This window comes from Rhinolophus ferrumequinum, chromosome 3 (assembly GCF_004115265.2).
Source record: "Rhinolophus ferrumequinum isolate MPI-CBG mRhiFer1 chromosome 3, mRhiFer1_v1.p, whole genome shotgun sequence".
Lineage (NCBI taxonomy): Eukaryota > Metazoa > Chordata > Mammalia > Chiroptera > Rhinolophidae > Rhinolophus > Rhinolophus ferrumequinum.
This window is the reverse complement of record NC_046286.1, coordinates 83,418,745-83,490,833: the sequence shown is the minus strand read 5'-3', so window position 1 is coordinate 83,490,833 and position 72,089 is coordinate 83,418,745.

The following is a 72,089-nucleotide window of genomic DNA, read 5'->3' as shown; positions in this document are numbered from 1 at the left end:
AACTAGACTTTGGTTCATTGAAACATTCGGTGTTTTTCTACACTTTAAGCTTGAAAGAAAGATTAGAATGAGAGATGGAGAGATGAACTGGATGTGTTAACTGGAGCAGGCAAGACAAGAAGCATGGTGGCCACGTTAAAAGTTCAAAGCCTTTCTACTGATAACACTGCATCAAGAGTCACTGTTATTAGTTTGTTGTCACATATGTATGCTTTGGGTGGTTAACACACTGCTTAGAAAAAGGACCATATTTGCTTACTTCTAAGAAATAAGATTTATGTGTAATTTTTCTCTTTCTGCTGTCTTGCTTCCCAATTTCCTTCCTTCCTCCATTCCCCTATCTTGCTTCTCAATGATCTCATCATCTTGCTCTCTATGTTCATCTACCTCTCTGCTTCCAGTCTCTACTTTTTTCTCCATTGCAGTTTATCACTCCACTCTATTTGTCCACTTCCATTCATGACTTCATTGCTTCAGGGGAGCACAGGGTTTACATTTCCCTAGACTTCCCACTCTGTTTTTGTACTCACGCTATGTCTGCTCCTCCAGCAAGTTTTGGTTTCTAGGAAGCCCCCAATGCTGTTTTAATACCTTTACTCTCAGCCTGTGTTATGTCACAGGAAAATGGGCTATGTGGAAGTGTGTTCCAGAACCAAAGGTGTTCAAAAGGAAGTGCTTTAGCTTTCCAAAGCAGCATTACTATGAGAATGTTTTTCTAGGGGATAGGGGTGTTGGGGAAGAAGCTATATATGTTTTACTAGCTAATGTTAACTTAGGGGAAATATTTATATTAATAATTATAGCAAACACAGCGTACTTAATATGTGCCAATCATGGCTTTAAGTACTCAACACAGTAACACATTTAATTCTCACTGCAAGCCTATGAAAGTGGTACTATGATTCCCGTTTTTTGCAGATGAGGAAACTGAGGCAGATGAGGAAACAGAAAGTTAAGTGACTTTCCCAGGGTTATAAACTTGGAGTGACCTAGATCAGTGGTTCTCAAAATGTGATCCCTGAGCCAGCAGCATCAGCATTATCTGGGAACTTGTTAGAAATACAAATTCTGAGATTTTTACCTTATTTGCAAACGAGTAAGCTATACTGTTACAGTTGCATGGGTGCTGGAAGAAGGTACGAGACTCTTGAGTCAGAAACAAAGGATTCATGTCTCACTTCATGGACAGTGTCATGAACTGCATGTTCACATTGGTTCCTCTGCCCCTTAATTCCCAGGAGAGCAAGGTAGAGGTAGATGCTGCACATGGAGTGGAATTCATCACATCTGAGGAATCTTGAGCTTAGAAAACCTGTCTTTTCAAATGAGCTTTTAGCAAACCTGCCTGATTTATGTCCTAAAATGAGACATTATATTTAGTATCCTGGGATCAAATAAACCTGCCCTCTGTTCCAAAGAGAGATACTATCTCTATCTTCCACGGCTGTCCTCTTGTCCAATACCCTTGAATAGATAGTCCAGAGCAAAGTTTGTCAATGTCTGGGATCGCAAGGTGTGCAGAAATGCAAGAGACTGTCTCCCAACAGAGAGTAGAGATGAGTACACTCTTCAGCTATTGGCACACTGTGGCCGTTGCTTGGGACAAGACCACTGTCTACTCCCATTCCCCTGCCCCCACACAGACAAATCCTTGAATATGTGTGAAGTTTAGGAATCCTTGTAAAATAAGCAGTGTTGCTTTGTGTGTGTACTGTTTTAATTTGTATGTATATTATGTTATTTCTTTTCTACTCAGCATTATGTTTTAAGATCCATCCGCTTTGCTGTTGGTGAACCCTGTTCCTGACTTTTGACTTCGGCTGAGTAGTCCCTACTGTGTGTGTATCACATTGCATTTCTCTTCTCCCTCCTGATGGAACATGGCTTCCCTCTAGCACCTTGTTATGGTAACACTGCAATGAACATTGTTTTATATATATATATATATAAATATACATATATATTTGTACATGTATCTCCATAGCTCCAAGATACATCACTAATCCTTTGTGCATTTTCTATCAGATTACCTGTCTTTTACTTTCTGTTTTTCAAGCATTCCTTCTATAGTTTAGATAATGAAAGTTTTAGATATAACAACTGTCTTCTTCTACCCTAATATCTTAATTTTGTGTTTTATGAGTTTTTTTCTTTACATGGTGCCCTAATTTTCCCAGCATGGTCTGCTGTACAATCTGTCCTTTCCCCATTGATTTGTGGTGTCACCTTTATCATACATCAAGTTCTTATATATTCATGGATGTTTTTTCTGAACCCTCTATTCTGTGTCATTGGTGTATTAGTCTGTTTCTGTGCCATTACCAACATTACTATGTTATTACCAGTTATTACTATGACCTAGAATTATGTCTTAATATCTGGTAAAGTGAATCCAGGGAAGATAATTTTTTTACAGGATGATCATCCTTGCTTCCAAATAAGTACATTCTAAGCCAATAAGAATAAGGACTTTTAAAAAATGCAATACTAATATTATTACAAATTTTTTATCATCTGTTGCTTTAGGTGGTAGAGTATTAGTGGCAGAAGATATTAATATATGAAGGCCTCTTTGAGTTATTATAATATTCTTTTTTTTCCACTCTATTTCCTCAGCCTCAATGCTAATAATCATGAGTAGGAATTCTCAAACTTTCTGGCTCCTTATTTGAAGCAGTTTAGTGCCTCATTAACCGAGGCTGAGAAGCAAGTTTCTTCCTAATTATAAAAGTGCAGAGGTAGTCCTCATCATTATATTCTTTTATGTTATATATTCTACATCATTATATACCTATGATACAGTGTCTTATATAGTAGGTAACATTGTACTAGGTTCTTAGGGTGCAGTAGGAAGTAAGAAAGATGTGGTGTCGGCACTCAGAAAGCTTATCACCCAGTGGGGGAAATAATTAGGCAAATAGCAAAACAGGATAGCATTCGTTGAATGAGCGGAGGTAATTTGAAAGAAGTTTTAGTGCAGCTGGAATGTACAATTCTGTGTATGAATGGTGTTAGAATGGAGCGAAGCAAGTATGGTGCTGCAGAGATAAGCAGAAGCCAGTTGCCAAGAAGTACTGTAATCTACTCACTCATCTTTTTGACCTTATATTCACTAAATTCCTACTACAGTAGTAAATAGATTGCACATGTAGCATTTACCATGTGCCATGCACTGTTCCGTGTGCTTTATATCTACTAACTCACTTCATCATTGCAACAACCGTCTGAGTGAGTTAAATGCTATTCTTATTCCGGTTTTAAGGATGAGGAAACCAAGGCCCAGAGAGATTGGGTAACTTTTCCAAAGTCACACAGCTATTAAGGGACAAGGCTGGAATTCAAATTCAGACAGCTTGTGGAAACAGAACCCCAGAGAGCAGTTTCCAGACTCTCGGCCTTACATAGAAAGGTGCTGGCTACGGTAGTAAATGGCCATCAACTGTGATTGGATGGCCATCAGCTGTGGCTAGTTGGCCGCCAGCTGTAACCAGTGAGCCATTGGCCACTAACGTAACTGCTCTGGCTACAAAATGGGGGCTAGCAAGGAGATGGTGGCTGAGCTAGCAAGCGCGGATTGCAGTTAGCAAGCGTTGGTTGGTTGGCAGGCAGAAAAGCGGACAGCAGGTCGCACATCGTATGAATCCAGGTTCCAGTAAGACTATAGTGGTATGACTCCCCTATCTGTGACTCTGTGGTGTTCCTTTTTGGCCTCACTATATCCTGCGTTCTTATGTGGGGAGTGGGAGCAGAGACCCTGCATGACGCCCCACATGACACCCCGCACGACACATTGTGGGGACAGAGCCCCAAAAAGCAGTTTCCAGGCTCTCGGCCTCACATAGAAAGGTGCTGGCTCAGGTAGTAAATGGCCATCGACTGATCAAATGGCCATCAGCTGTGGCTAGTTGGCCGTCAGCTGTAACCAGTGAGCCATTAGCCATGAATATAACTGCCGTGGCTGGGCTAGCAAAAAAAGGGGGAGCTAGCAAGAAGATGGTGGCTGAGTCTGCAAGCGGCAGAGTGAGGGTTGAGAATTGTGTTGCTCCTGTTTCCTGTGTCTCCAACCCAGCCGCCAGTGAGAGTATAGTGGTGTGACTCCCCTACCTATGGCTCCGTGGGTGTTCCTTTTTGGCCTCACCATGTCCTGCGTTCTTGTATGGGGAGCGGGACCAGAGACCCCTCAAGAGACCCTGCAGGCCACCCCGCACGACACTTGGCGTAGTAGTCGGCAGGATCCCCCGCATGACACATGGCGCATCGAGCAGGGTCCCCTGCACGACAAATGGCGCAGCGAGCAGGGTACGGTGCCGGCCAAAGCTCTCCGAAGGACGGTGGAGCAGTTTGTGCGTATGAACACTCAGTTGCAGGAAGACCAGGAGGAGCAGCTGCCGGAGAGCTGGACCCCCGTGGAGGGGTGGGAAGATATCTACGGTTCCCCAACCAGCAGAGGCCGGAGAAAGCGAAGGTCCTTGCGGCCCTGTGGGCTGGGAAGTGCTTGCTGAGGCAGCCCGGATGCAGGACTTGTAGTCCCAGGAGGAAAGGCTTGCTGAGTCCTCCGTGGGAGCTGGGGGTGAGGTCGGGGTCATCCCTCACCCCCAGGACAGGCCTGGCGAATGACTATGGACTATGGGGAATTGCCTTCCATCCCTAATTTAATGGACAGCTTGACTGTTTGGGAACATACCACCATGTAGTGGAACTGGCGGATGTTTGCTTTTGTGTCTTGACCGGCCACCATTGAGAATATGTAAGCACCTTGACTGTGAGCTGCTGTGTTCCAGCACGGTACCCTGAGAGGCCCAGAGAGAGTGGCAGTGCCCTGAGAGCCCTGGCTGAGTCCAGGAAGTCTGGCTGTGTCCAGAGAGAGTGGCAGTGCCCTGAGAGCCCTGGCTGTGTCCAGGAAGTCTGGCTGAGCCCAGAGAGAGTGGCAGTGCCCTGAGAGCCCTGGCTGAGCCCAGGAAGTCTGGCTGTGTCCAGAGAGAGTGGCAGTGCCCTGAGAGCCCTGGCTGTGTCCAGGAAGTCTGGCTGTGTCCAGAGAGAGTGGCAGTGCCCTGAGAGCCCTGGCTGTGTCCAGGAAGTCTGGCTGTGTCCAGAGAGAGTGGCAGTGCCCTGAGAAGCCCTGGCTGAGTCCAGGAAGTCTGGCTGTGTCCAGAGAGAGTGGCAGTGCCCTGAGAGGCCCTCGTGTGCCCGGGTAGACTAGTGGTACCATAAGAAGTCCAGGAAGTCTGGCTGTGCCCAGGAGTACTGGTGGTGCCCTGAGAAACCCTGGCTGTGCCCAGGGAGACTAGTGGTACCCTAAGAAGTCCAGGAAGTCTGGCTGTGCCCAGAAGTACTGGTGGTGCCCTGAGAAACCCTGGCTGTGACCAGAGAGCTTGGCTGTGTCCAGGAAATAGCATTCACCTCCAGGCTCCTCGCACAGGGCCCCTCGCGGAAGACGCTTGTCGCGTAGATTGTGAGGCGAGACCCTGTAAGGGTGGAGTGTGGGGACAGAGCCCCAAAAAGCAGTTTCCAGGCTCTCGGCCTCACATAGAAAGGTGCTGGCTCAGGTAGTAAATGGCCATCGACTGTGATCAAATGGCCAGCAGCTGTGGCTAGTTGGCCGTCAGCTGTAACCAGTGAGCCATTAGCCATGAATATAACTGCCGTGGCTGGGCTAGCAAAAAAAGGGGGAGCTAGCAAGAAGATGGTGGCTGAGTCTGCAAGCGGCACAGTGAGGGTTGAGAATTGTGTTGCTCCTGGTTCCTGTGTCTCCAACCCAGCCGCCAGTGAGAGTATAGTGGTGTGACTCCCCTACCTATGGCTCCGTGGGTGTTCCTTTTTGGCCTCACCATGTCCTGCGTTCTTGTATGGGGAGCGGGACCAGAGACCCCTCATGAGACCCCGCCGGACGCCCCGCATGACACACATGGTGCAGGGAGCAGGGTCTCCTGCAGGACGCCTTGCACGACACAGCTCATCTCCAGTGTCTATGCTCCTAACCATGGTAATAAACTGCTTCTGAGGATAAAGTCATGAAAAAGACATATAAGGCTTCCCGCTCTCATTCTACGGAGAGACGGAAAATAAGCAGGAAAACAACGAATAAATGAACAAGATAGAAATGAGAGGTATGAAGAAATCCAAACAGAAGGACAGCTTGAGTTTGACTTGGTTAACTAAACTTAGCTAAGGAAGTCCGGGAGGGCTTGACTGAGGGCTGATGTATGAGCTGTCACTTGAAGGACAAACTGAGACCAGAGAAATCCAGGCAGTGGGAACCAGCACACACGGGTTACATGCTGGAGATGTTTTATGGTTAATTTTATGTGTCAACTTGGCGAGGCTGCAGTGTTTGGTTGTTTGGTCAAACACTCTCCTAAATGTTGCTGTGAATGTATTTAGCAGGTGTGAATAATGTTTACAATCAGCTGACTTTAAATGAGATTACCCTCCAAGAGGATGGCCCCATCCAACCAGGTGAAGGCCATGAAAGCAAAACCTAAGGTTTCTCAGAGAAGAAGGGATTTTGCATCAAGACTGTAACATAGAATTCCTGCCTGAGTTTACAGTCTGCTGACCTGCCCTACACATTTCAGACTTAGCAGCCCCCACAATCACATGAGCCAATTCCTTAAAATAAATGTTTCTCTCTATATATATGTATACAACACACACATACACGTACACGTACATGATCTGCTTTTTTGGAGAACCCTGACTGATACTGGGTGATCAGTAAAGAAAGACTCAACCCTTGCCCTCACAAATCTTTGTGATAGAGGGAGGGAGGGAGAAAGGGGAAGAGAGAGAGAGAGAGAACAAATGATTACATAATTAAGAATTTAATTCCAAGAGCAGAGACTGTCTCTTTATTCTTTTTAGATCTCCTTAAGCACTGGGATTAGGGCCCTGAACAAGAGACACTGGGCAAATATTTACTGACTGAGGGAATGATACTTGGAGTCAGGAGACAAAGATTCTGGTGACAGTTCTGCCCCAGCTGAGCTGTGTGACCTGAGTTTATATACTTACCTCTTCTAAGCCTGTTTCCTTCTCTATGAAATGAAAGCATGGGATTAGATGTATTAAGGTTCTTTTCTTTTCCAATCATCTGTAATTCTTTGAGAGCAAGATAAGGATAAATTGATAGCTACTGATCTATGATGAGAGCAGCAAACCTTAGAAATGTAGTCCTAGAAGACATTTTTTGTTAGTCATGCAACACGTGAGAGAGTGCTAGAATCCCCCAAACCTCATCCTAACCTTCAGTTACGTCGTTTTCAGCAGAGTTCTTCTTTTCAATTTTTTCTTTAGTTTGAGGTGTACAACATAATGATTCAGTATTTGTATATACTGTGAAATTATCACCAGAGTAACTCTAGTTAACGTCCATCCCCACATAGTTACAAAAAGTTATTTCTTGTGATGAGGACTTTTAAGATCTAGTCTCTTATCAACTTTCAATATTGTTAACTATGGTCAACATACTCCACATTGTATCCCCCATACTTAGTTCATACTTAGTTTGTACCTTTTGACCCCTTCACCCAAGGTGTCAGCAGGTCCTACTCCCTCAGATGGCCCTTGGAAACAATCTTTGCTCATCTCTTCCAGCCTTTGGTGGCCCCAGGTGTTCCTTGGCTTGTGGCACCATAACTTCAATCTCTGCTTCCATCTTCACATGGTCTTTTCCCCTCTGTGTGTCTCTGTTTCTGTGTCCAAATTTCTCTCTTCTTATAAGGACACCAGTCATTGAATTAGGGGCTTACTCTAATCCGGTATGACCTGCATCTGAACTTGATTGCATCTGCAAAAGCCCTATTTCCAAATAAATCACATTCACAGATTCCGGGTGAAAATGCATTTTGCGGGGAGCACTGTTTCACCCAGTCCATCCACCCCACCATCATTTACTCTCCCAGGTAGGCCCCATCTTGCTCCATTGACCATGGAATTCAGGAGGAGAACTTGATCAGGCTGCCTGAGAGCATGGAATGTTGCCTCATTCTGTTTTTGTCATAAGCCCTTTAATCCTTTTGTGGGTCATTCTACCTTCTTTTCTGTGAACTGATTACATATGTCCTGTTTGATCCAAATAAAAGTTTATGTATGTACGTATTATGTAATTTTGGTGAGGTGTATTAGGCAAGTACGGAGGAGGGAACTTGAAATAGGGGATGCGGAGGGGCATGATGGGGAAAGAAACTTTAATACTCTCCAGATAGGAGCATATGTGAGCAGCAGTTCTGACCTGCTCTTGTAACACCTAGGAAAGTATTTTTTAAAAAGTTGCGGTTGAATCCCTGAATGACAACTCATTGGTTTCACCCTCAATCCAATTCTTCTGAAAATAGCAAAGTAGCCCATGCAGTGTTTTATACCTTTAGGTGTATAGAAGTGCAAATAGAATGTTTAAGTCAGGACAATATTTTGTTTCTCTTTAAAATCAATGTTGGAAAGAGAAAAATCAGGATTTTTTTTGTTTTTTCCCCTTTCATAAGATGAAAACTTGCCTTTTCTTTACATCTGTATTTTAAGTCTCTCTCCAGTGTTTTATTATTGTAAATCAGCTTGAATAAACAATTGGGTGTATATTGCTCTTATCTACTTGCTTAAAATTGTATTTCTTTGATAACTAAATAATGAAGATTCGGGAGGGCATCTGTCATGTGGTAGGTTCTTCCCAAGATTCTGGAAATACTGCAGTATACATTACAATGTTGATAAAGTTCCTGGGCCTTCCAGAGTTTATAATCTGGTGTTATGATTATCAAAGTTTAGTATTTCCTTTTTTTTGGAATTGTTGGTTTATGGTTTTTACTAAGTTGTCTGTTGGAAACTTAGATTTTACTAATTAACTTGTGAGAGCTGTATGTAAAAAGTGATAAATCTTTTCTTTAAAATGTCATTTTTAGTTTATTTTGAGTACTTTTTTGTTGTTATTTACTATGTCTTTTGTTTTCTTTTCATTTTTGTTCTTAAAATATTTTTGCATTTAGTTTATTTTGGTTCCTTTTTTTCAGTTCATAGTTAACAGTTACATGTAGTTATAACCAAGAATTTGTTTATTTCAGATTACTTTTATGCTTTAGCAAAGCCTCCTATACCCAGAAATTAATTGATAACAGTGATCTTCTATATTAGTAACTACGTAATGTGACTCAATCACAATAGCTAGTATTAACCAACAGCTAAAGTTACTTTTAAAATATTATCATATTTAATTCTAAAACAGTCTTGAGCTAGCTATTATAACTGTCTTCGTTTTATGAATGAGCAGTAGCTTATAGAGCCTTAGAGAAGCAAATATCTTGCCCAAATTTAAATAGCCTCCACTCAAAGGTAAAGTACAGTGTCTCCACCTGGGAATTATTTTGGAGTATGATGCAGGATGAGAACCAAAATTGATTTTTTTTCCCTTCATAAGTAATCACACTTCCCAAAAGGATTCATTGATTCTGCTGTCCCTTTCTATTATTGAAGATGTCTCTATAATACATGAAACATTCATATGTAGTAAGGACTGTCGTCCACATAGTAAGGGCTTTTTTTTATTTGTAGTAAGCACACTAGCTATGCTCCTTCTGCTTTATTTTGTTTTGGTTGGCTTTGCTTTGTTTTGGGGTATAAGAAACTTATTTAAACATATTTTTTTTAAATAAAAATTTCCTACTTGTTTCATTTTTTTAACCTCCTCTCCTAGAGAACTTCAAAGAAACTTCTTTTAATTATAATAGCTGCATTCAGGTTTAACTACTTTAGGAAGAAAACTAATGCCCATAATTATTTTAGGTAAACTTTGTTGAGTCTGTTCTTCAGGAATGATTTTAAACTAAAAAAATGCTGTTGGCTTCTTGAATTTCAACCTTCCTATTTCTGACCCAATTTACAAATATGTACAAAATTAGGTGTGTGATGGAAGGTATTTTGCTGTTTCTAAGCAGAGTTAAGACTCACTCTAATTTCTACTCTTTCCCAAAGAGGGTTTGGTGCACTTGAGCAGCTTTTATGCAGAGTAATAGTGTAAATGACCCAATTGTACCCCCTGGCTTAAGCCCCACCTCTTTCTGGCCCCATTAATTTTTAGCCAAAACAAAATTACACCATAGTAGAGGAGGGAGTGAGACAGTTTATGATAAACTTGGAAAGAGGCAGCTGATGGTGTATTTCCCCTCAGAAAGATAGGAGGACATTTCTAAAACTACTAGGAAGACATAATTTGGCCTCCCAAAAGAACCTTTGTAGTATCTAATTTCTTTTTTTCTGGCAAAAGAGTTAGTTAAAGGAGTAAGTTTTCAACTGTCTCTATGGCTTGCCTATCACCTTTTGTTGTCAGGGTGCCCTTTCCGGAAGTTAGGAGACTAGGATTTTCAGGAAGCAATTGATCGACCATCAGCCAACCACTGGAGGACTATCTGCATGGTTGTCGCACCTCCTCTCACACCTCTAGTGCACATTGAACTTTGGCCCTAATTCCGTACAATTCTACATACAGATCATTTAATACTTAACTTGATTAAAACAACAACAACAACAACAACGCGTCTCTTAAATCTCTCATTCAAAAAGATTACTTGTTGCAGAAATCCCAGGCACTAAAGACATTAAATCTCAGTTTCTCGTTTTAACAGAGCTTTACATGTATCACCACCAACCAGCATGTAAATGTCTGTCAATCCTCAAACCACTCTTTTAAAGGAACTGAAAAATGTCCCTGTGCCCTCAAAGGACACACCTGTTATCTGAAACAGTTTTTAACCAGCTTGTTAAGCAGCTTTGACAGATCAAAGACCCCAGACAATGGACACAAACTTTAACAATAGTGTAGCCTTGAGCAAAAGGTTCTGTCAAAGCCAGGCTTGTGCCAGTGGCATTATGGCCAGCAATTGAAAATAAATTTTACTTGAATAAGTACCTCAGCCGATCAGAGGCACTGTCGCTGCTGAAACAAAAGCAGTTGGGGATAAGTTATTGACTCCGCTGACAGCCTGAATGAACTTCATTATGCCAGCCCACTCTTGGTAAATGTGTCAGGTTTTAAACTGAATTAGGTGGCAGGTGCATAGACCATTTTCCTGCCCCCCTTGAGACAGCAGACAGCCAATCATCACCTGATTCTACAGACAAATGTTTAGATTTGTTTTTCATATTGCACGGCCATAAGTGAAAGCACATTTAAATCTTTCTTCCTTATCCTCCATCACTGCTGTATTATGTTCCCATGAGCAGGTCATACCCACGCTTCGGTGTAATGGGATTCATAAAGGCCTGGGCTGACAACCCCATCTCTCCCCTCCCTCCGACGCACGGATTTCAGGGATGATCTGGATTCTTCACTTGAGGTTATTGGATTTCAGCTTTGGAACAGAAGCTCCGCTCCTGTTCTAGGAGACTAAAATGCAAGGACACACAGCTGTGATCTCTTCCAGCTTGAGAATTCCAAAAGGACATTAAGCATGGACATTCCAATAGGTTTTAACAAGAATAATTAAGTAATGTTTTGGCTTTTCAGTTGGGAGCTGGAATACAGAACTCAGGTATTTTAATCTGCAAAAAATATTTCCCACCAGAAAACCTTGTTAACACTTGTCAAGGCCCCTGAGTTCAAGCAGAAAGTCAGTAAGAATTGGCATTTTTCTACCATGTCTATCTATCTATCTATCTATCTATCTATCTATCTATCTATCTATCTATCTATCTATATCATCCATCTGTCTATTAATATCTGTCACCTATCTATCTATTTGGCTTTAAAACATTTTGGTTTACGATCTTCCCTGGCCCATAAGGATAAATGCAAGATCAGCTAAACTTCAGACACTTTGATGCCAGCTCGCATTATTTAATCATGAGACATAAGACAATTAAGACTCTTAAAACTGAAAACCCAGACCTCCAACCAGAGAGGGATAGGGTTGGCATATGCCTTTGGCTGTGTGCCTTATTAAAGTTAATGAGCAGGGAAGACTTCCTTTTCCTAAGTATCTTAAAGACCTGAAATCTTTCCTCTCAGTAAAGTATCTTTTTCTTCTGAATAATGTATCCATTACACAGAGTAAATAACCACTTTTCTTAATACATCTTGAATTGTAAAGTAGAGCTCCTTCCAGAAACTGTCCCTTCTCCTCCCCCAAACTTCAGAAATAATACATCAAAAAAAAAAAATCTCAGATGAAAACATCAAAGACATATCAATACTATTGTCTTTTGGATGATGTCCACACGCAAGTTGGCTCAAATCGCCAAAGGAATTTATTGAGTTCTTGACTGTATTTCACAATATTGTTTTGCTGGATTCAGTGGTTTTTATGTTTATATTTTAATATAAAGACAGATCCCTTTTTTTTTTCACTTCTACAAAAACATCAATATTCTATACTTTATATACATGCAATCTGGATGAGACATACTATCCAGGAATACAAAATTGGTTTTCCTTTAGGTCTAGCTAAAGGCTGCCCTGAGTTAGCACACGGAAGGGTTCTACAGTGACTCTCATTGCTGGAGCTGTTCCTCCCCCAACCACAGCAGATGGTGTTTCATAGTTGGTCACAAATGGCTGTCAGCGAGTGTTTGTCTGCCTGCCAGTAACCTGTGGTTCAGGGACTCCCTCAGAGAGTGTACCAGCTCTGACTCTGCTGATAACAGCATCTGAGAAAATGATCCGTCCTTTCTTGTCAGGCACAAAATTAGCCATCTCACTTTCAAACTGTTGACAAGGGGGACATGAAAGAAATAAGGATTGTGCCAGCCCAGCTGATGTTTCCTCAGCTCTGGTTCTAGGGGCCTAATGCAGACGGATTCAAAAGCCGATTTTATGACAATGGCGTTGTCACCGAATAGATGGTGTTGGAGCAACCCCAGGTCTGGTACCAGCACGTCCTGCAGCGACTTGCTGGAGCTCTCTATTGGGCTAGTTTGGGTCTTTAGAGCAACAGATATTTTCCTACCTCAGGGCTTCAATCAGACTTCAGACTGAGATGACCGTTCGTGGCATGGCCTCAGAAGAAGGGGGAGGAAGGGACAGAGTGTGATAAAGGGTCCGAGCAGCTGTCCTTGCTGTTCTTGGCACCACCCCCAGCTGGAAGACAGGCTGCCCTCCATAACGCCTTTGTGGATGCGAACAGCTCAGAAGCACATGACGCAGCCACTAATGAACCAAAGGGAAGAGGGTGAGGGAAGAGGAAAGAGTGAGAATGACAGAGAAAGGAAGGGAGAAATTAGAGGGGAACAAGGCAGAGATTTGGAGGGAACTAGCATCGACTGTGAATAGGTGATGGGCCAGGCATGCGGTTGGTACTGTCGGTGCATCAAATGTGTAGCCCTCCCAGCATCTTCATAAGTTGGGGGCCATCATCCTCCTTTTGAGGAAGGCAGGACTTAGAAAGGGTAAGAACTTCTCTGGGGTCACAAACCTAGAAAGTGGTTTGTGAAACCAGCATTCCTATTCTGGCCCATGTATTCGAGGTTAAGAGAGCAGACTCTGGGGCTAGGTTCCTGACTGAAAACCTGGCTTCGTTACTTACCGACTATGTAAACTTGGGCAAATTACTTAACCTCCTGATGCCTCAGTTTCCTCATTTGTAAGATGGGGCTGTTAATAATACCTGTCTCGTAGAGTTGTTGTGGAGGATGAATTAAATTAAAATATAAGTACTTTGAGCATATCTACACAATAGTAAGCACTCTACTAGTGTATGTTTTGATCCTTTGTTGCTCTCGTGTTTTACCAGTATTAATTTCAGGGTTTGATCACTATCTCCTTATTGGTAAACAATCCTTTTAGAATCCTCGCTAGAGCAACATATTTTTCTTCTAATGCTCTTACATTTCTAATTATTGCTTATTTTCTTGTTTGATTTCTTTTTAAAGCAAATGAATCTAAATTCTAAGGATCTATGATCAATTTAGTGTATAGATGTGGGAAGAGCAGCAACTTCTATACCAGAAAGTGCTTGAATCCTACTTATTCCATTTGATAACTGTAATCCTCTCACAACCTCAGTTTACCCATCTATCTAATGTAAAATACTTACAATTTATAGAAATGCTATTAGGGCTAAAAGAGGAAAGGTATATAGAGTGCCTGGCACACAGTAGGCATTCTGTTGTTATACTTACTATTATTTTACTAAATAGCTAAACATCGTTTTATATTGTGTAGCTATACATGTCAACTCAAATGTGGGTCATAGATGTTATGCCAGAATGTCTGGGCTCTGTGCGCACACTGAGGAAGCTGATGACTGAAGCTGCCCTACGTATATCTCTTTTTCCTCCCATGACATTTCTCACATTTAATTCCTGCTGAAGCACTATTTTAGGTAATGACCACCAACTGTCAGAACCGTTTTGTCTGGCAAAGGAATTGCATTTCTTTACCCTAGACTGTGTCCCTGCTGCTCTGAGCGAGGGCATGCTTGAACCTCGGGGAGCTGGGCAGTGGGCTCCCTTTCAAATAGCACTATCCTCTGTCAGGTGAGGTCAGCCTGGCGATGAAGGGAAACATCCTTCAACCCCTGTAATCTCTCCAGGAGAAATGAGAAGAGCCTCCTGCCAATTGTTAACGATAATGGTCTTATAATTCCAACACCACATTTTACCCAGGAGGATCCCAAATGCTTTCCGAATCCTCAGATTGCTTCACCCACTCTGCCCAGAGCCGTTAGGTGGAGTAAGCTTGGAAGGCAGCCACTGTGGGGAGCAGTACTCGTCTATTTTTTTTTAAATGTGTAAAAAAACAAAAAAATGTGTTCAGGTAACTAGAAAACGTAGGAGTGTAAATGTTTTTACTCACATGCTTTACTTAGTAGCTAAAATAGGAGTGAGGACCAGAGAGAAGAGGTAGATTTGTATTTCATATTATTTTTGATACAAAATTATTCATTTTACTCTTCTTTAAGTATGGAACTACCAAATGAACATAAGCTTATGTTTGCAGGTCATTAGTTCCTTAACGGAGGGGCTTAAGGGACAAAAATTCTTAGAGTTATAAAGTACTCACCAAAAGGAACAGAAGGCAACTCTAAATGATGAAGTACATTAAGGAGAAATTTATGGCAGGTTTATAAAAATAATCTTTACATTCAGTGTTTCAGCCATACGTCTTTCAGATTATCTATGACTATGTAACAAACTATCCCAAAATCTTGTGGCTTAAAATAACAACCATTTAATTATATCCCATGATTTTGTATATCAAGCACGTGCGCAGAACATGGTTGGGCCCTTCTGTTCCACACGGCCATTGACTCGGGGCCTTTCAGTGGTTCTTCACTGGTGGCTTGGGCTGGTGTGGAAATTCCAGCTTGGGCTGAAAGACAGGTCCACTGTCACAGCTGGAGTCTTGGCCCAAAGGCTGGGAGATGGGGCTCAGCTGGGCCTCTTTCCATGTAGTGTCAAGACTTCACCCTGGGGTTTTTCCAGTAGATACTAGAATTTGTTACCTGAAGACTCAGACGACCAACAGGGGCCAAGAGCAAGGGTTCAAGAGAAAAGAATGGAATCTGTCAGTCTCCTAAGGCCTGGATCCAGAACCGCCACTTCCATTGTGGTCTAGTGGTCAAAGCAGTGACACAAGCCACTTGGAGATGAAAGAAGATATGCAACTCAACTCTCAAAGGGAGGAAAACAATTTTTGTCTTTTTTTGGTTTTAATTGGCCTCATTTTAGTTACGTAATAGGTTGGGGAAGAAATTAATTAATTAATGGATCTGTGTACTTTGTTTTGACCTTATTGTAGGAAGGCATTTTGTCAACTTAAACAACTTTGTACTTCAACTGTCCTATAATGCCAAGTTCTGTGTAAACACCACAAAAGCTGGGAGCATGGATTCTTGGGGGCTTTTCTAGGAATCTATTAGCTGAAGATATGCAAAGAGTATGTCTTCTAGAGATTTTGTTTAATTTAGATTTTGATTTGTAACAAGAAGAGAAAACAATGGGCAAAATTTTCTTCTAGGAACAATAAGAGAGACAATTCCAAAATGAGAGTGGAAAGGGAAAATTTTGCCATTGGATTTCTCTTCGTTCCTAGGGCTGACCTGTCCCTGAGTGTATGGTTTTCATGACCTACTGGGAATAGCAGCAAAGAAGTAGACAAGTGGAAGGGTAGTTTCTAATACTGAGGAGTCACTAAAACAAGCTGTTTGTACAGTATTTATTTCTATAAGCGTATCTCTTTTGTTTTATATACAAGGTCTGGTAATTAAGTTTATGAACTTGTTGCTACAATGTTGCTAATCTATTTTTGATATCAGAGGGATTATTCATTATGAATTTGTATCAACTGGACAAACAGTTAACCAAGTTTACTATTTGGAAGTGCCGAAAAGGCTGCATGAAAAAGTTAGACGACCTGAACTTTTCGCCAACAATTGATGGCTCTTGCATCACGACAATGCACCAGCTCACACAGCATTGTCTGTGAGGGAATTTTTAGCCAGTAAACAAATAACTGTATTGGAACACCCTCCCTACTCACCTGATCTGCCCGCCAACGACTTCTTTCTTTACCCAAAGATAAAAGAAATATTGAAACAAGATATTTTGATGGCATTCAGGACATCGAGGGTAATATGATGACAGCTCTGATGGCCATTCCAGAAAAAGAGTTCCAAAATTGTTTGAAAGGTGGACTAGGTGCTGGTGTCATTGCATAGCTTCCAAAGGGGAGTCCTTCGAAGGTGACCATAATGATATTCAGCAATTAGATATGCAGCACTTTTTCTAGGACGAGTTCATGAACATAATTGTCCGACCTCATATTTTTTTCTCTTACTTATTAGGTGCTCATTATCCTACCCCGCCGCCATTCCATTTCTTCCTAACTTTCTAATCCATTGCTTTATCTCAGACCCTACCAATAAATGCTTTAAACTTCCTTCCTGGAGGCCTGGGCTTATTGTCTTTCTGACCTTCTGCCATTCCCATCCCATTCATCTCCAGCTTGAAACAATGCCCACATCGTATACGTCCGTAGTGTGAACTCCAAACGAGAAATCATTGAGATGGTCCTACATTTGAAGGAAATGAATTTACATTCTTCAGCATGGCTTTGGCAATTATGTGAGTCCTACTGCTCATAACTTACAATATTTCTCCTTTACCACGTGAGTTGTTTAAATGTTCTTTGCTCTCCTCCAACCTCTGTGTCTCTTGGTGCATCTGCTTGGGGAAAGCCAGGACCCATCTACTCTCAAGTGTCTGGAAAATGTGGTTTTGTGTTTCATTTGAAGAAGGCACGATTCACAATGACTGGAAGGCAACTGATTTTAGACAGGTACATATGACTAGTCTACTTGGTGATTGCCCCGCATGTATCCTTCCTCTGTAGTCAGTCTTCCAAACTATAATAGCATCAACTCCACACGGCAGTCTAACATAACACAACTATCCCTCAGAAATGAGAAGACCTTCATATTCTCTCCAAAAGGGCAAGAGTCAGACTTATTATTTACTGATTGATTCCAGCATTTGGGGGTGATGTTTATTCCTCTTCTATTATAGTCACAATTCCATCATGATTTTTTGTAGTTTTTAATACTAGATTATAAAGTTAGCCACTGCCAATGCACCCTGTTTGTTGAATTTGAACAAATCTAAGACATTTATCATTTGTAAGATGCATCATTATCAATGTTTTTACACTTAAAAAATAGTCATTAAATTATAACATGCCATTGGTTGTAAGATTCATTCCAGTTTCTGAGATGTAAACATGTGCAAAAATGTACCTACACACATTTCATGGATGTTAACATATGAAAAAATAAAATACAATAAAAAAATAAGAAAAAGGAAAATAAAAATTAACAAATATGCATACATAATAATGAATATTTATATATGACACCACAAGAAAAAAATGTTGGATACCACAGTCCTTACTTATTTCTGCAAAAGATCAAAAGCTATAGTTGGTATCTAAAACTTCCTTTTTGGACTACCTAGTCCATGATTTTTTTTTCCAATTTTTTTTTTTAAATTTTAGAATTCAATAATGAAGTTCCTCTAAGTTGCTATAAAATTTCTAGACAGTAACTCTCTGTTCCCATACTTTCCTTATTGCAGACTGGTAACACCAGTTGGTGGATCGACCTGGGGCTGGAAAAACATTTTGAAGAGCGTTGCTCAGCTTTACCTCTCTTTGCTCCTTGTGGGTGTATATTATATTAATTATGAATCTTGATGTTATTTCGTATACTTATTTCCACTTATTGGCATGGTCTCCCCATTCCATGATTTTTTGTACAGTAAATACTGTACCTAGGCAAGATTCTTTACCTGGCGTGGTTATGTAAGTCTTCATTCTTGAGGCATCTTAACTCAGAATGGTTTTGCCTGCATGGTGCTAGAGTTTTCCATTAATTTTTATCATTGAGAGTATCTCTGAGTTCCAGACATTTTCCTTTTGGGTGCACTACTGAGCAGCAATTCTATTTACTCCTGAGAGCCTGAATTAATTATCATAGCCAGCTCAGAAACTCCCCCAAACTCCTTTTTTTTTCTGACTATTTGTCCAAAAGTGTGAATATTTAAACACTACACTTCTAAGGCAATGGAACTCTCCTAAGTGAAAATATTTTCTTAGGTTTTAAGACATTAATGTGCAGTGCCCAAAGATAGGGGGATGGGATACAAAAATCTGAGTGAGTCATTAAGTGGAATAGTGAGATGGCCACTCACATTTTTACCCCTGGGTGAAATGTTTACTCTCCACAATCAATGAAATCTGGCTGTGTGAAAAATAACCCTGTATCTTGTGTATTCATTTGGAGCATATACTGCATCCCATGAGCAAGTACTCCAGCTCTGCTAAGTGCTGTCTCACAGATGGTGCTAATACTGAATCTTCAATAGGGCATTCCATTATTGTACAAAGCCATTTGCTTCTAAGTAATGGGGTGCATGTCATTATTAGTAAGTCTCATGAGCATTAGCCCATTTCCCCATATTTTCTTGTTCAGAAGTAACATTGAGTGAGACAGCTGTGGTTAAAAGAAGGGGGGGGGACAATTTAATACGTCCTGCAGATAGTGTTATTGGCAGAATTGCTGAGGAAGGGAAGGGGAAGGGAAATGGATATTCACGCTAAATATCTATGTCAAGGAGGAAAATCACGGATTCCTCCATGATGCAAGGGGTCCAGTGTATTCAGTCTGTCCTCACATCAAGGCTAATAAATCTGGAACATTGTGCGATGTATCAGACTCAGTGTTGGCTTCTGGTGGCCAATTGAGTCCACAGCAAGTTCTCATCCAGGTCATTCTCAGTGAGGCAAAGTGTGTGGAATGGTTGGAGAAGAGACTGACTGACATCCACAGAACAAGTCATCTTTTATTATTGGGAGCCACCTTCAAAAGGGAATGGTTTGGGTGTGCATTCAGGTGGCATACAAGCATACTTCCACACTCATCTGATTCTGAGAGGTCTGTTCCCACACCCCTTTCTCAAATGTTGTCATGAATTATCTAATCTTTTCTTTCCAAGTTCCAAATGATTGACCAAATCATAAGCCAGTGGTTAAAAGGAATATTATTGCTCATTTTTCAGTGACATCTGGATAAAACAGTTTTGATTTTTCTAAGAAGATTTTCCTTCCACACTGTCTTCAAAGAACACCTCTGATGATGATGTTTCAGCAGCTTCTGATCGAGGTGAGCTATGATTCTCTGTATTCACCTGTTTTTCCAGTTTTCTATGGAATATTTTACTCTGTGACTGTAGTTCTGTGATAGGTCTAAATAGAGTTGTTGATTAATTTTCAGTTTTTCAGCTTTGTTGTTGTTGTTGTGTGTGGATGGAGTGATGGCTTTTAAGCCCTTTACAAATGAGAGTAGAAACTGGAAGTCTTCTGGGATTTTTTTTCTGCCTGTTTCATCAGCTGTTGCGAAAGATGTGTTAAGGCTTCCCATTATGATTATGAATTTATCCCTTTAGCTTTATATGTATACTTAAAGTTATATTATTGAGTGGTACATCTGTAAATACACTGTATCATCCCGATAGCTTTCTGGGAGTTTGATCGTTTATTGTTATAAAATGCTCTTTTTCCCTATAAAAATTCTTGCCTAAATGCCCATTTTGTTGTTTATTTGGTTTAGCTTTTTTATTTTTACATAGATGCTTTTTGTTGTTAAAGTACATCACTTTTAAGCAGCATCTAGTTGCTTTTGTCAATACAGTCTGACAAGCTTAGTCTTTTAATAGAAGTATTTGTTCAGATTATGTTTAATGTAATAATTGATAAATTTGGGTTTTTATTTACCATCTTATCTATCTGTTGATATTTTTTAAAATTTCCTTTCTTGCCTTCTTTTGGTGCATATATATATATATATATATATATATATATATATATATATATAATGGAATAATAAAATTATATAATACAATAATAAAATAAAAGCACACAATAACTAAAATTGATTCCACAAATGGAATGGGTAAAATTACATATATTACAGTTTCATTTAATTTATAAACTTAGATGCAAAATCATACATGAAATACTAACAAGCTGAATTTACTGATACACGTATATACATATATACACATACATTTTCAATTTAATCACATTTATTTAAATACCAATTATATATACATATTTGTTTACAATACATATTATAAATATTCATGTATATGTAAGTATTTATTTGTTTTCTATAAATACACAATTTGGATGCTCCCTAGGCACAGAAAGATGATTTTATCTAATAAGTACTCAGTTAACTGATAGCAACTCTACCAGTCCTTTGGAACAAATGGGCAGACAGCTATTAATGGATCTTGCTCTAAGAACCAGCAGGTTAGGAAAAGGATGTGACAGCTCTGAGTTAAGATGCTTTGGATACTTTTTTACTTAACCCACCTCTGCCTAGTTCTCTTGGTTTACTCAGCAAAGGCTCATTAGGCAACCACAGTCAGCATGCCTTGTCTCCCTCCTTTGGCCACTACTCTTGTTCTCCCGTTCTCTGTCCTCTAGTTTGCTCTTGATGAGCTGATGTATTATTTGCTATTTAGTATTGCTTGTGTTGGCCTTCAAGTGCCATGATTTAGTTATTAACATTTTCTTCAGCTCAAATAGGGGTATGTTCAATTTGTGATAATAAAGTTAGAGTGGTTTTTAAAAAATCTTGATTATGTCTATACCTGTGACTCATTATAATAAAATGGTGCATCATTTCAGGTCTCTTTCCTAAGACTTCTCTTCTCTTTCACTTCACTGCCGATGCTCCAAAGGTGAAGTGCCTCAAATGTTTCCCTTTGAATACCCCAGTGACATACCAACTTAGCACGTCTAAATCTCATGTTCTAGCTCCCTCTTGCTGTCTAGCTTATTTCTGGATCTCTGCTTCAGTGAATTGCACCATTTAACCAAGCAAGAATGCTGAGATGCATCCAAAGCCATTCCTGCTCCCTTCGCCTGCAACATTAAGTTAGGCATTAAGTGCCATAAAGCCTATCTTCTAAATATCCCTTAAACCCTTCCTCTCTTCTTTAGTACCACTGCTACTATCTCAGATCAGCGGAACTGTAGTCATGAGGCAAATCTGGCCCACTGCTTATTTTCATATGGCCTAAAAACTCAGTGTGGTTTTTACATTAAGTGTTTGAAAAACACCGCTTTTTCCATATGATTCCAAATAATTCCATGTTATTTTAGAATAATATTTTGTAGCACATGAAAATTATATGAAATTCAAATGCCAAGGTCCATAAATACAGAATTATTGAAGTGTAGCCATATTCATTCATTTGTATATTGTCTATGGCTCCTTTCACACTACAACGGCAGAGTTGAGTAGTTGCAACAGAAACCGTAGGGCATGCAAAGACCAAAATATTTACTATCTGGCCCTTTACAGAAACTGTGCCAACCTCTACCTTAAATGAGGATCCAAACATTTCTTGCTTTGGTAATCTTCAGGAGTTTTCTAACTGATTTCCTGGTCTCTAGAATTGGTCCTCTCATTGATCTACCTACCAAGGGCAAGAGTCATCTTCTTAAGGCATATAATTGGGGAGATCATTCCCTTTTTTATAATTCTTCAATCATTTTCTAACATCTCTATGTATGAATTAATAAAAATAAATAATCAGTTTAGCCTATTTTTCCCACTAGAATATTATAAAATAAATAAAATACACTCGGTATCTGATGTTATACTAAATGGCTCTTTATTGGAAAGCTTAGATATTTGCTAAAGTCTAGGTACTGTTGTATCTACTATTCTTAAAATATTCTTCAAAAGTTGTAACTTGTTAGTCAGCCCAAATTAACACTATTTTTGATTGGGTTACTGAATGTTTGTGACAGAATCATGGAGTGACTTCATAAAAATAGTTATGACTATCTCAACATGATGTTCATTGTTACTCATGGGCTTTCTACTAATATTTTAATAAGAAGATTTGAAATTTTCACATGGACTCCCTCTAAAGTATAACTGATCAAATTGTAAGACTCTTGGTAAGTATAGCTATGCTTTAGAAATATAACGAGTGGAACAAACTATAACGGTATGTCTAGTTTTATTTGGCTACTCAGAATGTCCCCAGATAATTGTTTTGGTTTGCTCCTGGGTGTCCAATTGAGTGACATAAAGTTTCTGAATTTTATCCTCAAATTAAGAAATGTTTTCAACATAGAATCTGCTTGATGCTGAATATACTAAAATGTGATCTCGCTGTTAGAACACAATGGTAAAAATTAATAGGAAATATGAGAGAACAAAGACAGCGATATGCTGACAATAAAGTTCTTAGGTGATATTTTGGAATAGTCTATTGGATGACGGTGGCGTTGCTCTTCCACTGAAAGAGTGTCTGTGAAGTCGCCCACTTAACATTTCAGCACATCAGTTATATATTTAGTCATAGCCTGGTTCACTACTGTCTGGAAGTTAATGAAGTACACAAACAATAGCAATATATCATATATAGTATATTGCAGCTTGCCTTCTCCTGAGGCAGGGGATATCCCTCCAGCCTCTTACAGGCTGACAGGAATAGGCTATGGCAGGCTACGCACTTAACATACGAGTATACTACTAACTCTGATAATGGAGCTTTGGTTTCTCCAGGATTATCCTCATTTTACAGATGAGGAAATCAACGCACAAACCTATTAAGTGGTGGAAGCAGAATGTAAACTCAAGCTGTCTGGCTCAAAAGAGCATGTTTTTAACTATTTCAAAAGACATTCTCACTAGTAAATATTAATTATATATTTATTCATTAAATGAATGAACGAATCATTCAATGATCCATTAATGAATGAGTGAATAAACTAATGAATACCCAATAAAAAACAAATTAGAGAGATCTGGAAAGAATTTAGTTAACTTCATTTAAAAATACACACTATAGATTATGTGGAATTAAAAAGCATAACTTTAGGGACGGGACTATGTGGTTTGGTTAATCCATCGTATTGGATTAAAAGAAAAAAATAAATCAAGAAATAACGAGTTTCCCTCATGTTTTGTGTCTCAAACATAGAATTTGGTAAAGCCTCCCCCACAAGATTACTTCCTCATAAAAGGAGAGGGAAACTAGCTGCCTCCCAATATTTGCTTTTCTTTGCGGGATGATTTTATATTTTTGCACTTATCCATAATTATTTATAATTCTTTGGCCAAATGCTATGAAGGACATCAAAACTTCCATCTTCGAGACTTTTTAATTTGCATGACTATATATAAGGACACTAATGAGACTGATATAAAACTAATGGCAATGCCAAAGAGCATAGGTATTGAAACATAATAGCATCGAATAAAGGAAACTAATGAGTCAGACTGACTCCCAGAGCACAGCATATAGAGCTATTAAAAAACCTTATTCAGGTAAATGAAGAACTGATTAGTTTAAGCCATTTCTATGAAGTTTAGAAAGGTATATTTACATTGATCATGTTTCTCATATTTTTGTGATAAATAGAATATTTTGTATTTAATTTTTTAAATTAGTTTAATTTTATGCTTGTAATTATTTATTTTTTTATTACTGGGGTGAAAATTGGCCCCATATAGAATTAAATTTTTCTGGGAATCCACACAAAATTTTTTTTCTTAACTTGAGGTTTTATAATTAGAAATTTAAACCAGATGTTCTTGGTACCTATACTCATTCAAACTGATGTTTATTCAATGAAGTTTAATACCAGGAAGAAGGATCTAGTGATTCTTGAGGTCGGCGGAGTTTTGAATTAGTGATCATCTTCGATGTAAATCAGTCAGTTTGTTTATTGGGAAATAAGAGATCTTAGAATACCTAAATTAAAACATGCAAGCAGATGTTAGAGAAACACAGAAGAAAGTAAATATGGGAATAAAACTCCACTTGGTACCTTTAATGTAGTTTCTCGAAATGTAGTTTCTAAACAATTTCTGGCTTAAGTCTTTTAACTAAACCTGTCTTTTCATTTAATCATTCCAATCAAGAAATGAAAAATTTATTTTTCGTTGTTATTGACATTTTTAGCAAACATTTATTGGATAACTAGATGATTCTCTAACATTCTGAGAGGTTCAAAATGCTGTTTAAAATTAAATATTAGATCAATGAACCAACAGTTTGGATTTATGACATTAAGTAATTATTCTGATAATTTTTTTTTCATCAACTAGAATTAGAATTTTTTCAAATTAGCTTTGGCAGTGTAGTAGATTCTAACTAACCTCTGGGTACATTTTCACATTTTACCCTCCATTTCTAAATAGTTGAAGTAAAAGAGTAATTTAAAAATTGACTAATACAGGATTCTTAATTATCTGAATGCAAAATAAATCTATTTATTTAGAAAATTAGGCTGTATAGACGTTTTTTAAAAGAAAGCAAAAACTTGAGGCAAGATTCTGAAGAAAATCACGATTAAAATTTTGATAGATATTTTGCCAAATCTCTGTGCACAAAATGTATATAAAATACTTAAACAGGGTCATTTTATATATGCTACTTTATAAAGTGCTTTGTTACTATTTATAAAATGTATTTTCTAATTATTTTTGCTGATTATAAAAATACAATTAATTTTTATATATTTATCTTATAGTCCCCATGTTAAATTAACTTGTTAATTCTTATAATTTGTCTATGTATTACATCATTTTATTCACATAGAATTCTGTGAATTAAGACAATTTAAACTTTTCCTTGACTTTAAATTTGTTTCTTATGCTGTCTGGCCTTAGGTTCAGTGTTCATTGGAAATGGTGATATCAGGCATCATTGTCTTTTTGCCGATTTTAAATGTTTCAGATATTTCACTATCTAGAAAAATGTTTGCTATTAAAAAAAAAATATTAATAGGTGTTAAATTTTATCAAATGTTCTTTTCTGCATCTATGGAAATAATCATATTGTATTTCTTCTTTAATTTTTTTATTGTGAATAGTGAATTATAGGTGTTCTAATGATAAATATATTTGCATTTGAGTAATATTCACTACTTTATGATAATCAATTATCATTATAAAGTCAGGTTTTCTTAAAGATAACACAAATTACTTCAAAATTCTTTTAAATAGCTTGTAAGCAGTGGGCAGCAGCTATCTCAGGGCTTCAGTCTCTGAGAAAGAAAACAATTGAGGTGAACCTACCACTCACCCTAACTTTCTCCCTGAAAGTATTTTCCAAATGGTGGCACAGGAAACAGACTCCGAGCAGAAAGTGACCATCTCACGGGATGGAGGAAACAGAGCAGAATTCAGGGTTGCCAAGGCTGCTAGGAGGTAGGGGCAGAGTACCTTAGAGGAGGGACCTGCAAATGGGAAGCTGCACATGTCCAGAGCAAGACTCTAGGAGCCCTAGCAGTGTGTACACTGATAGGAGGCTGGAGTGCTTTGCAAACAATGTCGGCCTTCATAGATGCAGGGAGATATTAGAATTTGGGCTCAGTCAGAAGAGAGAAAGATCTAGGTAAACACTTTTACTAAGAGTAAGGGCTACACCCTTGGAAAGAGGGCAACACTAACATAGACTCATCCTAGTAAAGCCTAACAACAAGATCTGGCAGGTCAAGGTGATAAACAATAATTTAATTGCCTGTCAGGAAAAAGAAACCTGATACTCCTTAGAGGAAGATAAAATAATCTAGAGTCTCTCCAATTTATCATCCAAATTGCCTAGCGTGCAATTTAAAAAATACAAGAATGTAAAAAATAAAATTTTACCATTAACGAAGACATATAATAACCAATAGAAATATATTTTAAAAGATCAAAGGAGATTGAAAAATAATAAAATGGAAAAAAAAACAATAGAAGCAGACACAGACATGCTCAAGATATTGGAGTTAGCAGAGAAGGGCTAAAAAATATTTACAATTAAAATAGAATAAAGTATGGACAAAATAAGTAAAAGTTGAAGGACTTGAACATCAAAACGTATTAAAAATAAAATAAACACTCCAGAATTTAAAATACAATATCTGTAATTGAGATCTCATTTGTGGGTTTAACAGGAAACTGGAGAAAGCTGAGGGCAGAAAGAACTAGAAGACAGTTAACAGAAATCATTCAACTAAAGCACAGAAAGGGAAAAAAAATTAACAAAACAAAATAGAGTGTAAGAAACATAAGAGATGCTAAAAATATCTAACATATGTAATTGGAGTCCCAACAGAGAAGAAGAGAGAGAATTGAATCAAAGCAATAGCTGAAGAAAAATGGCTGAGCAGTTTTGAAAACTGATGAAGAAACTGAACGGACAGATTTAAAACAGCTTAACACCAAGCACAATGAATTCAAAGAAAACCACACGAAGGCATATCATAGTCAAAGAGAAAATCTTGAAAATGGCCAGAGAATGAAAAGACACTACCTTCAAAGATGCAAAATAAATTCATTAGCAGGAACTCTAGAAGCCAGAAGACGAGGGAAAGACTTCTTTATGCTGAAAAAAACGAAACACCATTCTACAATTTTATACAAACATATCTTTCAAAAAAGGAGGAAAATAGCTCTTTTGGATCAGTTGCACAGGGGAAAGCCAGCTGCTATATCACAAGCACCCTCCAAGCTTCCTATGAAGAGGTTCTCGCAGAAGAGAATGGAACTCTCTGTCCAGTCAGTAAGAAACTGAAGGCATTCTTCCCACAGTCATGGAAAGCAAGCTTGGAAGAGGGTCCTTAGCCACCCCACACGAGCCTTCTGATGACTGAAACCTTTCCTGACAGCTTGACTGAAACTTACGAGACTCTGAACCAGACCACCTAGCTCTCAAATTTCTGATTCAAGAAAACTGAGATAATGGTTTTTATTTTCAGCCAAAGAACACACAAAAAAAAGAAGAAAAATAAACATTTTTCAGAAAAAAAAAGGAGGAAATTCATCAGTAGACCTGTACTTCAAGAAATACTAAAGAGAGTTTTTCCTGGGTGAAGAAAAATGAGTACTATATTTTCTTGACTTAAAAATGCCTCTATGCCTTCATTGCATTTGGAAAGATTAACTTCTGCAACTAAGCACAAAGTTTCAGGATGCTGACATATCTGAAACAAACACTATTGACCAGTGAAGTGACAGATATTACATTTGTATCACCGTTGTGTTTAATCTGAGTACTGAGTATATGTCCCTAAAAGTATGAACTGCTATCTCTGTGATAACTATTTTTTCTTATTCACCCAGAAATAAAGTACATAAAGCAGACTAGGTTGTAGTCAACTCTGACTATCTCAAGTTAATTGACCTAATTTGATTTAGTTATGTGAAATCTTGGTTTAAAATTCTATTTTAAAATATGTGCACTGCTTATAGCCTACAAGCCCATGAGAAGTTAACATATCTACTTTATTTTTTAAAAAATGTGAGTGCTCATGACGCTGTGAATCAGAAGAAACAAGTTTAACAGGAAGATGCCTCAGCAGTCTTTTGCCAGCGAAAAGTATCCTGGAAAAAGAGGGTAAAATACAATCCTGAAAAGCTTTTCAACTCATCCTTACTTAAGATCTCACTGTGTTATTTTATTATTTGGTATAAAATTTCAGTTCCAAGAATATTAGGACCATGCCTAATTTTAATACCATTAGCAGTATCTGTTTTATTCACATGAAGATGAAAAATTGAAATGTGATGATACATAAGAAGCATGTCTTCTGGTGTCTAGATATTCAAGCATCAAAGGAATACTTTACAATATAATGAATTGAGTCTGTCCCAGGCCTAAGAATCAATACAATATTTTTAATAATTATTTTGTAAATAAATATGTAATATTAGCCTATGCAGAAGAGTCAAACGTTATCTTATCCTTCTCTCTCCCCACAGTTTCCCCCTCTTTTATTCACTCCTCCATCAAGTACTCATACTTACTTACAGTGCTGATTTCCTGCCACTTGAATCTGTTCTTACCTCAGAAGTTCTCCTATACTGTAGGTATCCTTTACTCTTCCAATCAAATACATCCATTTCTGTTATCTGTAGACTAATTGGGCTTTGAGAAAATCACTTGGCATGTTTCTCCTCCCAAATGAAATACAAATTAACAAAGACCTCCTTTAGACAATCTGTTAGCCCTTAGTAATAGAAGGACTTTCTTGAGAATAAGAAAGATATCATGGGACAAATGGGTATTTTGGGGCTTTGAATTACACAGATTAATAGCAATTTTTCTAGGTGGATGTCTGTCAATATATGAAAATCTATAATACAATTAGAAACTGAAATGCAGTATAGAGTATCTTTCACAATAGCATCAAAAAGCATGAAATACTTATGAATAAATTTAACTAAATATGTGCAAGGCCTGTAAATTAAAAACTATGTAATTATAAAATATTACTGAAAGCAAATAAACAAAGAGATGTATCAAGTATGGATTAGAAGATTCATTTTAAGATGTCAGTTCTGCTCAAATTGATCTTTAGATTTGTCATACTAATCAATAGCTATATAGATTTTTCTTTGTATAAATTGACAAGCTCATTCTAAAATTTATATGGAAATGAAAAGGATCTAGAATAACAAAAACAGGTTTGAAAGAGAACAAGGTATAAGGATTCCGACTGCCTAACTTCAAGAATTATTATAAAGCTATGGTAATAAGGACAGTTTGGTATTAGTATAAGGATAGGTTTATAGAACAAAGGAAGTAAATTGAGGGTCCAGATAGCACATACATGATCAATTGACTTTTGACCTAGTGCTAAGAAATTTAATGATACAAGGATAGTCTTTTCAATGGCTGGAGATGAAACAATTAGGTGTTCATATGTAAAAATATAAAATAAAATGAAGCTCAACTCTTACCTCACACCGCATACGAGAATGAACTCAAATGGATTATAGACCTAAACGTAAGAGCCACAACTATAGAAATCTTGAGAAAAACAGGATAAAAGCTTTCTACTCTTGGATTAAGTTGTCAATTTCTCACTCAAGATAACAGTCATGTACCAACATGTGCCTTGGCCTTGTTTGTGCTAGCAGAGAGTTGGTGACAATCTAGATATCTATTACTGGAAGAATGGACAAATAAGATATGGTAGATGCTTGCCATGGAATACTACGTAGCAGTTAGAGGCAATGAACTGGATGTATACTCAACGACATATGTAGATTTTGAAAATACAGTACTCAGGAAGAAAAATAAGAAACAGAATGAGGTCTCTAGTCTAGTCAATGTTTTTTTGTTTTTTGTTTCTTGCTTTTTACACCCAAGCAAGGCCTCAAAAAATTTCACCACTAATTTTCTAGTTGTTCTTTCCATGGAAATCTTTAGCAGAAGGTGAAAGATTTATTTGCCCTGAAGAGAAGCAAGAGCATATAGCCCAATATATTTTATATAAATAAATACAGTCAAAACAATAACACTACATATTCTACATATCCCAATTTAAGGCTACAGATCAAATGCATCAGCAAGGTTTTCTGTGGGTGGAGGTGATTGGAAGTGGAAAATAAGATTAAAAGAATAAATAAATAAAACATAAAGGGAGCCCTACAATAGTGATAATGTGACTTGAATAGAGGAGTTTGATGAGCTCAACACTTTACACCTGAGGGGAAGGTGTGGTGAACATGGGTCAAATGGCAAAGTTTTTACTCTCCTTTCTGTCATTGTCCTTGCCTATGGTCTGATTCCTTTTTCTTAGAGATACAAAGTAGTGACTACAGTAAAGTGCTCGATAAGTTGGGCTCAGGGGTCAGTCATTCCTTAGTTGAAATTCTTACTCCACATAATTGTTAGCTTCATTCTATAGGGCAAGTCATTTTCTTCGGCTCCCAGTCTCAATTTTTTCATCTATAACCTGATGCTAATGATATGAAATAAAAGTTTATGAATACTAAATGGCAGACGACATATAAAGTATAGTGTCTGGCATACATAGTTGTCCAACATGTGTTAGTAGCTTGTCCAACATGTATTATTCTAGAAACCTCGGTGACTTTCTGTTACTCACTTTTATTCTTGTCCTTTTTAGCATTTTAATCAATAACTTGAATGAAACAGAGATACCATCCTTGTTAAATTGGGAGATCTCACAAACAGCAGAGAGGACAGAATCAGATCTCAGCCCACAAACTAAATTGATGGACTGATATTAACAAGATAATACATAACAGGGATTAACATAAAATTGAGTTACAAGGCATCTAGAGTGATGAGATCTGAATAAAAGCACCATATTTAAAAAAAACCTAAGAATTTTAGGCCAATATGAATCCATAGAGCAATGAAGTGGTTGAAAGAGTCAACATGACCTTAGATTTCATCTATGGAAGTGGACCCAATATGTTCCAGAGTTAGGTAGAGGCCCGTTCCAATTGATAGGTCAGGTACTCTTGGAGACAGTTCTCAGTTCTGGGGATCACACTTTGAGAGGAAGGGTAACCAACCAAAGGATATTTGGAAGAGAGGAAGGAGAGAAAGTAGAAGCACTAGAAACCACCAGATGAAGAACTGCTGGAAGAAATGAAGGTGTTGTGCTTAGAGAAAGAAATCTGGGTAGGGAGCATAAAAGCTGTCTTCAAAATTATGAAGAAGGGATAGACTAACCTGCACCGACCCACTCACTACAGTCAGTCAGTGGAAGTTTCACAGGAGAAGATTTCAGCTCAACAGAATGACTGCATTTCTGCTAGTCAAAACCAACCAGGGGAGGAGAACTGTGCAGGACAGTGGAACCCAATTGTGGAGGCATTTATGCAAAATTCAACAATTCCCTTATCTAGGAATGTCATGCAGGATATGGAGTCCCAAACAAAATAGAGGATTGCACTGCATAACCTCTGAGGCCTTCCACTTCCAACTCTCAGGCTTCAGTATTCATTTTCAAGAGCTTATCTACTGCCAGGGCCCAAAACTTTCAGGTAGAATATGTTTCTGAGATTGCAATCTTAATCAGCATAAGGTTTTGATATAGTCTTTCAGGAATACAAGTGTTTCATGAACCAGGAATACCTGTATATTTTTCAACTACTCCCATTCCTAGAATAGTGTTTTATATTTCCAGTAAATTAAGCCAATCACTTTTTCTCTCAAAATTTTCAGTTGTGCTCTACTAGCGTTTAATATTTACTTTTTCTTGTTAACCTACTGAAGATGTCAGGTTGACTGTAACTAGTTTAGTTTCACTAAGCAATAACTTTGATGACATTATTAAATGGAATGAGATTTTAGAACTATTTATGATCAAGTGATTTGTTAATTTTAATTCTTAAAACTCCTCCCTCCCCATTACCAACTATTTTTCCAAATGGGAGTGGGAGGAGAGATTACTTCAGGAAACCATGACCACTGGCTTTTATTCCTTACCCGAAATCTTTCTTTGGAGAGTTGTTTCATAGCTGAGCCAAATAAGCCATGCATGACAGATATAGTAGAACTGGCCTCAGGGAAAAAGTATGTTCTCCATGCTGGTTGACAGTTTCCCCACTACTCCCAGGGCTGAGATAATAAGCAATCCAAGAGCAGAACCTTATCTTACACATCTTTGTATCTCTCCCAGCTTCCAGCACAGCCCCTGGTGCATAGTAGGCAGACAATATGTTTACTGCCTGAACGAATGAATTAGTGAATATGAACAAATGAATGGGTGGATGATGGTGGACAGATGGCACTGAGAAAAAATCTGCTTTATGCTTTAAGTTAAGCATGTCAGCTCCAGTTCCTGAGCTACATTTCTGCCCCTCACCAAAACAACTCTGCTCTGTGGAGCTTGATGGTCGTGGTGCCCGTGGGTAGAATGTATTCTGGGGAGATGATAGCTGCCTGATATGAGAGATGATATCAGAGATTAGTTAACCGTATGGGCTTCGTCCCAGGGGAGGTGTGTGAAATGAATCAGATTAAACAAAATTGATAATGTGAATGCTTAATCAAACAGACAAAGGTAGTCTGCGCAGCTAATTAGGGGCAAATAGAGCGTCCCTCTTGTACCTCATTTAACTGACAAATTGTGCAGACAGTTTTAATGGGAGTCTGTTTAGCAAAGAGAAGGCTGTATAGTTGACAGCTTGGCAAAATGTGGTTTCTGTAACACCACATGATGCTTATGGAAATTAGCCTGGTGCAGCTGAGCTCAGAGCAGTCCTGGGCTGTGCAAATCACAGCTAAAAGGACCTTTCACAGACCACTGGCCATGTCACTCTTAAAGGCACAGAACTCATTTTTAGTATTTTGGAAGGTCAAAGGGTTTAGACTCTGAACATTAAGTGAAATCCAGTATTACCAAACCCAGCGCAGAAGGTGAAAAGTAATACGAGAGAGACTTCCCGATCAGAGAAGCAAAATCCCCACCCAGACAAATGAGAAGCTGTGGAATTTTGCAGCTAGAACCAACTTCTAAACAAGGCAACTTCTGGAGAACAGAGTGACCCAAAGGTGAAGGTAATTTATTTGTGTGAAGCTTCAAAAGATTTAGATAAATTGTATTAGAATCTGCCAACATTTTCACCATGTTCTAACCAACATCTCAGCTTCTCAGCCTCCTACTTCCGTTCTGCCTTGTAAACCTCAATCCTGTTCCTTCTCTTTTTCCAAGTGAAGCTCCTTCCTCTTCTGATATGTTCATGTCTTTGGACTTGCAATGTTGTTGGCAATTGTGAAAGAATTCCTGGGAGGAAGTGTTCTTTCGGAGGTAGAGGGCCTATTCAGCTCGTGCTGCTGTCCCAGCTTGACAGGGAATAGAGCACTCAGGGCCTGTCGAAGAGTCAGACTCGAGGCACCACTGGCCATGTCTGTCATCAACAGCATCATTTGCTGCTTTTTGGAGAATTGGGGGACAGCATAAAACTAAGGTGGGGACTCTCAGGGCTCTCCTGTGGGAGTGGCTTCCTTGATGCTGTGTGCAGTGCTCGCATGGCGGTGGGCATTCCAAAGACAACTGGAGTCACAAGGTTTACCTGAGCCTATGTGCAGCCCCAGGATGTCATTGTCTGAATGCAGGAACTGAGACTTGGGTTTGGATCCACACTGTGGAGATGAGGTCTCCCTCCTTGGGTACCCATGCGTGGCTCACAGTTTCCACTCCACAAAAAAAAATAAGGCCACGCATGAAGAGTGTTCATTTAATGAAGTGATTTTTGTGAATCAGTCCACCAGTCAGACATGGTCCCTTCCGGAAAATGAATAGTTTTGCATAAAACGGTCCATTAGTGTCAATGGAGAGGGGCTGACCTCCTTTGGCTCTTCTGTAAGTCTGGTCAAGTGGAACTACTGGGATTGTGCTTGCACAGGAAGACGATGTCTCTACTGCAGAAGATTTTACTCTAGCTTATTGCACTTTAAATGCAAAAACGAGAAATTACCTTTTTGATTTGCAAAGTATAATTTTAGCAAAGTTGGATAAGTACTTGAACACACCCAAATACACATGATTTTTTTAAAAATTATGGCAAATAGTTTGTTTATTAATTTAAAATATTTTAAACCAGCAAAATGGCTACGTTTTTATCACAGCAAAGCTACCCCCACACACTCAAAACTGTATTAGCACCAACATGAACCAAATGTATCCTTCACTTTTTGCTCTGAGGTTTGGCTTTTGCTTTCCTGAGCAATGGATCGGTAGAAGCAATTGAGGATTTGGCAGTGCATTTACTGGAACAATGGGTAATATTATTTGGAGTCACTATGAAAGCAGTTCCTGGGTTTTCTTCATGTTTTACTATGTTTAAGTTTACTAAATTAATTATTTCCTTTTAAGACAAGAAAAAATGAGTAGTAAAAGGAATTTATGAAAGAAAAGGGAAGGGATTCTGTGAAGCAAGACATTACTAATAATATCCTAGAGGAATCCATTTGTGTCCAAGAAATTAGCATTGCCTTCTATTTTCGTCAACTTGACCTTGACCAGAATCTGTTTTATATACATGAAAGCTCGTGAAATGTTCTGATTTCTAAGATTTTAACCTTGTGCAGGAATCATCAGTCTTGTATGATGGATGGACGTTGTTTTAAAACGACATGCATGTAACTATTCCTGCATAGAAAAACTGAAATATTGAAGCAGTTGTTTACAATTTTACAGAAACACAAGGGAAATAAAATGTCACATTTTTATTACAATATTTTTATTTCATTTACACAGTTCTGTAGATCAGTGTTACACTTCCATTTACCCATGTTAGCAGCAAAAAGTTTTGTAGATACTTCCTCTTTGAAGGAAATGATACATTCATTGTAATTCAAAAACAGTGGAAAGAGGTTCAAGAGGTTCAAGGAAGTCTTAGGAGCCTAAATTATCCAAATTTATCGTCCAGGATTGCATGCTTACTGGACTTGCAGCTTGACCTGGACCAGGCAGAATCTGTCTTCATAGATCTACCTTAATTAATGACAGATTTTTCATTCCATTCCCTGTAGTGACCTGCCTACAGGGCACCTCTTGGTTAAATTAGTCGCATTCAATGTGAAATGGAGAAGAGGTAATTACTGAGGGAATGTTGTTTGCATGCAACTAATCTATAACATTCAGGCTTCTCCAAACCCAGTTGGGGCCTAGATGATTAGTCTCCACAATCCAGAGAATTAAGAGCTTCACCACTAATGTTACTGACCTTACCAGCTAGGCCTGGTCCTTGTGTGGGAGGGGATCTCTGAGCCCTGAAGGCCCGAGATTAAGAGGGGAAAAGGGAGAGTTAACTAGAAGTGGGACCAGGGAAATGAATGATCCCCAAGGTCAGGCCAGCAGCCAGCAGTCCCTAGTTAAGGGGGTGCTGAGCAGTATAAGCAAGACTAGAACTGGATTACAGAAGAAAGGCAAAAGGGAAAAGGCTATCTGGACCTTGGTAAAGTAAGATTGAAGGACTAGTTGTATTTTTGCCTTAAATCAACAGTTCTATTTTTCTTCCCAGGCACTGCTGCTAATGGGAAAAAAAAAAAGGCATAAATATTTGATAATTCAGGTTAAACTTTTTTCCTCTATCTTTCCATCACTATTTTATTTCACCGATTTTTACATTTCCTGGAGTGATTATGGCTATATAAGTCTGACCTTTGTTTACCATATGAGGCATCTGGCAATTTGTTGCTCCTAACATTTTTGGTGTTAGTTTCACAGTAACCATTTTCCACTCTAGATCTTAAGTCCATGTTTGTACAATGGCAAAATGCCTAGATGGCAGAGCAAAAATTCAGGCATCCATCTTTTTCTTACATGATTAAGCGACAGCTTTACTTTCTTTATGCAAATTTCAGTGACATGAACTTAAGCTCTTTGTGACAACATGTAATCACAGTCCTTGACGTGTGATTAGTTAGGAACTATAGGTTCTATTGAATAAGTGATAACAAGTTGTTACATTTTACTGTTTAATTTCAAATTCTGAATTATTAGCTGACATTACTTCCAAAGGAATCAAAAACAAGCCTATGCTTCTAAAAATGTCGTTGAATCAAACAATTTTTAAATGATTCCTAAGATCACAAAAAAACTTATAGAGTTACTTAATCTGTTCTGTCATATCTGTTTGGTGAAATGTTGTTCCAAATTTCATCTTTAAAACTTATGTAATGATGAAATTAACATTTATTTTACAGAAAAGGTTATTCAATTATTATTAGTATTCTGTAAAAACTACAATTATTTGATCAACTGCATTTTTCTTTTTTTTCTTTTTTTTTAACTTTTTGCAGTCAGCCATAGTTGCTCCTAATAAATTTTAAAAATTTGTGTAAAAGTTTTTATGGGAACACATGATTCTGTAGTCAGCTCTGATACTAATGAGTTCTATCAAATAGTGTAACTGCCCTTCTTAGGGCCTTAAATCTTTTTCTACCATCTGAAATGACACACCATTCTGCTACTTGGATGGACTCCAACTATTATCCTTCTATATCATTTCTTGTGAGGGAGGGTGAAGGAGTGAGAATGAAAAACATTTAGGAAGCCAGCAAATTCCCTTTATTAAATAGCAAAGAGACTAAATAAGATACATTTATTTATTCAAATCTTTTGTTTTTCTTCTTCTCACTTTTGGATGCTTTACTATTTTTGTCATCAGCAAATCTGAAGTTTTCCTAGACCACTTTGTCAGCATGGCACAGCGGAAGTGGGGGTGGGCAGCCAGTCACTGTCTACAGTGCTGCCGGAGTTCATTGATAAACCTCTCCTTTTTATGAGTAGTGCTAGCCTTCTGTCTACAGCCACACTGCCTATTGCCCCTGCACGGCATTGAGATTTCCTTGTGGAATTCTAGCAGATATTGGAAATTGTGGTGGCAAATTAGCAGGGGCCACAAACCAGAAGTGACAGCTCCAGTACCCTGATGAGGGGAATGTAGCAATCCCTTGCCCATAGCAATTGGCCAGGCTTATCATATGGGCTAATCACAGCAGATCTGGGGAAATAATGGGCACCAGATGTTATCGCTTTGTAGGCTCGAGCTCTCCAGAGAGTACAGCCATGATAGGAAAGCTCCCTGAAAACAGGACCGTGATTCTGTCGCTTAGTAATCAAACTGGGAGGCTGGGTCTCATCTTCTACTCCTTCCTCAGTACTATGGTTTCTCTCTGCTACGTTGATGAATAGGGAAAACAATTTCTCTGTGTGTGTGTGTGTGTGTGTGTGTGTGTGTGTGTGAGAGAGAGAGAGAGAGAGAGTGAGAAAGAGAGAGAGAGAGAGAGAGAGAGAGAGAGAGAGAGAGAGAGAGAGAGAGAGAGAGAGATGTAGACCAGAGACAGCAGTGGGGTAGGGGAGAGAACCTGGATGCATCTATCACACACGTACACACAATTCAATTTATTACCTATAAGCATTTTTCCTAGAATTAAATTTCTTTCGTGATTCGATTGTATTCAGTATTGACATATCAGGAAGAACTTTCTTAGTTCGATCTTTTCTTTTTCTCCATTTTATTTATTTGAATTACCCTTAACTTTTAAAAGATTATGTATTTTAAACACATAAATAGGAGGCCCCAGCTGTGAACCAAATTCTCATTTTTGTTGACCTTCCTGACAATTCTCCATGGATAGTCTAAGATACCACAAACTTAGTGCATCAGAGCTGATAGGGTTCAGGATACACCACCCCAAAATGTGGCACCTTGGCATATTGAATATTTTAAGCTAAAGGAGTTTGAGAAACAGCAGAAGCAGGAGGGTCTCTCTGATCTTTCCCCCACCGTCCCCCCTGAGGCAGATCATAAGACCCTCATCTGAGAGGTGCCCTCTCTATCCTTGGAGGAAAGGAGCACCCTTGTCTCCAAGACAGAGTGACGCCGAGAAGCCTCTGAACAAACAGGCCTTGCTAAGTGTCCCCAGTTTACTATACTTACCTCATACTCCCTAACCTACTACTATATTCCTCCACGACTATCCACTCTTCATCAAACCTAACATAAAAACACTGAGATTTAGCTGTTTTTTCAGGTCTTAATTTCCTTATAAAATTCCACATCACATAAAACTTATATTAAATAAATATGGATGTTTTTCTCCTGTCTTTGTCAGTTTAATTTTTCAGACCCAACCAAGAACCCTAAGGTCAAGGAAAAATTTTTCCTTCCCTACGGAACCAAACCCACCCTTTGCCCCCAAACTCTCCCCAGTTCTTCATATGCCACTTGTGGCCCTACTTAATTGAAGGTCATCACCATTCTCTACTTATCTAGACCAAAAAATTTGAAGTCACCTTGTACTTCTGTCGCTTTCTCAGCCCTTACATTGTCTACCTACAAATGGTAGCGTCTTGAATTTAGCGCTCTTTCTCTGTCTCTGCCTCTCCTGTTAGTTTCTTTTATTTCCTTCTGCCACTGTCCTGGTTCAATTTCACATCATCGCATTTGCAGAGCAGTACTCTATCCTCCAGAATGCTTTTGTTTCCTATCCCCGTCCAGCCCACGATCTGACCCCTAGTTGCTTCAGGAGCTTTTGCATCCCTACATGCATCCTAAACTCCAGCTATTGAAAATCCCTTGAAGACCCTCCCTCTTGCTGCTTGTCCAAGTTCTGTCCTGCATTTGTCTGTGCTAAAAGGGGTGGAGGGCAAGTCAGGAGGCAGGGAAAAAGTTTGGAGGCTGTTGGAAATTTTTGACCTAAAACGCTGGGTGGTGGAAATAGAGAGAAAAAAGGGTGAGTAATAACAACATTAATAATACTAATACCTGACCCCCATATAGTGTTTACTATGGACCAAACACTGCCTGAAAGTCTTCATATATATTGACTCATTTAACCCTTAAAACATTATGAGGTAGGTTCAATTATTATTGCTAACTTAAAAAAATTTTGTTCTAAAAAATTTCAAGCTCTGCATTATGGAAAATTCACACAAAGTAATGAGAATGGTATTATAAGCTTTCATGGATCAACAGCCCAACTCAATCATTGTCTCCTTGTGGTCAATTTTGGTTTCCCTACTTACTGCTGCTGTACCCTCCTCTCCAATTTCTGAAGCAAAACTCAGATATCATACCATTGTATCTATCTTAGCTCCCTTTTAAAGATGAGGAAACTGAGGCACAGTAACTTGTCTGAGGTCATGTGGCAAGTAAGTGGTAGAGCTCATATTTGAATTCATGGCTTGCTACATGTGAACATATGCATCTATGCTGATACCCAAATTGGCGATCCTCCAATAGCTTAGGTTGTACCTGTGGCCTCTATATACTGCAGATTCAAAGGGACCAAGCCAGGGAGACCCTCAGCAGCCAATAGCCACTGAAATAAAGAATGACTTCCGTGGGTCCATTATAGAGCTTTCTGGGGGGTAGGGGTTAATGAAACAAGAAAAGCCCTGAGTTCCTCCTCATTCATGCCACATCTTTTCTGTGTCCTCTGTCCTCATCTTCTACCAATAAGACAGGGTTTCAAAACCAGCCCTCAAAGACTCCAAAAGTCTCTTTCAAGTTGTCAACCTCTTCTCTGTCTGATGGCCTAATTAGGCAATGTACTCTGTGTTTCTTTCAGAGATGCCCGATGAGGTGGCAGAGTGAGCTGGAGGTGAGAGCTGGGGAGATAAATCCCCTATGTTTCAGTACAAGAGTGGATGTCTAATGCTTAGACAAAAAAACCAGGTTCCTGGATTTCCCCAAAGACACAGCCCGATGGTAGTGCTTTGTCAGTTATTCTGAAAATGTTGCCTAAGCCCTATGTTTCGTTGAGCAACCATTCAAATATGGCTGCGCAGTAGATCACAATCAGCAAGTTCAAAGGAACGGAGCTGCTTCTCACATAGTCTTTGTAACACACAGTTCCATTTACTTCTCAGTAATTTAGAGCTAGAAAGGAGTTACGGATATTTCAATGAATATTTCTGGTCCTTAAATGTTTGCAGCCAAGATTACTTAAAGCTAATAAACACTTATTTAATGTGGGCTGCACAAAATTAGAGTTTGTGATTGTTTGAAATTGTACCCGGGATAAGGTTTCACCTGATATTTTCTCTGAAAAGAACGTTTACTACCTGTATTGATAGTGTAAGCAAAACTGAAGGGGGCGTTTTCCAGTTAATTATGAAGGTAAAGCATTCTCAAACAACCTTAGCAGAAATACTCATTTGTATGTAATTGATGTCTCACAATCAGATTTTATCTGTTGCTCATGTTATCCTCTAGTCAATAAAAATATTTTCCTAGGAGCTACCCCTAGAGAAGACCCTAGTTCTGTTACAGTGTATTCTTGAAAGTAATAAAGGTTCATTTCTTTAGACGTGCTTTAAATTCAGACTCTTAGTTTAGCCAGTGCTTTGCAGAAAATGAGTTCCTGTTAGGGAGGTTTGCTGTTATATGCAGGTTTCCCATCTGAACATATTGGTGTCAGTGCAAGTAAACTCCATCATTCATGTCATCCAATTAGCTGATCAATCCCCAGAGGGTCCCCCCACCCCATCAGCCCTCCTAGGTAGACAACAGAAAGCACAATCCTGAGTAACTAATCCTCTCCCCTCTCGATTCCCAAGGGGGCTTTTAAGTTTGAAAAATCTTTTCTTAGTTTTCCTCATCTTTTTATTCTACAAATTTCCTGGTTTTTATTTCTAAAGACACCCATGCCCTGAAATCCTTGCAAAAAATGATGATGGAATATGAAAAAGAAACCACGGAAGGAAAGCAACCTTGTCTGAGAGAGGCGCATGGATTAAGGGATAAGGAGAGAACAGAGAAGAGCAGATGGTGGTGGAGAAGAAAGGAAAGACTTGAGGAATGGAGGGAGGGAGGGAAAAAAATGCATCAAAGATGCAGAGAAAATTCAGCTCAGATGGAGGAAGTAGGAGGGGATAGTGAATACACACTAGCACAAAGCAGGGTGGATTGAGGTGAGAAGTGAGGGGAAGTAGAAGAAAAATAAAGGAGGGATGTATCAATAAGCTCCTATCAACCTTTGACAGGGATGGGTCCACCTTTTTCTACATCTCATGAAAGCTACTTTTTTTTTTTAGCAGAGTCTTTACCAGTTGTATATTTTCCCTCTACCTGTCTTTATTCCTACAATTCAAAAGCCAGAAAAGAAAATTATCTTCACATTAGCAACTCATTGAATGCCTCCATATTTTGTCAGTGAATCACTGCTGGATCTGAATGCATTGTTTTTACACATCTGAATGCCTACTTAGAGGCATTGTCAGCCAGGACATCTAGGCTGGGAGCCCTTCTGTCATGCATATGGGTAAGTGGGTGGGGTGGGGCTATGTCAGAGTCATCCATCATTCTCCATCAATGTCATCACCACCTGCGGGGACCCAGCCAATGGTCAGTCAGTCACTCAGGCCTGACAGCTGGTCATCACTCCCCACCCCGTAGGGCTATGCTCTGGACTCCAAAGGTATTACATATTGGCTCTTTTTTGCTAAGACTGGTAAATTCTAGGAAGGTCTCCACCTTCAGAATTATGAGATATTGTTGATTTTGCTCTCTTGCATGACAACTGGTCAGGATCACATGAATCAAGGTAATATTTGCTCTGTATCTACCTTAAATTATGGAGGATCATCATTTAAAATCAAATATTGGGCAGTTCAGGAAAATATGGCAGGTACTTTCATGCATGGCAATAATATACATTTTTTTGGTGTATGTTTATTTTAGTGTTGACACTTTAGTCTCAAGCAAATCCATACTAACTCGTGGTAACTAGCTGCCTAATTAGAAAAGCTACTGATGAGTTAAGCCTGTCACTATCATACATTGTCTTTCTCTAAATACTTAAAACTGAATGCCTTCTTTTTTAAATTGAGGGATATCAATTATACGTCAATATAAAGTAAACTTTACAGTGTCATGACTTTTTGCATGTGTACACTTTAATATAACCACCTCTAGATCGCAATATGGATTATATGCTTCTTTTCCAATTACATATCTCATGATATCCCCATGATATTACTGTAATGGATGAATATTTTTATCTCCTTTATTAGATAGTAAATACTTGAAAAACAGTGTTCGAGTATTTACATACTTGTAGTTCTCACAGTGTCTGGCTTGATATCTTGCCCATAGCAGGTGCTTCATTTTTTTTTTTTAATTAATGATGCTCTAAGTAATTTTAAAGTCAGAATAGGTTTATACAGTCTCATATACTTAGTAGGAGCCTTAATAACCAAGAGCTCAAAGGAGAGAAGAAAATACAAGAGAATGAACTGAAGAAGAAAGCTCACCCACTTCCCAGCTGTTAATACTGAAATTCATTCAACAAATTCTTTTTTTTTTGAACCGGTGCTAGGCTCCACACAAGGCTCAATGTTCTTGGAATAACTGGTGAACAAATTTCTGCCCTTGTAGAGTTTACATTCTAATGGGGACATGACTATCCACTGTGTGTGTGGGGGTGGGGCGGTGGTGGTGGGGGACACATGTATAAGGTTTATGTGAGAGATTATTACAAGAAAGCAATAGATCCTACACATTTTTAAATTGTGTTTTAGCAGAATTTAAGTGGAGTCGGGTTCATCGTGGATCTCCTATTCCTCAGAGCGGTCAGTGAAAAATTTACAGGTAGCCCAAGATTAAAGGGAAGGAAGAAGCAGGAAATCTGCACATTTATTTTAATTCAATATGCAAACACTTTGGACATGGCATATCAAAACTTAGTTCTGGAATGGAGACTTAATACTAAATCCGAAATTATTGCCACTGTCAGAGTGAACCAAAACCTCATCAGGGGTATTTAGCTGACTGCCAATGCCCATATCAATTGATGTTTAGGAAAACTGCATGTTTTTCCTTCAGGATGGGTCCTGTAGGCCTGTGCTTTTATTTTTTTTCTGCCTTCATCTTAATTCAGCTCCATAAATCTGTATCCCTCTGTTATATCCCTCATGCAGAAACAGGCCCACCTTATTTTAAAGTCAATCCTAAAAGACTCTGAAACACATCCAGCAGACTTGACGCTAGAGTCCACAGGAGACTGAATTAAGTTATACTCACTAGACTGAATATTATTGACCTGCTGGGCTCTGAGATTCCTTCAGCACCAACTAGCCATCCGGTTTCATAGAGGTGAGGCAGAGGGTCCAAGTTGCATCACTTCTAATTCCTGAGTTAGTGCAACTTTCATGCCTGGGCCTCTCTAAGCAGACCCCACCCCATGGTCTGCCCTGTCTCCCACTCTGAAGTCCTACCCTGAATCCCAACATACCTGGTTGAGGTTCAGTTCTTGCTTTCATATTTCCTATGTCTGCATCCTGCCTCCTTGTCAAAGCTGGGTTGCATTCTAGTGGAACTGCCGGAGTGACTCAGCTTGGGCATGTATCCTTTGTCTTAGCTTCCCCCTCCTGGTAGGGACCGGATCATGTTGAGCAACTGCACCGTGGCGTGCTCAGTTGTTCTCTCCAGGACAGGCTCTAATCTGTCTCACATCCGGTGAAAGGTTCCCACCCGCCTCCTGGCCATGACACTGCCAAAGTCCCAGCCTGCTGCACCAAACTCTTACAATACCCTATACCTTTGGTGACTTAATTATGGGACCCAGCACTGAAAGAATAAAACCTCAGAAGTCATTGTTCCCAGCCCCTTGTCAAGATGTACTATTCTTAGGTGACCCTAAATGACAGGTATTCATTGTTTGGAAAACTGAAAATTTCAAGGTTCATACAAAGAAGTAGATATTCCCACATAAGGAGAGAATACATTATGAGGAAGAAATACTGTTTTCCTGGTAGATCTGAGTGATGTGGATGCACATTTTAAATATGTAATAGCTTTAATCAAATGTTCATCTAATGTTTTGGTTTCTGATTTTGTGTTCACTTTGGTTTTACTCCAATCATCATACAGACAGAATCAAGTAGACTGAAATGAGAAACCACCCAGAAAAATCTTGGAATTGAAAGGATGTCTATGCCTTGAATTTATTCTACAACAATAAATAGGACAGTCAGGGTCTGCTTCATCCTCTCCAGTGATGGGCAGTTCACTACCTCACAAATTCTAATTGTGAAAAGATCTAATTTTTGTCATTGTTTTCTTACTACTAATTGAAATAAACTTTGTTGTCTCCTTCACCCGTTAATGAAGAATAGCAAATATGCTGAGTGCTTATATTCCAAGCATTCTGCTAGATTAGAATGTAAGGCAAAAATAGACATGATCTTGTACCTCAACTTGCTCACAGTCATTAGGTATTCTGCGGGAGATATACTCTTACATGAATACTTGCAACACATGATAAAATGATAAAATTGATATGAAGAATTTCAAGAGCATAGAGAGAAGCAACTAACTCTGGCTGAAGGATGTAGGGTGATAGAGAGTCTTGGGTGCTTTCACAGAGAAGGTGAGAAATAGCTTAAGACTTGAAGAATGAACAGTTTTGCAGATAAGGAAGAATGTTCAGAACAAGCTGGTCCGAGGGAAGATCATTTCCAACATATGTCTGAATTCTTTATGTTGAAGGTCACAGACTACTCCACTCAAGTTGGCTTGAATCAAAAGATGGGTAAGTCTGCCTTCAGGTGAAGTTTGAGTTGGGCTGAAACAACGTTACCAGGATTCTGGCTCCAATTTTCTGTGACTCTCTCAGCTCTGCATTAGTTCATCTTTAGGCTGCATCTGCTCATGGAAGCAAAATGAGAACAGCAATTCCAGACCTCGTATCTGCACCTACCATTGTCCAGGGGAAATGTTGTAAAAGTCTTGGCATTCGCATTTGCTCATTAGACCTGATTGGGTTATGCACTCATCTCTGAATTTGTCATTGCTGTTGATGGAAAGGAGATATGGTCTTTAGAACTATCCCTAAAATTGGAGGTAATCCAATCCTATCCTAGTCACGTGGCAAAAAATGAGGGAGAGTCAAGTTCCTCAAGAGGACGTCAAAATATTGTTTCCAGGAATGGAGGGATGGATGATGGGGCGGCAGTTGACAATATTCTCTGTAAACAGGCTGGAAGGAGATCTTTATGCGTGGTCTTCTCATTCAATTGGAAGATTTATAATTTTAATTGGAGAAGAGGGAGCATTTGGAAGTGTGGCCATTGATGAGATTGAAAGGAAGGCAGGAATCCTATTGAGAAGGGTAATACTATATTAGTTAAGGGGAACATTAAGCTGCTGGAACAAAGTGCCCCCAAATAGTAGTGGCTTAAAGAGGACAGAAATTATTTCTGATTCAAGTTATGGCCCTGAGGAAAATGGTGGCTTTGCTCCATGTAGTGCATTCAGAGATTGGGTCCTTCTCTTTCTGTTGCTCTGTCTCCCCTTGGGCATTGAATGAATGCCCATGGCTGAAGCTGGGTCATGCCATATCCATGTTTCAGCTCGTGGGATAAAGAAAGAGATAAAGGCTAGGGTAGCAGTTTCCTTTTAGGTAAGTGTATATATCACTTCAGCTTATTCCATTGGTAAGAATTTAGTCATATGACCACATAGTCACAAAGGAAGCTAGGAAATGTGGTCTCTAACTGGGGTTGGAGTCGGCTGTGTGTATCCAGGAAGAAAGAAAGAATGGACTTGAGAGGCCAAGAGCAATTTGCCACAGATGCTAAAAACTCTGGTAGAATTATTTGGTAAACAAAACGGTAGCCTGAGATGATTAGATTCAGGTTTAAAAATTTTCACTTGGGTGTCAAAGGAGAACTGAAATGAGGCAGAAATCACCAGCTGAAAAACTGTTGCAGTCATGCAAATATGAAATGCTGAAGGCCCAAACTAAGTAAAGATAAAGTAAGAGTTGAACTACTACAATGACCTTGAAGACCCTTTTCCTTTCTTTGGATCAGTCTTCTGAGATGTGAGTAGCTGCTCCTTTCCATGAGTCATCGGTTCTGGAAAGGTCTAAGCAAATTTTAACAATGAGCCTACCCACATGCATGCAGTCAGTGGGTGTTAATAAAACACCAAATGTCAGGGGCATGGGCAGAGCCATTTCTATTACATGACGGGGTAGAGAACAACCAATTTCTGTTTACAATGCAATACATAATTAAAATCTAGTGTGTCTGAGTGGGAAATGCCAGCGCTCAGCCATTTACTAACTCTGCAGATTTGGATGGTCAGGTGCTCAATAAGGGACATTGATATGTGTCCCCCATCCTGTGTGTGTTTGTAAATTTGCCTTTGTTCTTAAGAATATTTCCGTGATGATCTCAAAGTGAAAGAAAGTAGTTTTTTTTAACCTAAATATTATGTTCTCTGTAGTGGCCCTCCACCCTAATGCAGGCTCATTATTCTCAGGGTGCCTGGTGACCGAATATCCACAAGCTCCTCGCAGCTGGTAGAGGTAGCACATTAGAAATTCATTTTTTCCTGTCATAATAACAAAGTGCAGAGCGGCAGCCTGGGCATAGTTTCGTATGGGAAAACCCACAGAAAGGGACAGCTGAAAGAAGCTGTGCTTTTCTCTGATATTTCTTGTCAGGGAGAACCATCCTCAAAAGGAAAGGGGAAAAAAAAAAGAAAGAAAGAAGAAAGTCCCTGTTGAATTTGGATGTCTCATTTCTAGCGGCCAAATGGTTCTCCCCTCCCATCCCCTTAGCCTGCCTTTTGCCGAATGGAAGTACAGACACCTAGTTCAGACTCCTGGGAAAACACACTTTTGCAGCCCTTCTCTTTCAATGGACGTATCTGAATCCTAGAGAGCATCAGCAGCTCACATAGCCAGACATGATGTTTCTTGATTTCCCGCTGGAAAAACTTCCTAAGAAATCATATTCCTGAGTTCATTGCTTAGGTCCTAGACGTGACATTTTAATTGGGGGGAAATTAAAAGAAGAGAAATTAGGTGAGGTTTCTTTTTCAGAACAAATTAATGGATCTAAGTGGGTGTTTATGTGCATGTATACGAGTATGCTGATTTGTGAGTCTGTCCAAACATCTCCAGGTATAATGAAACGCTAGTAGGAAATTAAATCTGGTCTTCAAGAGGCAAAAGGAAATTCAGGACCTGCAAACTTAGCTGCTTGGGTGGTGATAGGGTTTAGGACACGCCACCCCCAAATCTGGCACCTTGTCATAATGAATATTTTAAGGTGAAGGAATTTGAGGGAACAGCAGAAGCAGAAAGGTCTCTCTGACCTTCCGCCTACGTTTTTTCCCTAAAGCAAGAAAATAAAACCCTCCTCTGAGAGGTCCCCTCTGTATACCCAGAGAATCGGAGCATGCTTATCTCCTTAGCAAAAGAAGAGTCGGAATAAACAGGCCTTGCTGTGTCCCTCAGTTTATGACTGTCCACTCTTCATCAAGCCTAGCATAAAAGTACACATGTCTGTTTCTTTGGGTCTTCATTTCCTTATGGAGGCTCCTGTGTCAGGTAAAACTTCTATTAAATAAATCTGGATGTTTTTCTCCTGTTAATCTGTGTCTGTCAGTTTAATTTTCAGACCCAGCCAGAGACTTTAAGAGGGTCGAGAAAAACTTCTTCCTCCCCTGCAGTGGCTTGCTCACCAGTAAGCAATGTTTTGCTTTAAAACACACACTACAGTGTATGAGGAAATGGTTGTAAAAAATATAAGAATCAGTATCCTAGTTAAGGAGTAAGCAGCAGTCAAATGTGTTTAGACACAAGGTCACTTGAAGAAGGAAAGTGATTCAGGGCCCTTGGGGGCATGTTCACGAGAAGGGCTGCCTGCTCCATGAGCAGGCACAGTGCCCATGATAACTTTCAGGGGCTCACAAAAATCTTTTACATTTTTGTCTAAAAGAGAAAAAAGAGGTTGACATATTTGAAGTTATATAACAATATGTTGATACTATTTTGGTGGGAGGGGCCCACAAAGACAAAATTGCCCAGGGACCACGAAAGTCATCATGTAGCCCTGAGGAAGAGCCAGACTTTAAAAACAGAGAGAACATTAAAATAAAGGAAGATAAAATTAGTGAACTTTTCAATGGAATCTTGTATTTAGTAATTTATAATTAGCAATGAAATCTAATGACTTGTACGGAAGAACGATATAGATTTTCAGACTTATTTTCATCATACCAAATATTAACATTAATCTAATTTGACTCTTGTATTCTTGCTAATTTAGAAGAAGCCAATGCTAACTGCTCTCACCCTGTCACGTCATCCACCTTTTCCTGTGCTTCCAGCTCTCTCCCAACCCTGAAATACTTTATTGCCCTTCTGGTGGGAATGAACTAACATCTCTGGGTCAGTCCCTTGCGTTCAATGTCAACCAGCAGGGGTTGCTAGAGAACAATCCAGGCCTGTGTCTCTGAGCAGAGGTAATGAACAAGTAAGCCCTCAGAGAAAATGAAAGCCATGGTTGGCAGTCAGGGCTTCCCAGCACCACACTGCACAAGAAGTCGAAGTTACCATGGAAAAACGAGCCATTCTGCGTTTAGAGATTAAGAAATAAGCATATTGTTATTGGTGTTTCTTGTTTTTGTTCTGTCTCTTTGTGAGTCATATATGAACGTTAGATCTTAGAGCCCCAATAAACCCAATTTCTCCTGTTGACTGATAGCCTGGGGAAGTCTGGCTGATGCTCCACTCTCCTCAGAGAGCCTGAAGCTCTTCTCTGGATGAAATGCTGAGTCTCAGAGGGCTCTTAAATGGGTGAGTTTTGTGTTTTCTTCGCACCTGTTTTTGAGGAAAGCAAGATTTAATTTTGGACTTGTCTGGCCTAGAAAAAGACTTCCCGAAATACTCCCACTAACAACAAACAAACTGAAACTTCAGATATGTAAGTTCTGTGCTTTCTTGCTGATGATTTACTAAAATGTTGCAGGGTCCGCTGCTGCCTGATAATGATTTTAGTAAGTCCTCAGCCTAATGGCGGCCACTCTGAGTTAAATGGCCAGTTTCAGGAACTCAGTCTTGAAGGCACATTTGCTGTCTTGCTGCTGCCTATTGTGTTAAAGAAGGTTTTTCTCTCTCTTTTTTTTTTTTTTTGGCCTGATTGTAAATGTTTTGAATTTAAAAGACACCCAAATTCATTAAATGTGTGAAATGATGGGAAAAAAAGTGTGAAATTGTAACAGTCGGTTTGTAGTTGATTAATAGAAATCTCTTCTAACAATCCCCAGAACCTTCCGGGGGTCATTGGAACAGAGCAGCTGTAGAGACAGCAGGAGTGATTTTGACACTGCCCAGTGAGGGCTGTGCAGAGTTCCAAACAAGTGGGGAGAGTCCCATGCACTCTGCACTCTCGTCGGCCTCTCAGAGATGATTGGCTGCAAGGTCAAATTAATATGCAGCTCAACCAGCAAGGTGCTGCTTTGCTCTTGGTCTTGAAGGGGTTTGTCTTTAAGATACATTATGGTTTCATCGTGGTTGAGTCACTTGGAGGAAATGGCCACTTTGACCCCAGGAAACTGTTCGCTCAGAGCCAGTCTGATTTCTTAGCTTGACCATCTGTGCCACAAGCAGAGATTCATAAATTGGTTTGTGGCAACAACTTTGGGGCGCCCTGAAAAGGGCTATTTAATGAGCACAAGACTTGGCAATTGATTGGAGTCTCCAGTCCCCCCTTCCCCACACCTCCTCGGCTGCATACAAGCCTTAACAGGGGCAAGGAAGGGAAAGTAAAAAATTGCCTTTTTGGGGGGCCAACACATTTTTCCATAATTTTTGGCCTTTGCCCACCCCAAACCTGTAGTGCCTTTTCTCTTTGAAACCCTGCTGCAGGCTACCAGTCTGAAGTTAAAGGATTTTGCCTTCGAAGAGGTACAAAGGAAACATCAAAGTGAATGTCCTCACAGTGACATAAGGATAGAATAATGGTGACCTAGCAGCTAGAGACTTGGCCAAATGCTGAAAGTAATTCACGCCACTCGCTAACAATGGGGGATGTGTGACAATGATATATATACCAGGAGACACTGTGCAGGGCTTCGATGCCCCGCAAACCCAATTGTAGGCAGATCAATACTGTCATAAGACAATTATCAAAGACCATCAGCACATCATATTTTCATACCATAAACAGCTCAAGGCGCCAGGAATGGCTTTCCTACAGAAAGCACATAGCATAAATTTGAAGGGTGTGAAATTGACATGATTAATAATTATAGTTATTAGCACATGTGCCAGCTGCTCATGTATGGTTTATCCCTTGATTTATAGTGCCATAAATGCCCATCTCTCCCTCTGATGCTGAATCAAGGGGGCACACAACCGTGGGCAGAATGAGTCTTTCTCATTGCCAGGAGTTTCATCACAAATAAAAGAAAAAAGTGGGTTGAAAATCACCCTGGATCTAGAGACACCTCAGTGAGAGGGAAGCTGCCTTTTGTTTGCTTGGCTGCTTTATCGGCTGCTGAAACCTGTCTGTTCAGTGTTCTCAAAGCCTTTGAAGTTTGGACTGCAACTAACAAGGGGCTATAGTTTTCCAGCCCCCCTCACTCCTCGAGCTGTTGCCAGGCTGCAAACAATCACTATACATATTACAGATGAAACCACTAGGGCCCACAATGGAAGAAGCAAAAACTAATCTTTGGGGTGCCAGAAGTTAAAGCTTTTGTTGTCAAATGCAATTTGAGAAGGGTTTTCCTGGACTTTAAAAAATGTTTAAAAAATTGTTTCATATGGTCATAAACAGATCTGAACATTAACAGTATATCAAAATACATGTTATTATCTGGTTCCTCAATCATCATTGTCTTTAGGACAAAGAAATAACTCTCAGAGCCAGTAAAGACCCAAGCCTAAACACATGAATTTCTCTCAGCATTTACCTCTTAAATTATAAATATATCTTTTCAGTCACTACTCCTGACTTATATAATGTTAAATTACATGTCCACGAAAAAAAATTAATAAAACATAATAACAAACGAGATATATTTTAGCTGATAGCTTTCTGTACTTTTTAAGACATAAAAAAATAAGAAGAAAACAGGTAGAAAATGATGAAAAGTTTTTTTTTAATTTTAGCATTGCAGTTATTCATGTACATTTATAGACATATAGAAGGTAAACAAATATGTTAGAAGAAAAGGCTTTTCTAAAAGACAAAGCTTAAAATCTGCAACCCAAATATTGAGATAATAGGACACATCAAACTTGCTAAAGATGAGTGAAAATGTCCTTTGTAGATCTCCCCAAACGTTCAACAAAGAGACACCAGAAAATCTTCAAGACTTTTTCTCTCCTGCCATTCTCTTCATTTCCTCCTCTCTAATCTGAGCCAGGAGCCCCAGCTAGCATGGCAGCCTGGATTCAGAGGTTTGTACTAGCTAGTCCAGGTGGGCAGAGGTCTGAGCAACAGAGGCTGCTCTTCTTTCCATCATATCTGGCTCAGGAGTTCACCTTCATCAGCTCCCACTCCTGAACCAAGACCAGGATCTGAGGATCATTTATATTATAATGGATTAACTTTAACAGAACATGCAGGCACACAAAAAATTTCAAGATAATGCATACTGACTTTTTGTTTTTTGACCCTAGAAAGAACTAAAATTTCCAAATATTAATCAGATGATGAGTAGAATAGTCCATGGAAAGCAAAAAGAAACTTAAAAGGCCAGCAGGCATGTCCAGGGGCTCTTTGAGGACAATGGAAGCTCCAATGAGATTGTTGGAAGTAATTTAGAAAAGACTGCCAAACTGTAGGTCACTTTAAGCCAAAGCAAGTAACCCAAGACATAATAAATCCTACGTAACTTAAAAAGAGATATTTTAAGCAAACAGTGTTTAAAATAAAAACCAATTATTTCTGACTAATGAATATAAATAAAAATCAGTAAGTCAGTAATCCAAAGCTTCGGAAACATAATGTCAGCAAAGTGTTTAATATTTTAATTAAAAGCAAATTTACAGTAGGAGCACATTCTAAATGACTTACTTGTTTTAAATGTAATCCTGTATAATACCTCATATTAATTCCACTAATAATGCTGTTGAAGCAAATCTTCATGACAGATCACAGAACTAAATGTTATCCCTAGCTTGAAGAAAAGTAAAAAGAGAAATTGAAAAGTAAAAGATAATTTTAAAAGTTAAAATGAAAAGTGTGTTCGATCATGAAAAACAAGTAATTCATATCCTGAAAGAACCAGATATTTTCAGTTTAATTTTTTAAACAATTATTTATGTATAATGACAATTAGGCTACATGTTTGAATTGTATGATTAAGAACACAGATTTTTTTAGCAATAGTAAAAAAAAAACCTGCAATAGAATAAGTTAACAGATAACTTTCCATGTGGTATTTAGCATCATTTTAATGCAAGAAGAGGAAATTTTAAGATTTAGACTAGTGAAATGTCTTACAAAATACTATGCATATAGACTCCTAAACTATTATTGGTCAAAGGGTTATTTTAGATCTTGCCAAAATGCTTTACTTTGTAAACTTAGTAAGTGTTTTGAAAAGAGTGGGTGAATGAAGTAATAATCACACATGCGTATTAAGGAAATAAGTAAAATTTGATAAATTTGAAAAAAAATGTCTGTTTTTCCAAAGATTCAATTATGAATGAATTTTCTTGGCAACATCTAGAAGACGATATAGGAATATTTACTCCTAAGAAGGAGACAGAAAGAATTAGGGTCCAAATGAGTCTCTGAACTTGAGTTTTCTGAAGAAGAAATAGGAAGGGATATGAACAGAGAATGGAAATATGTCCGAAGGCAAAATCAACACTTTTGTCCACTTTGACTCAACACCTTTAATAGTGTCCTTCCCATTCATGTGTGAGTCACTGGGTCTCCCTAAAAAATACTCTGTGTCTACATTTTAGAGACTCAGGGAACTGCTCAAGCCTACTGCTACCCACTCGCCAGTGTCTGCTAGCTTTCCTTGGTATCTCTGGCTGCTATGTACCACTGCCTCATTCCTAGGCTTTCGGTCTCTGCATGACTCTTTCAGATAGAAACTGTCAGGTCCTTGATCTTTGGCTTCATTTTTTGAATTTGGTCTTTCCAGCTTCCCTTGACGCCGGTCTTCACCTTCAGAGTCAGCAGTGTCTTAACACTCAAACCTGGCTGGAGCCTGCTTGCCCATTGAAGGAACTCGGATCTTTTATAATTGTCAACATCTTAGAAATCTTGTTTGCAATAAGGTTGGTGCAACAGTGTTTATTAAGAGGCCCTCCCTGTCTACCTTCTTCTTACTCGCATGCTCCAGAAAAAAATACTTCTTTTGGGTTTCCTGATGTAATGTAGATACGTTCAGGTTAACAGACAATGACAGCAGCCCTAATTTGAGTATTAGTAGGTTAACTAAATTCTAAGACCTTCACATTGCAAATTGCAGCCATGCATGTCATTTTGGTAGGTTCAAGACCTGGGCTCCACAAAGGAAGGAAGCCACTGCCATTATTTGATAGGTCTTTGGTTCAATTGGTTGCTTGTGCTACAAACAGAGTGGCCTAACTGTGAATTTTATCTCTTACTTTTGGTTGATATTGGTATTGTTTGGTAGAGAACTGCCAAAGTAACAGATTTTAGGTTTTTATTCCAAGGGAAAAACTTTTATTGAATAAATGTTTTCCTGATTCCAGAATGATTCCTTTAGGTTAATTACTAGCTCATAAATGTGCTGGGTCTGAAATTTACCTATAATCGCCAATGTGACTTTCTGACTGCATCCTTAGAGAGTCCAAGAGTCAGTCTTTTTTGGGGACTTGAATGGTATTCATAGTGTCACATTGGAATACTTTCCTCAAGAAGTTTAATACTAGTTTCTAGAGCCCTTGTTGTATCCTAGATCCTGGCTTAGTCAGGTAGATTTAATAAAATTGAACCTAATCCACAGTGCAGAGGTAATTATTTAGTGACAGAAAATGAATTAAATAGAACATCGATTCTGACATAATTGGCACATCATGGAGGAACAGGTTTAGTATCTGAGTCAATCTCTTTGGGTAGCCAAATTTCCTTAAAAAGCTGCCAGAGACCAACCTACTAATGTTATTAAATGCTTTTGGAAGTTGAACTATACACATGTGGCCACAGTATATGTCAATCAACATGTAGTTTGGACTTTGCTAGAGGTGGAAGTTATGTGGTGAGTAATCATTGCTCAGGGGAGGAAGGTACCAAAGAAGATTTAGTCTGGATCGCAAAGAACTTACCATATTGTTAGGGATAAGAAGTACAAAACTTATAGAAATTTAGACATCATAAAAATGGTCAAGAAATGTATGATAAATGCTAAGTGAAGGCACAGAAACAAAAGCATGCCACGGGGGTTCTGAAAAATGAGAAGTTAGGTGAGAGAAGCCAAGAGAGTCCTTACAGAAATTATGAGATTTTGATTTGGTCTTGAATGGAGGGATGGATTTGAAAGAGGAATGCGGAGGGTCCTGCTAGTAAGAAGAATGATGGAAAAAGAGGGTTGTGTGGATGATGGTGGGAGGATTTGGAGAGAAGGGCAGAGGACTAAGGATTAGGCCTTACGACTCACCAACCTTAAAGCAGATCCACTGCTACCAACCTACCTGGGGCACCACATGGCAGACATGTCTTTGTTTCTAAGCACTCTGTGCATTGGACTCAATGAATTTTTCAGTTGTAAAGCTCTTGTTGCTGTTTATTCTAGATCCTTTCCAACTGTCAAGATGTTAATGTCATTTCTCTGCAAAGTCCTGAGTGTCCCTGGATAATAAATCCTATGCTTACACCATGTTCCTTGTCTTGTGACTTAGCAGCAGACTCTCTGCTGTGTTGAGCTGCAAACCATGGTACAGGAATATGACTGTCTCGAATACTCATGTCCAATCCTCTATTATTCTTCTCAGAAAGATAATGATCCTGGCATCTTTAAAATGAAGTGGTAATAAGCATGAGAGAACTATTCCATAGCCAAGGAGGGAACACTGATATGTCAGAAAGAGTATAATGAATTAACCTTTTAACTGACTCCAATTACCTTGACTTAGATTTCCTTAGTGGGTGGCTCCAGGTAGGGTGAACCCCCACAGATATGAAGAGCTAAAGGGGACTTTTGCACCTCATAGAGGCTTCATCTTCTCTTCCTTCTTTCTCTATGTTTTCCTCCTCGATGAGGGTAATTCCCTCATCAATGTCCTGTAATCTCAGGTCATGATGGTGTCACATGTGTTACAAATCTTCTCTCATCACAGAGCCTCTCAGGTGGGTTTGAGGGATAATTAGATGCTATTTGTTTCTCTTAGGGGCCAGAGGACTCTTTAGTCACTTTGTCTTTCTGTGGATAGACACCCATCTTTAGATGACTGCTGATTATTCTTCTAGGAAGTGTTGCTTAGTTGTTTTTGTTTGTTTGTTTGTTTGTTTTTTACGTCATTATTAGATTAGTTTTATCGCATTTGCACAGCATCTACACACACACACAGCTATCCAGACACAAGAATATTGTGCGTTGTGTCTCTAATATTCTTGTCCATTATTTACCATTGATTTGGCTAAAGTGAGACATCAGATTTCCCTCCAACAATGATAGTTCCTCCACACTTCAGAGTGCAGCTATCTCAGTAGTTCTTAGAATCAGTTAACATATCTATTATAAGATGGCAAGGTTTCCTCATTCTCATTTGGTACTGACCCTCACCCAGCTTCCCTAAGAAAAGATGACCTAAAGTCTATTTTACGACATCTTGATAGGTTATCTCACTGCACTATAGATTTTTAACAAAAAGAATTCAATGTGGTATCTAGGATAAATCCCAAACTACTCTACATAGAATGATTCTCCAAGGAGGGCAATTGAAGGCAGAAACAACATAATGGAGTAAGTAGTTTGACATTTAGCCACCAGTAGATCAAATAGCAATTAATAATGTAGCAAAACACACCTTTGTTGCCCTCATGGAATAAACATTAGTAAGACTTCAGAACAAATATTTCACATTTAGATGGGCACAAAGAGTAGAAATGAGGATATGTATCATCCTGTTCATGCTATATGTGTGTGAAGTGAGGTGGCAAAGAAAATGTGGTATATCATCTTCATCCTCAAGGTTGTATCTTTTGATGAAACATGCTGAATTGATGATACACATAAATAATCGGTTATGACATTTCTCTCTTTATTCAGAAAAGGAGCAATAGTTTTTTTCATAATGCCCTGATTAACAACCTACTCTTTGGTATATGAGTTTTCAAGGTTATCAGAGCTCTAATTTGTAACTATTGTACTTTAAGTAAATAGACTTTTAAAATGGAAAGAAACTTTTCCATTTATTTTCACTAGGCTTAATTTACTTCTGCTTTCTGTGCAATTTAAGAGAAAAAAATTGGAAAATTGATATGCATTATCAATGTTAGGCCACTAAAACATCCTTTAGCAAACTACTGTTCATTTCTTTTATTAGCTTTTTATAACCTTGGAGCACCAGAAACTCTAGATCAAATCCACAGTCCCTATTAAGGCATTGTAAAGGGCTCTTTAGGGGAAATAAGACGTAGAAACTACAATCCTCACCCTTAAATTGTTCTTAGTAGGTTCTTAGCCTAGTTCTTAGTAAGACAATGAGCCAGTAGGACAAGCACTTCCCTGACACATTATCTTGAGTTGGTATCAGGTTGTGAAGCCTTGTCAGCTTATGCTCCTAAAGTCAGGCCACAGAGATAGATATAGATCCAGATAAGAGCTGCCTATAAAAAGTTGATTTTGACCATTTTATGTAAAGAATGCATGTTGATACTGGATCAAGTCCTTCACTTACCCAGGATCTCCAACTATTTATCTGAATGAATTAGAATCTTCAAGGATATTTAAGGGGAAGGAGTGATGAGGAAAGGGTACACTCTTTCTAGCATTTCTTGCCTAGAAACTCCTACTGACTCTCTCTTCAAAGGTATAGCCCCTAGGAAAACTACTTTGATTGCCACAAAATAGTTAGTTATTGCTTCTTCCCCACTCCCACCCTCTAGCACACAATTCCAGTATAACATTGACCCAACTGGGATTATCTGCTTGCTTGCTGAGTTTTCCTCAACACTGAATTATGGCAGGACAGGGACTGTTTTCTGTTCCTTTTGAAATTTCTAGTCTGTAGCACAGTACATGATGCTTGGTTTTTAGTTAAATGGATGACTGATTAAATGAATGAAAAATGAGACTGAAGCTGTGTGTATAGGGATCCTCAAGGAACCAAAATAGGACTCACTTGGTAAATGAGTAAGTTCTTGAATTGGGCCAGGTCACCCTGGAGAAAAACTTTTGGAAAATGGTTCCAGACCAGAAGGGACTAGAAACTGTATCCAGGCTAGACTGACCACCCTCAGGCAGCCAATAAGACCTCAGTAGCTCTTAGGTGAAAGTGAACAAAGACGGATGTCACACCCTATTTGTGATATTGACCACCTAAGGGATCTTTGGTCTGCCAATATGCATTTACTGTTGTCAGTGGTGTGGCCTCCTGGACGCTCCACCCACTAGAGATTCTGCCTCATGCACCAAATGTGTCTTCTGAAATGTCCTTTTAAAGAACTATCCCCAAAACATTCACTGAGCATCTTCTGATCCATTACCATGCATGGACAAACAAGAGCCACAGGTCTAATACCAGCGAGCTTTCCAGATGGGCCTATGTTAGGGAGTTTCCAAAAAGCTTTTTTAAGAGTTTGTCACTGACTTCAGTAAGCAGGGAAAACAAAGGAAAGGCCATGATTGCTAGTATATGGTACAATATATTCTGCAAGATATGCCGAATTTGTTTCTTTCTAATGCACTCCAGCTGAGTATTAAGTCAGTCTTAACCCACTTGTGGCTACGAAGTTGACAATATTAAATCAGCACCGCTTCTCAGATATGTGGCTCAGTGGTCTGCAAAGACATGATCATATTCACATGCTTTCTTTAAAATTTAGAGGCAAAATAACTATATGTAAGAATTCATTTTTAAACTCATTTTCACTTGGGTATATTTCTCTCCTACCCTGTTTCCCCAAAAATCCAAAAGATGCATCAGAGCTGATTATCCGGCTAGGTCTTATTTTCGGGGAAACATGGTATGTATTTCTTAAATCTCCCAAGCTATTTGCAAAGCTTCCATTTGCCCAATTATTTCCTTTTCTCCATTTTCTTTTAAAAGAAATTCTCGGTGTTGTTTCTAACCAGATGAATATAAATAGACACATAGCAATTTTAGTCTGAAACAGAATAAAAGGGAAATTTTATCTTTTACAGCCTTTACAAGAATTTATTCAATAAATACAGATGTCAGGGAGGTATTAGTCAAAGAGGACAGAGTTTCAGTTACACAAGATGAATAGAGCTGACCCTCGAACAACATGAAATTGCACGGGTCCACTTATATGTGAATTTTTTTCAGTAAATGCGTCAAGCACGGTAAATGTATTTTCTTTTCCTTATGATTTTCTTTGTAACATGTTCTTTAGCTTCCGTTATTGTAAGAATACAGTATATAATACATCTACATACCAAGTGTGTGTTAATTGACTGTTTATGTTATGGTAAAGCTTCAGGTCAACAGTAGGCTATTAGTAGTTAAGGACGTGGGGAGTCAAAAGTTATATGTGAATTTTCAACTATGCAGGGGTTGGCACCCTTGGCACCCACATGGTTTAAGGGTCAACTGTAATTTCTAGAGACATACAGCCTAGTGCCTGTAGTTAACAATCCTATGCTATGTACTTAAAATTTTTCTTAGAGGGTAGATCTTATATGAAGTGCTCTCATCACGCAAAAAAACTACTAATAATAAACAAGATAATGGGAGGAAACTTTTGGATGTGATGGATAGGTCTGTGGCATGGATTGTAGTGATGGTTTCATGGTTGGGTATATACCTATCCTCAATGTCATCGAGTTATATATATTAAATACATACAGCTTTTTGTATGTCAATTATACCTGAATAAAGTGGTTTTAAAAATAAATAGATACATAAATACATACATACAGGTAAAACCATTTTTGTATTGGTAAATATATGCAGTAACAACTAAGAAAAAAATCCAACAGAGGTGCCAATGTTAGATAAAGGCAATTTACTACACAGCTGGGATCATATTTACTTGAGTGAAAGGGGGAGAACAATAAATTAATAGGTTCAAAGATCCACCACAGTAGATGGGCCCGAGTCTGGAGTCTTGCTATTAAATGAGAAATTGAATTTCAGCATTTAGCCTTATTATAATATGACCTTAGAGTTTCCTCATATGAATGAAAGAGACACCCTTCACATTTTTGTCTGTATGAGAAGAAACATTAATCTTTATGTCCATTTAGGTGTTTTTACAATGATACTTGTCTATTCAAGCCGTTTTTCTGAAGACTGTTTATGCTGAAATGGGCATCTGCTCAGCTCACCCAATTCAAAACAAAAATTTGCATAATCTGTATTTGCATCGCAGCAAGTGGGTGGAGTTTAGGCAAGTGCACAGATGAACATAAAAATCAAATATGGGCAGGAGGAAACTCAATTTCATTATAAAAAAACATGTTTGTTTAAACATAAAAAAGCTGTGTAAACAATCCAAATGTGTTTACCATAGTTGAGCCTACAAGGTTCCCATTTTGTTCTTATCCTTTTAGCAGCCCAGTTGAACAAATGCAAATAAATTTGTGCTGTTCACGAGAGATTTAAACTGAAAATTTACTCTTAGAAAATATAAGAAATAGGATAGAAAAGCCATGAATGGGATGACGTGCACCGTCTGGAAGAAGAAAGTTAAAGACAATGATTAACAAAAGCTATAATTAGAGGTTTTTAAAAATTTTTTCAAAAAAAATTGAAAAGTTTTTCAGGCAAAAAATTTTTCAGGCAAAATTTTTCAGGCAAAAAATTGAAAAGTTTTTAAATAAAAATGTTAGTTTGTATGCAGCAAAGATTTAAAGAATTTAGAAGTGGAAGCAAGGAAGATTAGGATTGAAAAAGATAAGGACAGACCATCAGGGTAGTAAGAATAATTTAAGGGAACAATATCCTTGTAACAAAGAAAGGGAAAGAGAAAGATCATAGAATGGAATATTAACTTAAAACAAGTTTTGGTACAAATAGTATGCTGATTTTGGTTGGGCCTAAAAATGAATATACATTAGGCCCAAGGAAGTAACACTTCAACATTAGTTGTATAGCTAATATGTTGTGGACCTGAATATTACCAAGTATATTGTTATCTGTGGTCAGAAAATGAGACCATGATGTTAAGTCTATCATAACACAAACTGTGTATTAATAGAGCCATTAATCACCATCAAAACTGTATTAGGAGTGAAGATAGCCAAAGAGAGCTTAACTGACAGCAAGTGGCCATAAACCTGTCCAAAAACTAATTTGATTACCATCATACCAGCATCTGTGCCACTTATGAGGGTTCATTTTTTGATGAAATTAAGTAGACAAGTCATTCATGCGTATAATAGACATCTAAATCATGGTAAACATGTTGCTGGCAACAGAAGTAGTTAAAGAAAGTGTGGGATTGTGTTGGTGTCTGAATGTAGAACCACCTCAATGGGAGGTGACTTTTGCACAACACTTGGGTACAAAATGCCGTCAAAGAATCTTTGGGTGAAGCCAAATGCCAAGTGAGAAATAGATGGATGTGAAGTCCACTGTGAGATTCAGGGAATGTTGGTTGTTTACAAGAAGGATTGTTTTGCCAGGACAAACTCTCACTCTTTATGGGTCATAAATGTTCCTAGCAAACAATCTGTTTTATTCGGAGACAGTTGGATTTGTTAGATTTTAGTCCTGACAGACGGAATTGTTGGATGTCATAGTTAATGACAGTCTAGAGAGAGAGCCTAGAATGCGCATGCTGAATGAGAGACAGAATGAGAGACGGAATGAGACGGAGAAAGACCATGTACAACTCGCTCACTCATTTTTTCAGCTAGCTATTTTTTAAAAATCTGGAATTCTTTATCCAATTTGTGCTTATATGATTTTGTCTTAGAACAAATGTGGCTTTATATTCTGCGTATTTTAATTATTTTTTTCCCTTAGTGAAAGGATCTCCCTTTTCAAAGATTCTAAATTATTCAAATTATTAGTGGATTGGCACTACCCACTGACCTGCTGAAAAACAAATACATTCCAGTATTTCTTTCCCAGAGAAAAGGAATCATTTAAAAATAAATACCAGATACATTTGAATATAACCAAGAACAGATTATTTTTGGTATATGAAATAAAAAACAATCATACAGGTTCATGTACCACATTCGGGTAGGACACAGTATAAGGTGTCCACGTCCCGCTTGCTCCATAACCTCATCCTTTGAGACAAAGGCATAGTTCTCTGTACATATCTACTAGGTTATATTGCCATACATGTGTGTGGAAGCTTTTAGGAGACTAAATGAATTTGAGGAACAGCGAATTTTTCCTTTAAAGCTAAGACTGAGAGCACTTCCCCCATGAATATCTCAGGAAAAAAATAGCAAGAGTGACACTTATCTCCAGCGCTCCTGAAACATTATGCTGCTAATACCGAACACCTTGCCACTGCTGTGAGAAGGCCTCCAGCCATGGGAAACTGCCTGCCGTTCACAAGCTGATGCCTTGTAGGCCTCCCCGTCTTACCTGAGTTTGCAGATGGGCCATTTCCCAGGTGGGCCTGGCCAAACACTCCTCATTAATCATGGCTTAAACCTCTCTCAGTGGGAAGACCTCAGGTTAGACATCATTTGGAAACAAATTGGGTGAAAAATAGCTCTGACAATAAGGAGCCCACATGGAATTCCCCTGTGAGAGCTTCAGCAGTGTGAAAACAGGCTCTTCCAAGACACTAAACGATCTGTCAGTTAGTGAATGACATTATAATCCAGTTTTATGTCATATGCAGCTTTAAGCAGTTGCTGCAAGCTCCGGCTTTTTGCTGCTGTTGTCTTTCCAACTCTCTAGGCTCACGTAATTTACAGAGGGTTTGGATTTAGAACTGAAAAGATGTGCGTGCGTGCATGTGTATTACATATGGCGGACACACATATGCATAGGCACACAATAAACTAACAGAGTACCTGGCCATATGCTGCCTCACTAAAAATGATATTTGCTCAAATATCCTGGTGGAACCACAAAAATCCTAAGGGGACAAGCCCTAAACCGAATGATGCGGTTATGGTAGCAAAACTAAACAAAACAAAAACCTCGGATCGTGACAATATGATTTGTCCTCTGGGTGAGAAAAACTCAGCTACTTTTCTTCAAATGCATTCCAAGCTTTAGAGCCTTGGGATAAATTTATTCTTCCTGAGCCTCCTTTCTTAAAAGTAGCTGTATGTTTGCCTTAAAATGACAGATGGCTTTTCCAGCACATTTTAGCCATTATTTATACTAACAGATTGCTTCTGAATTGACTGTAAACCAATGTATTTTGTCTTCCATCTACTGTAATTCTCATCGTAGGTTGACCTAGGATGCCCACCCATGTACTCTTAGCACAAGGATTCCGTTTGTAAGAAGAATACTTTCCAGGGCACAAACCATGGCCACTGTCCTGTTTGGAGTCAGCCCAGTAAAGCCCTTCTTCTAGAATGAGGTGTGGGTGGGGGCACATGTCCTGGGAGAGGGCATAAGACTGAGCACTTGGTTTCTTATGTTCCAGAGACTATTAGGCAACCTGTATTATGCCCACATTCCTGAGCGTATGCACAACCAGCCCATTTCTCTGACCTATAGAAGTCGGAGGGTGGAAAACTTCTCTACCTTCCTCTGTGGGCTCTGAGTTGAACTTTTGAGAGGATCCTGATCCTGGAGGTGGAAGAGTCCTCCATTTTCTTCTTGCCTTGACCTCCAGGCATGCACATGAAGGACGTTTTCTGACTTCTCGCTTTGAGATGGGCTTAGTATAACAGATTTTTATAATCTGGCATTTAGAAATCATAACAATGTATACTTTTATTTTGGTGTCACAACATTTGTTGACAAAATAAATCCATTGACATAAGGATTCAATTGGATTGAGAAGCATCTACCAGATGAGTGGAGGTGGGTCGTGCTGCGGGCTCATGCTGACGGCCATTCCTTATCTCCAGGGAAAGCAAAGACAGGCCTAAGTCAGAGTGCTGCCAGTTACTAGCATAAGGCAAATAAAGAGGGATGTTAACAGTGTCTCTTGCTTTGGGTGATTTGAAAAAAATCATACAAATGTTTATTTTTATAATCCATCTAATGATCACACTTGTCACTATTGACTTAGTTTTTTAGTTCTCTCATGTATGTTTCCTTTTGGTGGTGCTTGTCCAGCCCACATCTCTTTTGTGAGCTCCAGACTCTATTTGCATAGTTCCAAACACCTAGTGGAGAGTGCTGCCTATCTGTCACATAAGCATTTCTAATTTCATATGTTTAGAATTAAAGTCCTTGTTTTTCTTTCTTCTCTCTTCCCCATTACAGCAAAAGATAGCATCATTTATCCAGTTGCTGAAGCTACATAACTAGAAGTCATTCTTTGCTTTTCCCCCTCCTTAACCCTTCATGTAAATCTATGAGCAAGCCTGGTCTGTTCCCTTCCCCAAATGCCTCTGGAGTATCTCCACTTCCTTTGCAGAAGATGGAAAAAGGGATATCTTTGTGGACAGTGATAACACTAGGAGTCAATTGCCCCCTACCAGTTTTAGCACTCTAAGTTCCTTGAAATTTATACACAGCCAAGTGGAAAAGGAGGCTTAAAACCTCCACTGGGATTTAATGAACTCGTCCTAAAACATATGAAAAAATTTAAGGTTCACAAATGGTGAAATCAATTTTTATAAAGAATGATAAAGTGAGACTTGTCCTATCAAATATTAAGGTATTAATCTAAGGCCACAGGAAAAAAAAAGTTATGATATTGGCTCAAGTACTGACTAATAGACCAATGGGATTGAAAAGAGAACTCAGAGACTGTGAATATAAGGGAACTACAAATAGGAAAAAGATGGACCATTTAGTAAATCATAAAAAGTAAATACATAATAAAATATTAATTGACCGAGATAAATCTACGCCACCCAGCAGAAATGCAAGCTCACAATAAAATTTAAATTGAATATAAAAAAATACCTTAAATCCCTGCATACCTGAACTTGTGGAGTGAGGTTTATATTTACTATAAGAGTAACTTCAGGCTGTGGGGAGAGAGGAACACTTCTTTTCCAGGCAAAGCTACGGGGCCCAGCTGAGAAATCAGGAGAGAAGATAGGAAAGGAACTAACAGGCATTGAACGACTGCTAAGTGCTAGGCTCTCTATCAGATTCCACGACTATTTTCTTATTTATTTTTTACAACATCATTATAAAGAAGGTACTATTTTCCTTGTCTTACCGATGAGAAAACTAAGGAAGTTGAAACAACCTCCGCTAGGTGATATTTATTGATTTCTTTTATTAATTTATTCACAATTATCGATCAAGTCCCTACTCCCTGCCAAGTGGTTCTTCCCAACACTGGAGATAGAGTGGTAGGAAACATTGACTGAGGCCCTGACCCCAGGTAACATATTCTAAAGGTAGGAGACAGGCAATATATCTCATAAATAAACAAATATATATGTATATGTATAGAAATATATATATAGAGAGAAATATATATAAAGTAATTTCAGAATGGAAAAAGCTGTGAAGAAAGTGTAGAAAGTTAATGGGATTTCTGGGCATGGGATGTAAGGGTACAGAAACTTTACGTAGATGGTTAGGAAAAGCCTTTTTAAGGAGGTAATTTCTGCAAATACAGAAATGATGAGGAAGAAGCAACCAGATGATAATCTTAGGGAAGATTGTCCCAAGCAGAGGGCAGAGCAGATGCAAAAGCCCTGAGGTGACAATAAGAATAGCATGTTTAAGGGACTGAAAGACTAATGTGACTAAAGCACTGTGAGCAGTGAAGATGGTGGAAGTTGAAATCAGAGGTAGAAAATAACACCTTTCATGTTATAACCTACAGACATAGGTCGTATTTTTTAATGACATTGAATAATAGGGATTTATTTGATGAATTTCCTCTCAATGGAAGTTGTTTCTCCTCTAATTACGTACATTCACAATTAATACTTGAATAAATTCCCTTACTTCAGGTGTCTTCTAAGTTCAGAGGAACTAAGAAAAGATTAAACTTAACTTAAGCAAGCCAGTTTTGTAATATTTAGATTTAATAATAGACTTGGAGGGAGAGAAGGTTATAAACACTGGTTGCAATCAAAATTTGGAAAGATAATTGTCTTGCCTTTGTTCATTTAAATTTACCACTTCTTGATAGCGTCTCTTCCGTTTTCTTCTGATTTCTTCAAAGACAAGAAGAGGCCACAATGTTGAATAAACAAGAGTCCATAAAATAAAAATTGTATGAATCTGGGCAAGTCATCAAGGCTGAAATGGAACCAGAATTTGAAATTGAGTAACTTGTGGGTTGTTACACAGTTCTAAGTTAAATTTCCAAGAGAATGACATTGAATATACAGAGATTTCCTCCCCTTATTTCCACACTCTGAAGAAACAAGCAGCAGAAGACAAAGTGATTGTAATTTCACATATTTTAAAAATTTAAATAACAGAAATATACTTTGTTCTTTGTGGACTTCTAAACTCCTAAAATCTTTTCTTAATTTAATATTGTAAACTTGCCCATGAGATTTTTTTACATGGAATTACAAACTGACAGGATTCTGGGCATTGCTGAAACCTGGATTAAAACTAAATCTAAAAATCTGTATACCAACCTGTTTATCTTAAACAATACTTCAATGAGATATTTCTCTAGCAAGATGGGTTTACTCAGGAAGAAATTTATTCAGGATTGCAAAACGTTCAATCATGGCAAGCCACTGCAAGTCTGCTAAAATGAAAGGCAGGAAACTCTTTTATAAAGGAGAAGAGGAAGTTGGAAGAGATATTACCAAGCGTTCTCCCTGTTGTGCTTAGTGATAAACCAGAGTGTGAGAGCTCCCCTCCTAGGCCCTCCTGATTCATTTTAAAGGAGGTTTCTGTTGACTAATTTAATTACAAACCCAAAAGCTTTTTTTTTTTTAAACCACTGATCCTAGCACAAATATATATCACTAATGGGTGGGAATTAACCATGTCACAATGTTGGGACAGCTTGGCATCCCACATCATGAAGTGGTTGAACACTGCGGTAGGGTAGGAAAGAAAGAAAGAAAGAAACAAACAAAAACATAAGGAATTTCACCTCCATGAAGAGTGGAGAGATTGAAACTCTTTGACTGGATCTTGCTTTTTTAAAGGAAATACAATGATTGAGATGATGACCACAACTCATGCTCACTGGGTGGGTCTGGCTCTTACATCGCCCCTGAATTCTCAGCTTGTTCTAGATTCCAACGTTGGAGGAGGATACTGACATATAAACAATGGCCTCTTTATAAAGTAGAATGAAAAAGAGGGACTGCCAAGAATTGGAGGCTCCTTCTGGGAAGTCCCAGTGAAGGCATGAAGACATGAATGCAGACGTGGAAAAGAGGACAAATCAAGCCAGGTCCAAAAGAGATGACATAAAGCTAAACACACGTTGCTTAATTTATTTTTAAAATATATATGGACTGAACATTTGCTGTGTCTTCTAGCAATACCCAAATTAATCAAACAGTCTCTTAGTCAAGAACAGACAGGGAAGACGGGCTAGACCAGGCGACCGCTCAGGCTGACCGTGATGGTCAAGGTGGTATAATGACTCCCAATGGCTGGGGCTTGCTCTTCAGCCTCGGTTCTAAAGAGAGTTGTCAAAGGTTGCTGTTGGTTTTAATTCATAAAAGTAACAGTACTGAGGATGCTGATGTACAGTTGGAGCACACTTGGCCCCTTGATTATGTCCTCATGGATTGGACAGCTAAATTAGTCACTAATGTAGCAATCAAACATCAGACACAGAGTTGGGCGGTTTGTTCCAGTCAATAGACATCTTTATTTAAGTACCAGTGTATAAAGATGTACTTCAACCAATTACTGTATGACACACAGTAAAAGATGACACACAATGTAGAATAAACTTGATAGTGTATAGAAATTCCTTAGTACAATTTTTGTCTTGATTTTTAAAAAATTCCCTTCTTGAGTATAATATATAACAATAATTCACTGTAAAATTTTTATGTCTTATTCTGGGCTCATCTTTGGCCTCAGAGCTCTAGTTAGTTTGACACTAGCAAATGGGTTTTTTTTTTTTTTTGAACAATTTAATTACAATTTTAATGAACTCACTAAAAAAAGCAGAGGATTTTGTAAGTCACATACCTGAGATATTAAAGATAGGTCCTTCTCCCTTACTCCCTGTTGGTTCTAACTCCTTAATGTCTCACCGATCCATTTCATAGGGTTCTTATAGAAAACATACTCCTTAGGTCAGGCCCTTATTTGCTACTACCTAGATGTTGCAATGACTTTTGAAGCCTTCCTCCCTGCCTCACTTACATCCACTCTTTATACTGCTTCCACAATGAATATCATCATGCAATCAAGCTAGTTAGTCTTCTCCAACCCCATCTCTGCGTTGATCAACTCTAAATCTTTCTGTCTCCTGCTTACAATCTTGTGATAGCTTTGTACTTCCCGCTGGGTAAAACTTAAGTGTGCCATACCCTTTGCGATATGGCCACTCTCTATCCTCACTGCCCTCAGAGGAAAACTGCTTTCAAGCTATTCCAAGTTCCACACACTGCCTTGAATTCTCCACCCTTCCTCTCACCTCTCACTCCTATCACCATTTTCAGTCCTTCTGTTGTAGCACGTTCAAGTTCATGGACAGCCACAAGAGCATGTGATATCTCTATCACTGGGTGGGCATCTTCTGAGGTTATGTTCTACATTTTGTCCCTCTCTGTATTTGTATTGTGGTGTTTGGCACACTGTGTATGCCTAACAACACAGTATTTCTGTAATGAAGTTACCTTGGGCCCAGATCACAAGAAAGTGTTTCAATAATGGGGACATATTTTCACCGCTGTTCACCAAGGAAGTCATAGGTTTAGGTTTTCAAAAAGCAACTCTGATTCTTACAAATTACTCTACTGGGAGTGTACAGGGGGACTGTTATTTATAGTTATTTTAGTAAGTTGGTGACACACGCTTTGGAGTTAGGTTAGGGTAGCAGAATTCAAGAAATAAGTTTTATTATCCTTTAGATCTCTATTAGACCAATTTTTTCATATTATTATTAGTTTCAGGTGTTCAAAACAATGTAATAGACATTTAAACCCCTCACAAAGTGATAACCTCCCTCCCTCAATGCATTACCCCTCTGACATATATAGCTGTTATGATTCCATTGACTCTATTCCTTATGCTGTACTCCACATCTTGTGACTATGTGTGTGTATACATGTGTGTGTGTGTGTGTGTGTGTGTGTGTGTGTATATATATATATATATAAAATAGTTGACATTCATTATTATTCAGCTTCAGCTTCAGGTGTATGGTGCTGTGGTCAGGCATCTACACTGTCCATGAAGTGGTCTGTCTAATAAGACAAGTGTCTGTCGGATACCCTACAAAATCTTTACTACATTATTGATTATATTCCCCAAACTGTCTTTTGTATCCCTGTGGCAATCTTGCGGTTACCGATTGTGCTTTTTAATGACACTAAATGGCTTTGAAATGGCCTTTTCTCTAGCCCTTCTATGATTGTCTCTTTGATCCAAAAGTGGTCAGCTTTCCTCCTCTGTCACTTCTATCTTCCTGCCCCCAACTGTCTCCTAAAAGCAGACGGTGGAAATTAAGCAGGTCTGGTTGTGAGGAAATGCAGCAATTATCTTTTTTTCTAATTCATGTTCTTTCTAAGTGGCTTGTCAATTGGTCTGTGTCCCTTCGCGTGTCTGTGGCTTATGTCCTGGGACTTCTTGTCCAGGTACTATCCCGCTCACAAACTGCTCGCTCACAGGTTGCTACTGGTCTAGTAGAGATCTGTGGCAATGGCAATGGGAAATCCTGGGGAGTCTTTGATTTCTGTGGCCCTGCAGGTGGGAAGGTGGGAGCTGGGAGCACTGATTAGAGGGACAAGGAGAAGTAAAGTTTCCAGTTACAGGCGAGAGCACAGGTGGTCTCTGAGTGTGGCCCAGGGCAAAAACCCATATCTGTCTTCACTGAAAATAACAAACCCAAGGAGAAAAGTCAGGAGTTGAGAACACATCAGAATCAAAAGGGAAGGGGGAAAAAAGTGAAAGCAAAGCAAAATGTCCCCATCTAACTGCTGTGAAAGAAGCTGGATGGGACCATTCTGCTTAAACCAGAATTTAAATGTCAAAAACACTCTTAAACAGACCATGCCAACTTTTAACAGAAATAGGGTGTTATTTCTTCCTATAAGACCCATCTTCAAAACTAATCTAAAAACTATTATAAAAGTTATCGCTTTTATTTCAAGTCCCTGGTTAATGTATTTATTTTCACACCAAACCTTTCCTTTAAAGAAAACAACATACTGGAAACACAATTAAGGCCAATTTGTAACATTCCTTGTGACTTTCCTTTGTCTCTCTCCAGTGGCAAGCAGCTTCCTAAAGTTGGTAAAGATTGCCTTTCCCTGATATGTTTTCTAAGTTTTACTGTATCCTTCAAGGCATGGTTTTTTTCCTCTTTACTACATGATTATGTATCTATAGACATACATTTAGCTATACTATATACCATTTTCTTTTTAAATCTTTATATGAATTATATTTTTATTTGCCTAGTGTTCTGCAACCTGCTTTACTCACTCACTATGTGTTTGGGTGATATATATAGATTTAGTTCATTAATTTTTAATTGTTCTATAGTATTCCACTATGTTAACAAACCACAATTTATTTATTCATTCCCTTGTTGGTAGATATTCGTGTTGCTTCAAATATTTTGTTATTATGTTAACAAAACATTTGAGACAAGAAGAGAACTCATCTTACTGGGAATACCAAGGAACTAATATACATATACATCAGTTTACATATACATCAAACGGAATAGTTTACATATACATCAGTTATTAAGGAGAAGTCACTCTCTTCACTAAAGTAGCTTTTGAAAATCTGAGGATCCTGGTCTTGGAAAAGGTATGTTGCTAAATGAAACATTTTTAATGCCTTTTCAACCTGATCAAATATGTTTAAACCAGGATCCCTACTCAACTTAAACCTTGTAACCTCATTAAATAAGCAATTGACACATGCTTACTTGAATACTGAATAAAGGAATGAATTGCTTCATTTATTACTAGGTCATTGTCTTGCCATGACTTTGTTCACTGAATAATACGTATTACTTGTTGAGTTACTACGATGTGCCCAGGAGTTATACATATTAGCTCTGCTTATCACCACATTTAATTACGTTCTCATTTCATACACACAAAAACCAAAAAGGGAAACTGAGATTCAGAGAATTTAAGTGACTTCCCAGGAGCACACAACTATAAGTGAAAGAGTCAGAACTCTTTTCTGTCACTACTTCAGGCCTCTTCTAACAGAAGTCAGACTGATAACTCTCTTGGGATAGAATTATTTAATTATTTGCTCAAATTCAATTCTTGGGGTAGAATTATTTAATTCTCTGCCCATGTACAAGTACCAGCATTGAATTCCTCTTGGCAGATATAGTGGGGCCTGAGCTAATGCATCTATATGAATAATTGCTTTTCCATAGGCTTATCATCATAGAAAATCAAAAGCTAGGACAGAATCTAGATTTTTAAGCAAAATACAAAGTAGGTGACATCTTTGGGATTTTGCATTTAATCCATTTCTTTCAGTAATCAGTTCATCATAGAATCTTCAGAAAGCATATTCTGGATGGTTAACTATGTAAGAGTTTCAGGGGGGATAAAATTTGGCATGAAGCAAAGAATCTATAGTTTTAGAAACAACCCACGGTACTTGAGCTGGAGATGGGAATAGATTGGCAATCTAATAGTTCCTTCAGTGAAGATTTTTACCTAAATAGGACAGATTCTGGACGCAGGTACATAGTGAATCACTAGGGATTTTCCAGGAAGTCTAACTGAAAAGGTTAAAATACATTTTGCTTCATCTTTACTAGCTTCTATGGGACCCAAGTAAATTATAAAATCAGTTACTAGAAAAGTCTATACTTGGGTGTTAATGTCCCTATCTACACTGAAACTTTAACCTTACTAGAGGAGATTAAATATTAATGCTATTTCTAAAGATCTCTAACTCCACATTCTCCCCATGACATGATTCTCTTATTCCAGGAGTTAGAGGAAAAACAAAATGACAGTCTAGAATGATACAAAGGGATTTCTTCATACTTGCCTCCAGCTACACAATGCCTAGACATGCTGAATGTCAAGGTCAGTGAATTTCTCCAAAGGTGAGCACAGTCATATCCTCGTTTTACATCTCACGATTCTGGTAGAATGCTGATTTTGAAAAACGCAGTACAACATACACATACATACACACATGCACAAGTAAATGATTGTCAAAGGTAAAATAATAAGCCAAGGGCAACAATGAACATGAAATACTGAAATCCCGATCAACTGTGTTATTGTACTAACAATTCCTATCACATTCTGAACACTTACTATGTACCAGGCTTGGTGCTAAGCACTTTACAGGCATTGCATCATTTGGTACACCACTGGTTTTAGGTAGTAAGTGCTAATATAATGCTAAGGAAGTTTAGGCACAGAATATTTGAGTAACATGCTCAGAGTCGCACAGCTGAGGCAGTATTCAAACCCCACCAGCCTGTTTAGAATCTCTGCTCTAGCCTTTGAGAGAAAGATATCATCCTTTTAGGGACATGCAGATAAGAGCTCTAAGTATTTCCTACTCACAGCACAGATATGCACAGCATTCTCATCTTGTCGCCATTTTGGGTCATATGCAGTTAATGGCACGTGTGGCTATAGCTGACTCTTGTTTTCCTTCCCTGGAGACAATCCCAGAATCTAGAATAAGAAAAAATACAACTACGGAAGGATTATGAAGCTACCAATATTTTGGCTGGATCCCATGAGTCCTTTCTATTTCATTTCCTGGTCGTTATGAAAGCTAACCCAGTGCTTTCTCTCCAGGGGAGTGGCTAAGGGAGCAAACCTAAGAAGAGAAGAGAAATCCCCAATATTCTGGATGGCGCATCCCTGGGGAAGGAGATTATGCAAAAGCTCCACCTCTTATTACCTAATAAAGAAAAATGAAAGAATCCCAGCATTAGAAAACAACCTCACACAGCATCCAAAGCACCAGTTTGTCAGGACCATGCTAGTCTCTGAAAAAGTTGTCCTAGTCTCGGGAAGGAGAGAGATTCCAAAGAGGCACTGAGCCAACATCATCAGCAGTGCTCACATGGCAGATTGCCTTTGGATTTCCAGTCATGAACTGAGGAGCCGGGAAAGCAGGACTGATCCAGCAATCATCCCATCTCAATATGTTTGCACCTTGATACCAGTCCCTGGAGAACACGGGGCTGCCGCCAGCCTCGCTCATCACAC